This window comes from Engystomops pustulosus, chromosome 2 (assembly GCF_040894005.1).
Source record: "Engystomops pustulosus chromosome 2, aEngPut4.maternal, whole genome shotgun sequence".
Taxonomy (NCBI): Eukaryota; Metazoa; Chordata; class Amphibia; order Anura; family Leptodactylidae; genus Engystomops; species Engystomops pustulosus.
Genome location: NC_092412.1, coordinates 252,940,350 through 253,012,438, shown reverse-complemented (window position 1 = coordinate 253,012,438; position 72,089 = coordinate 252,940,350). Strand labels below are relative to the sequence as shown.

Here is a 72,089-nt window from a genome sequence, read left to right as displayed (position 1 = left end):
AGTGTTTTTTCCAACACATTTTGGACCTCGCTCCAGAAGGGTTGTATACGTGGGCAGTCCCAGAAAATATGAAACATGGAAGCTCCATGTGCATCACACCTCCAACAAACATCTGGTATTTGTGGATTTAGTTTATGAAGCAGTGCTGGGGTGTGATACCACTGCATAAGGATTTTATACTGGTTCTCCTTGTACAATGCTGATAAGGAACCTTTAGGGGCCTTGTCCCATATGGCTTTCCAGATGGAAACCGGTAACCGTCTCCCCAGCCAGTCCTCCCACCTTTGCATATATGCATGTTGAATTGGTTCTAAGTACATCTGGGTCAGTAGTAGGGCGTAAATGTCGGAAATCAAACCCTTAGAGGAGGAGCTCCTAAGACAAATCCTCTCAAAGTCTGTGAGGGGTGGTACTGTAATGGAGCCTAATGTCTGGGAGCAAAAACGGTAAATTAGAGGGTAGGAGTCTGATACTTGGCTAAACTGGTCAGACGCCGCGTAGAAGTCTGAGAGGGTAAGTAGCTGTTTTGACACCGGATGGGCAACGTCTTTAATGCGAAAGGCCTGCATGGGTTTCCAGAATTCCACGAAATCGGACTCCAGGCTCTGAGGTAGGTTCGGCGTATAAAGGAAGGGGGTCAAAGGTGACTTCAATGTGGCCAAGGAGTATCTAATGCGACATCTACGCCATATCTCTCTAGTAAAAGACATTGGGGCCAGCAAAGATTTAGATGGAATCTCTATAGGTGGTCCCCAAATTAGGGCGCTAGGGTGTATTGGAGCTATCCAAAGCTTCTCAACCTCCGTCCACCTATTGAAGGCAGGCAGGGAAGTCCAAGAGGTAATATGGCGTAGATGAGTTGCATAGTAGTACAAGGTTATGTCCGGTAGACCTAGTCCACCTCTAGACTTTGGCGCTACCAGCACTGTTTTAGGAATTCTATGCCTCTTGGAGTTCCACAAGAAGTCCAAAAACAGTGATTGGATTGTGCGTAAGGCAGCTACTGGGACTCGAACTGGAAGGGTCTCAAATAGGTAGAGAAACCTGGGCAGAACAGACATCTTAATCGCCGCTATTTTACCTAGCAAGGATAAGTATAAGGGGCGCCAGCTCTGGAGTTGCTTCCTGACATCCTGGATTAAAGGGGGAAAATTTTCTTTATATAGGGAGGATACTAATGGCGTAAGTTTTATCCCCAAGTATCTAAGAGACGAGCTACACCAGGAGTAATGAAAATTATCCTGTAGGGTCTGCAGTAGTGAGGCAGACAAGTTCAGAGGCAGGGCTTCGGACTTTGCATGGTTTATCTTATATCCTGACATCACACTATATTCTGTAATAATCGAGTGCAAATTTGGTAGTGATATCAGGGGGTCTGTGATGGTAAGTAAAACATCGTCTGCGAACAAAGCAATTTTAAATTGCTTATCCCGTACTTGAATACCTTTAATATCGGGGCAGTTACGAATAAGAGCTGCCAAGGGCTCAATACTCAGGACATACAACAAGGGGGATAAGGGGCAGCCCTGGCGTGTCCCGTTTCGAATAGGCAAGGGAGGAGAATGGGCATGGGTAAGCCTGACTTGTGCCGTAGGGGAGGTATACAAACCCTGTAGCGCCTTTATGAATGGTCCTCGAAAGCCGAAACGAGCAAGGGTCCTGAACATGAACTGCCAATTTAACCGATCAAAGGCTTTTTCCGCGTCCAGACTAAGGAGCAGAGCCTCTGATTTTGTTTTTTGGACCACATCTATTAAATTGATGGTGCGACGTGTGTTGTCCCCCGCTTGCCTAAATTTAACAAATCCGACTTGGTCTTTATGCACCAAACTCGGGAGCCAATCGCCTAGTCTATTAGCCAGTAGTTTGGTGAAAATTTTGAGGTCGGCATTGAGCAGGCTAATGGGCCTATAGCTAGAGCACTCGGATGGGTCCTTTCCTTGTTTGGGGATTACCGTGATATGTGAGGATAGCATCGTCTGAGGGACTGGTTCACCCTGGAGAAATCCATTGAAGAGTTCAATCATATTAGGGAGCAAGAGAGGGAGGAACGTTTTATAATAAAGGTACGTAAACCCGTCTGGGCCAGGGGCCTTACCCCCGGGCAAACTCTTTATTGTATCTTCTATTTCCTCAGCCGTGATGGCTTGATTCAGGTGAGTCAGTGCCTCAGACGACAGCTGGGGAAGAGAGCATTGAGACAGGTAATGATCTAATGTAGCGTTTTGCTCTAGAGATGAAGATGGCGAAGGAGAGTCTAGAGAGTAAAGGGCAGAATAATAGGTGTGGAATAGTTCAGCTATTTTGGAGGGATGATAATGCATAATACCCTTTTTATCTCTTATGGCAAATGGGGCTTGGGAGGATGATTTATGTCTAAGCTGCCTGGCCAGTAGTGTGTGAGCCTTATTACCAAATTCGTAGAATTTCCGTTTAGAGTACTTAATCATGCGCTCCACGTCTAAAAGGTCTAACTCCCGTAGTTTAGAACGTAGGACCTGGATTCATCTTAGTAGGGAAGGTGTAGGGGAGGTGGCTAGATCTCTTTCAGCCTGTCTAAGATTCTGTTTGTATCTAGAATAATTAAGTAATCTATCCCTTTTTATCTTAGTGGCTATAGATATCGCCTCGCCTCTAAAAACTGTTTTATGGGCCTCCCATAGAATTGGGACGGATGGGGCCGTCGGGGTGTTTTCCTTAAAATAATTAATCAAAACCGTCCTCAGGGATTCTCTTGAGAGTGGGGAAGAAAGGAGGGTTTCATTAAGACGCCAGTGGGGAGATCTAAGTGGGGTATCTTCCAACTTCAGGTCCAGGAAGATCGGGGCATGGTCTGACCACGTAATTTGGCCAATTTCAGCATCCCCTAGGGCTCGTAACGTCGGATAGTTGCCAAAAAAATAGTCTATTCGCGTGTGAGTCCTATGTGGGGGGGAATAAAATGTAAAGTTCCTGGCCGTCGGGTTATTCACTCTCCATAGGTCATACAGTGAGCATTTACGGATCAAACGACGGAACCCTGTAGCTAACGTTTTCATCCCCTGAGATGTCGGGCGGGCCGAGACTGCTAGACGGTCTACACTGTCCGAGAACACCACATTAAAGTCACCACCCACTAATAAAAGTTCGTGTTGATCAGATGCTAATCCAGAAAGGACCTTATTGAGGAAGGGGAGCTGGCTGGAATTTGGAGCATAAATATTACACAGTGTCATGTGAATGTTCATGAGTGAACCCTTAATTATAATATATCTGCCGTGGGGATCTGCTACGGTTTCCGTTAACTGAAATGGGCAATGTCTAGAAATAAGAATAGCTACCCCTGCCTTCTTAGTGGGAGCATTAGCCAGGAAAGACACGGGATACCAGTGGTTGGCAAAGTGAAAGGAGCTTGTGGATGTGAAATGCGTTTCTTGGAGGAACACTATGTCTGCTTTGGCCTGGCGTAATTCTTTCAGAAGAAGCCGCCTTTTCACATCTGAATTGAGACCTTTAGTGTTTAGGGAAAGTATTTTAACCATAATCTGTGTAAGTTAGTCTGTCAGCTATATGGAAAGTTTTTATAGGTGACGGGATCACGGCCTTAGAGCCTCCCGGGGGAGCTCGGCCGGGTTCTGTTTCCGTCACCCGGTTGGGTGGATCGGAAGACAACTTGTATAGAGACTCATGGACCAACACATGAAATAAAACCAAAAACAAGAATAAAACGACATTAACATAAAACACTTGCAAAAGCGAGGGTAGCCTAGGGCAGGTCTCGCCGTAAATCTTCCGAAGTATAGTCCCGCATTTCTCCGGGGCTGACATTGTCAGTTACCGGGAGCAAACCTCTTTGGGAAGATTTACCCTTGGGGAAGAAAAACGTACACCGGAATAAAACAATGGATAACGGAACAGAAACATCTGGATGAACCCGCATCCCTGAGCCCTTATGCAGGACACCGACATGTAGTTAAGCTATGGTAACCTCTATGGTAGTAAACCTATGCATTAGTAAGGACTACAGATACAGCAGTTAGAGAGGTAGAGCCAATTAAAATTAACCTATAAGGATTAAGATAAACCCGATCATATATCAATATACATCAGAAGGAGAATGGCAATATTTTGTCGATACTTATCGTCCATTGGACTGTCTACTTCCAGTGTCCAAGGCCCTCTGTCTCTTCTTTGACGGTCGGACTTGTTGCCAGGTAGGAGGGAGATCCACCGAGGATGGATGTTGAGGCCAGTCCGGGAGATCCGGGAGGGTGAGCTGGAAGGTGTCACAGAAATTTTTAAGATCTTCTGGGTATCGCAGGACGGCTGAGTGACCGTCTTTTCTTGCCGTCAGGCTAAATGGAAAACCCCAGCGGTAAGGTATGCCTTGTTCTCTTAGGAGGTCCAAGAGCGGTTTCAGGGCTCTGCGTTGTTGCAGCGTAATCCAGGAGAGATCTTGGTATAGTTGGAGCTTAGCCCCCAAAAAAAAGATGGATTTCATCAAGCGAGACCGCTTCATTATCTCCTCTTTTAACATGAAGTCATTCACATGGCAAATAACATCTCGGGGAGGACCTGCCGTCTTAGGGCGCAGTGCCCTGTGTGCTCTGTCCATCTTAATGGGGGTGTCTAGCGGTCTATCAAGGATAGTGTTGAAAAGGTGCTGTAGGTAGCCTTGAACATTCTCCTCCCACTGTTGTTCTGGAATGCCACGGATTCTAATGTTGTGTCGACGACCCCTATTATCTAGATCTTCTACGTGCCTTCTCAGATCTCTAATAATGGAGTCTTGCGTTGAAACCTGCTGTTGTAGAGTGGAAACCGCTGTTCTGGCCAGGTTGTGGTCGTCTTCAAGTATATCCACTCTCTGCGCCACTTGTTGAACTTCTTTATGGACTGTTGCAATTTCTTGCCGACAAGTTTCCTTCACTTCCTCTATCAGCTCCCTGAAATCTTGCTTGGTGGGCATTTGTTGGATATAGAGCCATAGCGGGTCATGCAAGGGAGGAGAGATTTGTGAAGGGATCGAAGAATACAGATGTGGGGAGGCCGGTGGAGAGGTCAGGGATTCCTGTGCTTGCTGTATACACCCATCTCCAGCTGGAGAGCGTAATTGAGCTTGAGTGGCATAAAGTGTGCTGTTTCGCAGTGCAGCAGCATATGATATTTCCAGCTTTTGACTGGTTAAGACATCTGGAGAACACAATGTGTGCTGTAGGGCAGGGGAGGGAGGCAGTGAGGGGTGCAAGATTTGTGGTCCCAGGTCAGGGGCTGGTGAATGGCTGTCTCCTTCACTCAAAGGGAGCTGGTACCCCGGTGTTGGAGGGGTTAATGTAGTAGCTGGGGAGCCAGGCTGTGGAGGGGAGGGCTTCTGTTGGCTACATATGTAGCTAGGGTGTCGGGGAGCTACCTCTGGCCTCTCTCCAGGTCCACTAAGGGAGCTAGGTTCTTCCCCCACCTTACCATCTGCACTCCGGTGCTGAGGTAGGAGCTCAGGCCCTTCACACGGGCTCTCCGGCTCCCTGTGCGCACTGTGTCGCAGTGCCGGAAGTGGCGCCTCGTGGCAGGCTCGGGCCGGCGCCATCTTGCTGTTCCCCGCCGGCACTTCCACGCTCCTCTTTTTAAAGAAGTCCGCCGCTGGCAGGGTTGGCGGCGGCCTCTCATCGCTCCTCGACCTTCCCGCCGACGGTCCCCTCCGGTTTCCCATGTCGAGGTGAGTCGGGTCCGCTTATTTTCGGCTTATGCAGCCCTGGTGATGCGGAGCTCGCTAGCTGAGTGTCCGCTCACATCGGCTTCCGGGCACGCCCCCCATCACCATCTTTCTGTAAAGATCAGCCCTACTCTGCCGAGACTGGGGACAGGTGACAGTGTCTTGCTGGGGTGACATAAAGCTGGCAAAAGCCTTGTAAAGCGTACCCTTGCCAGTGCTGGACAAGCTGCCTGCTCGCCTACTCTCCCTCGCTACTTGTCCCGCAGAACTACGCACTCTGCCGCTAGCGCTGTCAGAAGGGAAATACTGTTTCAGCTTGTGCACCAGGGCCTGCTGGTATTCATGCATTCTCACACTCCTTTCCTCTCCAGGGATGAGAGTGGAAAGATTTTGCTTGTACCGTGGGTCCAGGAGAGTGAATACCCAGTAATCGGTGCTGGAATAAATTCTTTGAACGCGAGGGTCACGGGATAGGCAGCCTAGCATGAAATCTGCCATATGCGCCAGAGTCCCAACGCGCAAGAATTCACTCCCCTCACTGGCCTGACTGTCCATTTCCTCCTCCTCCAACTCCTCCAACTCCTCTTCTTCTGCCCATACACGCTCAACAGTGAAGGACTGAACAATGGTCCCCTCTTCTGTCTCGCCAACATTCTTCTCCTCCTCCTCCTCATCCTCCTCCACCTCCTCCGATATGCGCTGAGAAACAGACCTATGGGTGCTTTGGCTATCAACAAGGGAATCTTCTTCCCCCATCTCTTGTGACGAGCGCAAAGCTTCCGACTTCATGCTGACCAGAGAGTTTTTCAACAGGCCAAGCAGTGGGATGGTGAGGCTGATGATGGCGGCATCACCACTGACCATCTGTGTTGACTCCTCAAAGTTACTCAGCACCTGACAGATATCAGACATCCACGTCCACTCCTCATTGTAGACTTGTGGAAGCTGACTGACCTGACTACCAGTTCTGGTGGAAGTTGACATCTGGCAGTCTACAATCGCTCTGCGCTGCTGGTAAACTCTGGATAACATGGTTAATGTTGAATTCCACCTCGTGGGCACGTCGCACAACAGTCGGTGAGCGGGCAGTTGGAGGCGGCGCTGCGCTGCCCTATGAGTGGCAGCATCTGTGCTGGACTTCCTGAAATGCGCACAGATGCGGCGCACCTTCGTGAGCAAATCTGACAGATTGGGGTATGTCTTGAGGAAACGCTGAACTATCAGATTTAACACATGGGCCAGGCATGGCACATGTGTCAGTCTGCCGAGTTGCAGAGCCGCCACCAGGTTACGGCCGTTGTCACACACAACCATGCCTGGCTTCAGGTTCAGCGGTGCCAGCCACAGATCAGTCTGCGCCGTGATGCCCTGTAATAGTTCTTGGGCGGTGTGCCTTTTATCGCCTAGGCTCAGCAGTTTGAGCACCGCCTGCTGTCGCTTAGCGACGGCACTGCTGCTGTGCCTAGAGCTAGCGACTGATGGCGCCATGCCCACGGATGGTAGTTCGGAGGAGGAGGTGGAGGAGGGGTGGGAGGAGGAGGAGGCATAGTAGGCCTTTGAGACCTGGACCGAGGTAGGCCCCGCAATCCTCGGCGTCGGCAATATATGACCAGCCCCAGGGTCAGACTCGGTCCCAGCCTCCACCAAGTTAACCCAATGTGCCGTCAGCGATATATAGTGGCCCTGCCCGGCAGCACTCGTCCACGTGTCCGTGGTCAGGTGGACCTTGTCAGAAACGGCGTTGGTCAGGGCACGGATGATGTTGTCTGACACGTGCTGGTGCAGGGCTGGGACGGCACATCGGGAAAAGTAGTGGCGGCTGGGGACCGAATACCGAGGGGCGGCCGCCGCCATGAGGTTGCGAAAGGCCTCGGTCTCTACTAGCCTATAGGGCAGCATCTCCAGGCTAAGCAATCTGGAGATGTGGACATTAAGGGCTTGGGCGTGCGGGTGGGTTGCACTATATTTTCTTTTCCGCTCCAGCGTCTGGGGTATGGAGAGCTGAACGCTGGTGGATGCTGTGGAGGATCGTGGAGGCAACGATGGGGTTTTTGTGCCAGGGTCCTGGGCAGGGGGCTGACTATCAGCTGACACAGGGGAAGGAGCAGTGGTGTGCACGGCTGGAGGTGAACGGGCTTGGTGCCACTGATTTGGGTGTTTAGCATTCATATGCCTGCGCATACTGGTGGTAGTTAAGCTAGTAGTGGTGGAACCCCTGCTGATCCTGGTTTGGCAAAGGTTGCACACCACAGTCCGTCGGTCATCCGGTGTTTCCTTAAAGAACCTCCAGACTTCTGAAAATCTAGCCCTCGCCGCGGGAGCCCTCGCCACGGGAGCTTCACTACGTGACACATTTGGCGCTGATGCACCTGCTCTGGCCCTGCCTCTCTGTCTGGCCCCACCACTGCCTCTTCCAACCTGTTCTGCTATAGGACTCTCCTCCGTCTCAGAAGCTCTGTGTTCACCCGGCCTCTCAACCCAGCTTGGGTCTGTCACCTCATCATCCTCCGATCCCTCAGTCTGCTCCCCCCTCGGACTTCCTGCCCTGACAACAACTTCACCACTGTCTGACAACCGTGTCTCCTCATCGTCGGACACCTCTTTACACACTTCTGCCACTACGTCAAGAAGGTCATCATCACCCACAGACTGCGACTGGTGGAAAACCTGGGCATCGGAAAATTGCTCAGCAGCAACCGGACAAGTGGTTTGTGACTGTGGGAAGGGTCCAGAAAACAGTTCCTCAGAGTATGCCGGTTCAAATGCCAAATTTTCCTGGGAGGGGGCAGACTGGGGGGGAGGAGGCTGAGGTGCAGGAGCTGGAGGAGTGGCGATTTCGGTGACATGGGTGGACTGCGTGGAAGACTGACTGGTGGACAAATTGCTCGAAGCATTGTCGGCAATCCACGACATCACCTGTTCGCACTGTTCTGGCCTCAACAGTGCTCTACCATGAGTCCCAGTAACTTCAGACATGAACCTAGGGAGTGTAGCTCTGCGGCGTTCCCCTGCTCCCTCATAAGCAGGTGGTGTCTCACCCCGCCCAGGACCACGGCCTCTGACCCCTGCAGTAGTTGGACTCCCACGTCCCCGCCCTCGTCCTCTACCCCTAGCCCTCGGGTTAAACATTTTGAAAATGAAAGTTATAACTTTAATTTTTTTTAAACTTTTTTTTGTGTTTTTTTTTGTTTGTTTGTTTTTTAGTTTTTAAAACCAAACGATGCTATCCTATTGCTATGGCTATTTTCTAGCCAACTATGAAAGCACACTGCTATGCCAGATGAGATGACGCTGAGTTATGAAAAAATAAACGTAAAATAAAAAGGAAATGAAAGACTGTGCCTAATTGAAATCCAACCCCTAATAAATTTTCCCACTTCGGTCTTTGCGATGGATATGTGCGTCACTAAGCGCTAAACACAGCGGTCGCAAGTCTCACTCCAAATTCCTCACAATTTGCTAGTAGATGCACTGCAGCAAGTACAGCCACCAGCAGATCAACCAGAAATAAAATATATATAACGCTATTGTAGGCGTAAGTAAGCCGTTTGGATTCTCCTATGGCTATTTTCTAGCCAAGTATGAAAGCACACTACTATGCCAGATGAGATGACGCTGAGTTATGAAAAAATAAACGTAAAATAAAAAGAAACTGGCAGACTGTGCCTAATTGAAATCAAACCCCTAATAAATTTTCCCACTTTGGTGTTTGAGGTGGATATGTGTGTCACTAAGAGCTAAACACAACGGTAGCAAGTCCCCCTGCTAATTCCTCACAATATGGTACTAGCTGCAAATAAAAAAAAAAAAGTATAACGTTATTGTAGCCCTAAGAAGGGCTGTTGGGTTCTTGTAGACTCACTCCTGCCTAACAGTAAGCTAATAGAACACCCTAACGCTTTCCCTGACCAGCAGCAGCTCTCTCCCTAGCGGCATCCAGACACAGAATGATCCGAGCAGCGCGGGCAGCGGCTAGTCTATCCCAGGGTCACCTGATCTGGCCAGCCAACCACTGCTATCGACGTGTAAGGGTACCACGTCATGCTGGGTGGAGTGCAGAGTCTCCTGGCTTGTGATTGGCTCTGTTTCTGGCCGCCAAAAAGCAAAACGGCGGGAGATGCCATTTTCTCGAGCGGGCGAAGTATTCGTCCGAGCAACGAGCAGTTTCGAGTACGCTAATGCTCGAACGAGCATCAAGCTCGGACGAGTATGTTCGCTCATCTCTAGTGGTCATGTGATCGTTAACAAACTCCATTGAAACTTTTGATAGCTGGTCTTAATCAAAGTGTACAGGACAGAGAATGATAAGACTGACACTGAAAAAACTACTATATCATTTTTAGAAGTGATACAATGCGTACCTTAACCCAGGGGCGTTGTTAGGATTGTAAAAGATCCGGGGCACGGGCCCCAATGCATATGTATTACACTTACAGTGATGCCCCCTCCTGTACATAACCCCCTTGACATGTGGTTGTGCCAATAACAACTTTACTGCTGGTATATACAGCTACAGACACAGGAGAAATCCCTACTTGTTGCCTCAGGTGACTGCCGGTGACAGGTCCTCCATCTTCTCCATTAGGCATCACCACATCTTATGTTTCTTATTGTCCCTAAATCTTGGGTCCCCGGCAGTGTTATCCTGCTGCCGCCCCTAACACTCTCCCCCCAAATACTGTAAGGCTGCGCTCACACATTTGTCTTGCAATTAAACAACACCAGGTGCTCGTTACCCATCACACGTGTTTCTCTATGTGTTTCACTGGAAATGCAAATAAGATCAAACCGAGGACAGTCCTAGTGTCACGTGTGAACGTGCCCCAAGAAATGTGCCCCAAACATCCCCCCAGTAATGTGTCCCACACAGTTACCCCCAGTAATGTGCCCTACACAGCCCCCCAGTAATGTCCCCTACGCAACCCCCAAAATGTCCCCCATACAGCCCCCCATAATGTGCCTCACAGCCCCCCAGTAGTGTCCCCCACAGCTACCCCCTGTAATGTCCCGCATACAGCCTCACAGTCATGTGCCCCACAGCCGCCCAGTAATGTCCCCACACAGCCTCCAAGTAAGTAATGGGGCAGATTTACTTACCTGGCCCATTCGCAATCCAGCGGCGCGTTCTCTGCGCTGGATTCGGGTCCGTCCGGGATTCATTAAGGTAGTTCCTCCGCCGTCCACCAGGTGGCGCTGCTGCGCTGAAAAGCATCAGAACGCACTGGAGTTCACCGAGCCGGGCTGAGTGAAAGTAAGTGCAAACTCCGCGACACTTTTTTTTAAAAATGCGGCGGTTTTTCCGAATACATCGGGTTTTTGTTCGGCCACGCCCCCCGATCTCTGTCGCGTGCATGCCGGCGCCGATGCGCCACAATTCGATTGCGTGTGCCAAAATTCCGGGGCAATTCAGGGGAAATCGCCGCAAATCGGAAATATTCTGGTAACACGTCAGGAAAACGCGAATCGGGCCCTTAGTAAATGACCCCCAATGTGTCCACACAGGCCCCCATGTTTTCCCCTTTCCATATCAGGTCTCACCCTTCACCTCACAGTTGCACCTCTGTGCACTGCTTTCCGAGGCAGGTCATGTGACCATGATATCATCACAGGTCCTGAAGCCTCCGGGCAGTAATATTCTCACGGAGGCTGCAGGTCCTGCAGGAGAAAGCAGTGAGTGCACACGTTCTCATCACGATCTGTGTGGGGAGGATGTCCGGGCAGCAGGCAAGATCCCTGAATATTTTCCCCTAGCAACTCCCCTGACTTAACCCCTTATTGAGGTGTGATGTATGTCATGCGTCGGCTGTGGGTATATGGAGAGGACTGAGCCCTCTCTATACATTGTAGGTGTTTGCTGCATATTACATTTGGTGTTGAGTGCAACATGTGTAAGTCTCAAGGAGGTCCTTTTCTTTATGGAGCAGATCATCAACTGTAAGGTACTAGATGCCTCTGATGTCTGTGTCTCTAACTGACCTACCACAGTCATGGCCAAAAGTTTTGAGAATGACACAAATCTCCTCTTGTCACATGATGTGTCCCTCTGGATTGTCAGATGTTTATCACATACAGAGATACAAGTGCAATCATATTATGGGGAACAGAAGCTTTTATTGTCAGGTAGGAGGAGTTACTGCAGCGAGTCAGTATCTGCAGGACCTCTCCTTCTTCTTCAGGAACTCTGCACTTCTCCCCGGCAGCTCTCACTCACCTCCTGCACCCAATCCCGACTGATCGCCGTCCATTCCTGCACAATCACTGCTGCATTCTGTCACAATGTGTTGGTTTGTGTTTGTCCTCCGTCTCTTGATGACTGACCACAAGTTCTCAATGGGATAAGATCTGTGGAGTCTCCGGGCCATGGACCCAGAATCTCTGTGTTCTGTTCCCGGGCCATGGACCCAGAATCTCTGTGTTCTGTTCCCGGAGCCATTTAGTTCTCCCCTTTATGGCCGGTGCTCCATCATGCTGGAGGAGGCATTGCTCATCACCATCTGCTCCTGGAGGGTTGGGAGAAGCGGCTCCTGGAGGACATTCTGCTCCATTCTTTATTCATGGATGAAGGAAATTACTGCTGATATTCCAAGCTTGTTGGTTATAGCGCCCAAAAAAGGATATCTCGAAGTTCCGATCTTAAAATTAATCTCATGCTTTATTTCATAAAAATGAATAAAACATGATTAAAAATCGCAACACGTTTCGGTCCTGTACTAGAACCTTCTTCAGGCGGAAAACATAAATCTTACATTGTGTTGTTCAATAAAAATACATGTACACCGGAAATATAGTCTCCGGTACTCGGGAATCACATCCGGTTCAAATGGTTACCGGATTAGGGAGACGTATATTCACGCTGGTATCTAGAAAAGGTTGATACACTCCACACACAACAAATTGATTTTCTAATGGAGGGTCTCTTTGTACTTGAGCACAACTATTTCCAATTCGAAGACCAGTTGTAGCTCCAAAATTGTGGGGCGGCCATGGGTTCTAGAGCCGCCCCGAGCTATGCCAACCTGTTCATGGGGCGGTTCGAGGACCTACATATATACCAGGCCACACAATGGACGAAGAACATCATCTATTATAAACGTTATATAAATAATTTGTTTCTCATCTGGAATGGGACAAAGGAAGAAGCCCTTCGGTTTGTAAATCACCTAAATACAAACACCTGGGGCATAACTTTCACGGAAACTGTTGACACAGACAGTAGGGAGTTTCTGGACCTTGAAGACACTCACAATGAAGGTAGAATTATAACAAAAACTCATTTCAAGAAGGTCGATAGCAATGGCTTTCTTGACTACAGAAGTGGCCACTAGCCCAAGTGGCTGAAGAATGTACCGTTTAGTCAGTTTCACCGTATAAGTTAATTACTGACTATGGGAAACAAGCTGAAGGCCTGAAAAAGAAGCTCATGGAGAAAAATTATCCCAAATCTATCATCAATCAAGCCTTAAACCAAAAACGGACACAAAAAGAATGCCTGAATCAAAAGAAGGCACCAAACAAAAAAACTACAAGATCTTTTTCACTTAACTTTATAACAACCTTCGACAAGGGAAATCATCAGATAACGAAAATCCTCAATAAAGATTGGGGTATACTTCGGAAAGATCCCTATCTGACTGATATTGTACCAAAACAAGCAAAAATAATCTTTAACCCCGTAGCTCTACGGCGCAGAGGTATAAGGGATGTATGAAGAGGGCTCACGGGCTGAGTCCTCTTCATACAGAGGTGGGGGTTTTTGCATTTTGCACAAAACCCCCACCGCTAATAACCGCGGTCGGTGCTAGCACCGATCACGGGTATTAACCTCTCCGTTGCCGCCGGCATGGTTGCCATGGTAGCCTCAGGTCTTCGTTTGACCCGAGGATACATGGCTTCTGCATATCCATTACAATGAGCCAGTGGCTCATTGTAATGTATAGTGTGCAAAAATGCCATATACTGCGATACAGAAGTGTTGCAGTATATGGTAGGAACGATCTGACCATCTAGGGTTAATGTACCCTAGATGGTCTAAAAAATAGTGGAAAAAAAAAAAGAAAAAAAAAAGTTTAAAAAATACAAAAAATGAATAAAATATTAAAAGTTCAAATCACCCCCCTTTCCCTAGAACTGATATAAAACATAATAAACAGTAAAAATCACAAACATATTAGGTATCGCCTCGTCCCAAAATGCCCGATCTATCAAAATATAAATACGGTTATGGCCGGCGGTGACCTCCGAGGCGGGAAATGGCGCCCAAATGTCCGAAATGCGACTTTTACACCTTTTTACATCACATAAAAAATTAAATAAAAAATGATCAAAATGTCGCACAGACCTCAAAATGGTAGCAATGAAAACGTCGCCTCATTTCGCAAAAAATGACCCCTCACACATCTCCGTGCGCCAAAGTATGAAAAAGTTATTAGCGTCAGAAGATGGCAAAAATTTTTTTTTCTTTTTTGTACACATTCGTTTAATTTTTGAAAATGTATTAAAACACAATAAAACCTATATAAATTTGGTATCACCGCGATCGCACCGAACCAAAGAATAAAGCTGAGAGAATAAAGTCGAAAAAACTGAGCCCACAAGAACGTGACGGTTTTTTTTTCAGTTTTTCCACATTTGGAATTTTTTTTCAGCTTCGCGGTACACGGCATGTTAAAATAAATAACATTACGGGAAAGTAAAATTTGTTACGCACAAAATAAGCCCTCACACAGGTCTGTACACGGAAAAATGAAAAAGTTATGGATTTTTGAAGTTGGAGAGCGAGAAATCAGCCAAAAAACCCTCCGTCCTTAAGGGGTTAAAAAGGCAACCACTGTGAAGAACATAATTGCTCCCAGCAGCTTACGTGGGATAACCAATAAACAAGATAAAAACCTAGAAACACCCGGCATTGAAAAATGCTGACATAAAAAATGCTTATGCTGTGATATAATTAGCAATGGCACAACTTCTTTACAGCACAGGAGAGAGTTATAATATAAAACAGGCTCTATCATGTGCATCAGATTCTGTAATTTATCCGATTAACTGCTCCTGTGGCCTACAGTACGTGGGGCGTACAACCCAGACCCTCAGAGTACGCCTGAATGGTCACAGACACAAGGCAAAAACAGGATTTCTTAAACATAGTCTATCCAAGCACCTACTGTTAGAACATGAAAAAAAACTTTGGGAAGATCACTGTGACTCCGATAGAACAAATTTTGTTAGGTACCTACCTAACAAAACATCAGTGCACCACCGCTGCATGGCTGTATCTGCTGTCACCGCGGATACTACTACATCTGAGTCGGTGCGCGCTACGTTAAATCCTTTGTGGCCCTACTAGGCTTCCGTAGCGATACCATCTGAGTAACAGCTGTACAGGCTTCCGTAGCGATACCTTCTGATTGACAGCAGTACCGGCAAAAGCGAGATTCAGGTACACGAGCGGTGTGTTATGCGCATGCTTAAAATCCCCCACGAGCCATCATATTCAACATCTAGTATGGATCCCTCTTTAGGCACATTGGGGCATATTTATCATACGCTGGCGCTCGTGCCACTGCATATTCGCAGCCCGATACATGAAGAGGCTTCCGTATGAAAAGTCGCGGCAGCAGCGAGTGCGCAGGCGTGGGGGCGCCAGTAACGCCCCGCGCCGGCCCACTCCCGGCTGGCCGTGCCCTCCGCTCGGTGGGCCGCGCCCCCCTTTATGCTCCTTCACGCCCCACTGGCGTGAAAGTGGTGGATCGGGGCAAATAATCCCAAAAGCTAGCAATAAGATAGCATTTGAGATTATTTCAGGGCCTCTGCGCAACGTCCTGATAAATATCCCACAGTGTCTTGAAACTAATATACTTAGATTTTAAAGATGTTTTCCGACCGGAAGAGCCTACTGAACTCCGGTGAACCCTTGAGTCACGGAGAAATTTAAAGTCATCGTATTTTTATGGTTCAATAAAAAGTTTATTGAAAAACAGAATTGCAAGTAAAAGTGACAATAGTATTAACAGTACAAACAAAGTGCAAGTACCCAGTGACCTACATGGCGGTCAGAATTATTCGGGTCGCAGCCCCATAATGCAGTCATGAGAAATGGTGTATAACACAAGTGTAGACACTCAAGGTACCTTTTTGCAATAATAGGTAATAAGTATAAACTGGGGCAGTGTCACACTTGGGGAGGGAAAGTGTGTAAAAGTCTCTTGGAAGAGTCTGTGGACCCTCTGGACCACCGCGGGAGGTGGTATGAAACCCGCGGTGGCAGCCAAGGTAGTACAGCAGGAAACAGTCCAAACCTGAGATGACAGCAGGAAACACAGAGGATCGCTGGTAACGCTGGAACACAGTGGAACACAGGAAACTCAGGAGGGCTTTCACTTTGCAGGGATGATGCTGAAGATCCGGCAGGGAGTGAAGGGAGGTGCCAGATTATAAGGGCGAGCCGGATTAGCATGAGCCAATCAGGAGGACGCTGGCCCTTTAAGTCTTAAGCAGTGGGAGCGCGCGGCCAAGCAGGAGTACAGCCAGGAGCGTGGAGAGGTGAGTCCAGGCCGGAGAGTGGGACAGCGGCAGCGGGGACCGCGACACATAGAGGGGCATGGGTGTGCCCGCGATCCACAGAAAGGATCGCGGGTGCATCTGTGACAGTACCCCCCCCTTTAAGGCCCCTCTTCTTCTTTGACCTCCTCTTCTTCTTCTTATCAGTCCCAGGACATCTCTGGAGAGAACTAAGAAGCTGTAAATTTGTCAGGCCAGGAGGTGGTGAAGCCAAGCAGCGAGAATGACAGTCTGGTCCCCAACTCAGGATCTCACCAGTCTTCCAGTTGAGGACCGGAGCATGGAGTTGTAGCCATGGAAGACCTAGAAGAAGAGATGATGTGGATCGTGGCAGAACATAGAAAACCAGAGTCTCTTTGTGATGAGATCCAACCTGGAGAGAAATTGGCTCAGTGCGGTACCGGACCGGTTCGGACAGGACTTGACCATCCACGGAAGACAGGGATAGCGGATTCTTGAGTGGAACCACCGGAATGTGATGCCGGGAGATCAGGGTGGCATCCACAAAATTCCCCATAGAACCAGAGTCCAGGAATGCTGGGATTCGCACAGGAGAGCGAGCACCGACATCTAGGAGCACAGGAACCGACAGACGTGGAGACACAGCATTGACACCTAGGGAAGTACCTCCCAGAAGTTCAGGGTGTTGGGGTTTGCTGGACGTGGGAGAACGGACAGGACAAGCCCCAATAGGGTGTTTGGGGCTAGCGCAGTACAGGCAAAGTTTCTCCCGGAGACGCCTGGAACGTTCCTGGACGGTGAGACAACCTCTGTCAACTTGCATTGGCTCCTGTTCAGACTGTGTGACTGGAGGTTGAGGCGGTTCTTGGAAAACCGGAGCCAAGCGTGACTGACATGGAAGCCGGACTTGAGGGTGCTCATGACCCAATTCTCCATCACGTTCTGCGAAGCGCACGTCTATCCGGGTGGCCAGGGTGATAAGACCACTCAGAGTAACCGGCAGGTCACGGGCAGCCAGTGCGTCTTTCACCTGGGGGGACAGTCCTTGCTTGAAGGTAGCTGACAAGGCTGCATCATTCCAGGAGAGCTCGGAGGCTAGGGTGCGGAACTTGACAGCGTACTCGCCCACAGAAGAATGTCCTTGGCGCAGGTTCAGCAGGGCCGTTTCAGCTGAGGATGCACGAGTGGGTTCTTCAAATACAGAGCGAAATTCAGCCAGAAATGTAGCATGGGAGGCCGTAACTGGGTCATTTCTGTCCCACAGAGGAGTAGCCCAGGCCAGGGCCTTCCCGGAGAGGAGGCTCAGGATGAATGCCACCTTAGAGCGTTCGGTGACAAACTGAGTTGGCATAAGTTCAAAGTGCAATGAGCACTGGGTGATGAAGCCCCTGCAGAGGTTGGGGTCACCATCAAATTTTTCAGGCATAGAAAGTCTCAGTCTTGGCTCTGCTGCTGGTGGAAAAGCCGGGGTGGATGGAGGGGAAGCAGGAGTGGATTCAGAAGCCTGATGCTGGGAGTCGATCAGTTGTTGAAGAGTGGAGGCAACTTTGCCTAGTAGTTCTCCATGATAAGCAATTTGCTGGGACTGACGGTCAACAACACTGGAGAGCTCAGCTAGAAGGCGACGTGGTTCCTTGGCGAGGTCTGACTCCTTGGCGGGATCCATGGCCGGATCTTACTGTCACACTTGGGGAGGTAAAGTGTGTAAAAGTCTCTTGGAAGAGTCTGTGGACCCTCTGGACCACCGCGGGTGGTGGTATGAAACCCGCGGTGGCAGCCAAGGTAGTACAGCAGGAAACAGTCCAAACCTGAGATGACAGCAGGAAACACGGAGGAATACTGGTAACGCTGGCACACAGAGGAACACTGGTGATGTTGGCACCGACAGTAGATTCCACTGGACTGGAACCCAGCAAAGCACAGCAGGACTGGAACCCTGGAAGGCACAGCAGGTCACAGCAATGGTAGCAACACAGAGGATCGCTGGTAACGCTGGAACACAGTGGAACACAGGAAACTCAGGAGGGCTTTCACTTAGCAGGGATGATGCTGAAGATCCGGCAGGGAGTGAAGGGAGGTGCCAGATTATAAGGGCGAGCCGGATTAGCATGAGCCAATCAGGAGGACGCTGGCCCTTTAAGTCTTAAAGAGCCGGCGCGCGCGCGCCCTAGCAGTGGGAGCGCGCGGCCAAGCAGGAGTACAGCCAGGAGCGTGGAGAGGTGAGTCCAGGTCGGAGAGTGGGACAGCGGCAGCGGGGACCGCGACACATAGAGGGGCATGGGTGTGCCCGCGATCCACAGAAAGGATCGCGGGTGCATCTGTGACAGGCAGAAGGGTTTGTGGGGAAGGATGGGAGGGGAGGGAGGAAAAGTGGGGGGTGGGAGAAGAGGGAAGCCCCCCTAACTCTGCAGGGTCATTGAGAAAAGAAGAAAAGATATGAATGTATCGGAAAGATGCGAAATGTCTCATTTATCCGGGGTCACCCATAAGCCATACAGTGATCGAATCTGAGTTTCTCCACTGGGTCCATTTTGACCAGGTGGACAAGTAGGTGACATTGTATTTTTATAGTAGTCTGATTAATTGGTCCTTCTTTGTCCTTTTCATTTTCTATTAATCCTTTGTACTTGTTTTTATATGTATTCTAACATTGTATTGAATATACGTCTCCCTAATCCGGTAACCGTTAGAACCGGATGTGATTCCTGAGTACCGGAGACTATATTTCCGGTGTACATGTATTTATATTGAACAACACAATGTAAGATTTATGTTTTTCTAGTACAGGACCGAAACGCGTTGCTATTTTTATTTATGTTTTATTCATTTTTTATGAAATGATTAATTTTAAGATCGGAATTTCGAGATACTGTATCCTTTTTTTGGGCGCTATAACCAACAAGCTTGGAATATCAGTAGTAATTTCATTCATCTTGGATACCGTCCACCGGTGACCCTGGAACACGGAAGACGGGACCGGCTTGTGGAAGAGCTGCCAGGATTCTCGAAAGATTGATTATACATGCTCTTTGACCAATTATATCAGGTGAGAGTCCAACTGTAAAGAAAGAATTTGTCCTAAGTTTACATCGTTTAATGCACTAGGAGAGCGCTCGTATTCCCTTTTTGTCTTTTGTCAAGCTATTCCACCACGCGGAAGAGGGCGCACAAATAGCTCTGTGCGAACCCCCTCCCTTTCCCAGGTATACCCCAGCATTTATTCATGGAGGTGGCCAATTCCCTTGGCTGAGAAGCCGCCCCACACATGAATGGCTGCAGGAGGCTTTACAGTTGGCATGAGACAAGACTGGTGGCATCGCTCACCTTGTTTTCACCTCTCCACGTTCCTACTCCCATTCCGGCTGGCCAGTCGCGTGACCCGGCTCCCTAGGTGGAGCCGATAGGTGGTAGGAGGTAGGAGTTCCCCCCACTCTACCACCTTTCGGCTCCACCCATCTATCCTGTGTACTTGGCTTCCCCCCCCCCCCCCAGTGTGACTATCCTCACATATAGGTATACCTGTATCATTCTACATTCTAGGGGTTTTCTGTACTTTGATTCTTTTTGAGGTGGTTGGCTTTCTGAATTTAGTGAGTGGACCTTGTATGGGTAGAGTGTCGGGGAGGATTACTGCAGCTCTGCTTTGTACCACCAGTTGCTCAGTAATTTGTTGTAACCTACTTGTTACATCTTTTAAGTGGTTTTATATTCTGTGTGTGTTTTGTAAGATATTTAATAAAGCATTGTTTATTTATTTTGTGGTCATTTTGTTGCATCTCTTTTTCTTTGTTGAATTTATAGCATATTGATTGATGCTTGATATTGTCTGATCAGTTTCTACATTTCTTTTTGTCTGTAAATTGTGGGACGAATATACCAGGATAGCAGAGCAGAGTATAGATTTCTGGGGGTGGAGTGTAGAGTTCTGGGGGTGGAGTGTAGAGTTCTGGGGGTGGAGTGTAGAGTTCTGGGGGTGGAGTGTAGAGTTCTGGGGGTGGAGTGTAGAGTTCTGGGGTGGAGTATAGGGTTCTGGGGTGGAGTGTAGGGTTCTGGAGGTAGAGTGTAGAGTTCCTGGTTCCTGGGGGCGAGGTATAGAGTTCTGGGGGCAGAGTGTAGAGTTCTCGGGGCAGAGTGTAGAATTCTGGGGGCGGAGTGTAGAGTTCTGGGGGCGGAGTGTAGAGTTTCCGGGGCAGAGTGTAGAGTTTTGGGGGCAGAGTGTAGAGTTTTAGGGGCAGAGTGTAGAGTTTTGGGGGCAGAGTGTAGAGTTCTGTGGGCGGAGTATAGAGTTCTTGGAGTGGGGTGCATGCGCACAGAGAGCATTGTGTGCACTATTGAAGTCCAGCTGCACAGCTGCCACACACTGGCATTACACTGCCTAGTGCAGGATATGTCACATCTTTTTTTCCTTGGACCCTGTTATAACATGTTATAAATTTGGAAAATAAACCAGCTGGGCATTGAACGTTTGGACTTCTCCTTCTTTTTTAATTTATACATTTTTGCATTGACAGTTTAATTGAAATATAGTAGTTACTTCGAAATTCCACTTGCTTTTATGTGTTTACGTCAGCTGTCATTTCCAGATTTTGTAAATTTCATGGTGTGGTCACACGTGGTAGTTGCGCTGTATTTTTAAAACGCATTGCAGAAACACATACGTTATACATGTTACATGTCTGCCGTAGGTATAATACCAAATGCCAGAAGGCGTCTCGTAGAAGCAGCGGTCCAGAACACGTCTCGGTGGTTTGATGTTCTAAGACTGAAGTTTCAGATGTGCAATGAAGTGTTTTGCTTGATTGAAGTGATATGATGAAGGTAGAACAAGTATTCGGTACCTAATGTCAGGTTTATGTTTCGATATGCAGTGGCTTATATGCTGAGTGGTGCCACCAACATTCACAAGACCAAACGGACAATTGACAGATTCACATGTAAAGTGATGGGGTAGGAGACACCAGTGAGGGAGTGATCTATTGCTACTCATTTACAAAATAATCTTGAGGTTGTTAGTCAAATTTTGATCAAATTGCATAAGCCACTAACCACGTTACGGTGACCTTGCTGTAGTGGGTCCCGATGCTTTTAGGTGCGGCATCACATGGCATCCACCTCCGCTACTGCTAACTATCTGCTGGCTATTAGAGATCATTACAAATAGCAGGCCTACAAGTCTCAATGACGTCACAGGGTGGCTACGATCGGCCATCCAAGATGGAGGTGTCCATGGAATGGTAAGTAAGGTGCCATGGTTGGGTTCGACTCCGGCACTTAACAGGTTAACTGCCGCGATCGGAACCAGCACCAAGCAAGGCAGTTGGGTGTCAGCTGTATTTTACAGCCGATACCTGCGGTGTATGGAGAGAGCTCAGAACCCCACCACATGACACTATAGTATGTCCAGGTGCGCGTAGGGACATGCTGGGGATCATAAATCCCAATTTTTTTTAAAACATTTCTTCTGATGTGTACACTACCACGATTCTTCCACGGCTGGGGGTGGAGCTATATCATTGTTTGGTTCCTTTCCCCCGACATCCGAAGAAATAGTTGACATGTCACTAAATTGCTGCACATGAAAAATCTTCAGTGAAAAGGCATTTCTAATGCTGATTGTTTTCTGCATTGTGGGTGTGAGATTGTCATCAATCCCTTACACTGCAAAGTTACCGCATTACGTAGCAGATTTACGGCAAATCCACATGCAACATGGGGAGGAATGAATGTATGTGTGGGTATATGGTTATTTATATACTCAAGTTAAGCCAACTCGAATATAAGCTGAGGCACCACATTTTACCTCCAAAAACTGGGAAAACTTATTGACTCCAAAAAGGAGCCATTGGTGGAAAGTGCATTTTTCAAAGCATCCACTAGTAATGTACTGTTCAGCAGACTTCCCCACTAATGTACTGTCTAGCAGACTCCCCTCACTAATGAAATGCCCAGAAGCTTACCTCACTAATGAAATGCCCAGCAGCCTCCCCCACTAATGAAATGCCCAGCAGCTTACCCGACTAATGAAATGCCCAGCAGCCTCCCCCCACTAATGGAATGCCCAGCAGACTCCCCCACTAATGTACTGTCTAGTAGACTCCCCTCACTAACAAAATGCCCAGCAGCCTCCCCCACTCATGTGCTGTCCAGCAGCGTCCTCTCTCTAAGAAAATATCCAGCAGCTTCCCCCACTAATGAAATGCCCAGCAGTCTACCAGACTAAAAATAAATATCCCCAGCAGCCTACCCCACTAATGAAATAGCAAGCAGCCTCCCTCCACTAATGAAATGCCCAGCAGCCTCCCCCACTTATAAAATGCCCAGAAACCTACCTCAACTAATGAAATGCCCAGCAGCCTCCCCCCATTAATACAATGTTTAGCAGCCTCCCCCCACTAATGAAATGTCCAGCAACCTCCCTCAACTAATGAAATCCCCAGCAGCCTTCCCCACTAATGAAATGTCCAGCAGCCTTCCCCCACTAATGTACTGTCCAGCAGCGTCCCCTCACTAAGAAAATGTAAAGCAGCCTCCAGTCACTAATGAAGTGCCTAGCAGTCTCCCCCTTTAGTGAAATATACAGCAGCTTCCCCCACTACTGAAATGCCCAGCAGCCTACCCGACTGATGAAATGCCCAGTAGCCTACCCGACTGATGAAATGCCCAGCAGCCTCCACCTACTAATGAAATGCCCAACAGCCCCCCTCCATGAATGAAAAGCCCAGCAGCCTCCCTCCATGAATTAAATGCCCCACAGCCTTCCCTGCTAATGTAATCCCCAGCAGCCTTTTCGCACTAATGAAATCCCCAGCAGCCTCCTTCCATTAATTAATTAATTAATTGCCCAGCAGCCTCCCCCACTAATAAAATGCCCAGGAACCTCACTCAACTAATGAAATGCCCAACAGCCTCCCCCCACTAATGAAATGCCCAGCAGCCTCCACCTACTAATAAAATGCCCCACAGCTTCCCCCAGTAATAAAATGCCCAGGAACCTCACTCAACTAATGAAATGCCCCATAGCCTCCCCCGCTGTTATACCCAGCAGCCTTTTCCCACTAATGAAATCCCCAGCAGCCTCCCTCCACTAATGAAATTCCCAGTAGCCTACCCCTCACAAATGAAATCCCTAGCAGCCTCCCCTCCTAATAAAATGTCCAGCAACCTCCCTCAGCAAATGAAATGCCCAACAGCCTTCTGTCACTAATGAAATGCTCAGTAGCCTCCCCCCACTAATGAAATGCTCAGTAGCCTCCCCCCACTAATGAAATGACCAGCAGCCTCCCCCCACTAATGAAATGACCAGCAGCCTCCCCCCACTAATGAAAGGCCCAGTAGCCTCCCCCCACTAATGAAAGGCCCAGTAGCCTCCCCCAAAAATTAAATGCTCAGCAGCCTCCACCCACTAATGAAATGCCCAACAGCCTCCCCCATGAATGAAATGCCCCACAGCCTCCCCCCACTAATATAATCTCTTGCAGCCTCCCCCCACTAATGAAATCCCCAGCAACTTCCCATCACTAATAAAGCGAGCAGCAGCCTCCCCCCACTAATGAAATGTTAAGAAGCCTCCCTCCACTAATGAAATGCCCAGCATCCTCCCCCTCACTTTTGAAATGCCCAACAGCCTCCCTCATGAATGAAATTCCCCACAGCCTCTCCCCACTCTTGTAATCCCAGCAACCTTTCCCCACTAATGAAATCCCCAGCAACCTCCCCGACTGATGAAATCCCCAGCAACCTCCCCGACTGATGAAATCCCCAGCAGCCTCCCCTCACTAATGAAATGCCCAGCAGCCTCCCCTCACTAATGAAATGCCCAGCAGCCTCCCCTCACTAATGAAATGCCCAGCAGCCTCCCCTCACTAATGAAATGCCCAGCAGCCTCCAATGTATGGCCTTCTATTATATAAAAATAATAATCATAGAACCTACATCCGGTGCTCCCTCCAGCTCCTCTTCTTTCTCTGGGTTCCAGAACAGTTATATGGAGGTCCATGCGGTCTGCCCACCCACACACTATAATGTCATCTGGCGGTAGCAAAGCCGCATCTTAGTGTGTGCGGGGGCAGATGCCTGCTGCTACACAGAAACCCTGAGAGAAAGAGTGCTGCTGCGGGGAATGCCAGAGGAAAGTGACTTTATTTTTCCATAAACTTGAGTGTGTAAGCCAAGGGAGGCTTTCCTAGTGCAGAAATTGCTGATCGCTAATTTCACCTTAAAATAGCAGCACAATCTCTCCCCCACAAAATGCAGGGAGTTTCAAGGGATTAATAAACCTCCGATTATATACAGCCGCTCACAATTGGCCGCCTCCCACTGCCACATATATATTCGTACAGCAGTAGGCGAATGGTTAAACATGTATCACCTGATCAAATACCTGGGGTCAGGGATATAATAGACACTGGATAGGGACAATATGCTCATAGATGGTCTTTTCCCACTGGATGGAACCAAAATCCAGATCCCGGATGTTCAGGATTGCAGCTATCTTGTTTCTAAGGGATTGAAGAAATGTAAATATATGGCAGATAATATTCATTAAATGCGAATATCCCCTTAAGTTTTCCTTTCTATCTCACTGCTGCTTATTTTGGGCTATGGGGTAAGTCGGACGCCTTTCAGAGACAGAATAGACGTCCATCATTATTCCTGATGTTGTTATCAGGATGAAAGTGTAAAATATTACAAGTTTCCTCCAGAATCGGATGCAGGAGATGAATTGTATGTAAAGAAGACAGAACATGGAGTCAGTTATATCTGCTTTATTATGTTAGGGGATCATTAATCCTTCTGCTTCATGGAGTTATTTCCCGAACTCCATAGACTCCAAGCTTACAGCATCATCCCAGTTATCTCTGGAAGCCAATCTCTTCTCCTCATTAAAGTCTTCATCGTCGTCTTCTTCCTCTCTTTTCCTGTGTAACAAGGTGACATAAAGTTAATGATACATTATAGTAATTGTGTCTCTGTAATGCAGGGAGCAGATACAAGAACAGAAGACAATGGGCCCTGACACTGACCCCACCAAAGGCCCTACCTGTTTCCTCATTTACACTAGGTGGTACAGGACAACTAGAAGGCAGCCCCTCCCTACACCAAAGTGCAAAACACGGACATGATGAAACAATACAGACAAGTAAGAGGCGTCAAGTCAGAGACAGAGTCACAACAGATACAGCAGAGAAGTATCAACTTCATAGAAACTTCCTCATGTGTAGTATTATCTCCTATCTATCTATCTTTATGTAAACCTATCTGAATGCGTGTCTATATTTTTCCGTGATAAATATGTTTATGTTTCTCTATTTATCTATCTCTATCATATTACTTTACATATAACCTCACACATACACACACACACACACACATATATAAACACTCACCGGCCACTTTATTAGGTACACCTGTCCAACTGCTCGTTAACACTTAATTTCAGCCAATCACTTGGCGGCAACTCAGTGCATTTAGGCATGTAGTCATGGTCAAGAAAATCTCCTGCAGTTCTCCCGAGCATCAGTATGGGGAAGAAAGGTGATTTGTGGCCTGTGAACGTGGCCTGGTTGTTGGTGCCAGAAGGGCTGGTCTGAGTATTTCAGAAACTGCTGATCTACTGGGATTTTCACGCACAACCATCTCTAGGGTTTACAGAGAATGGTCCGAAAAAGAAAAAACATCCAGTGAGCGGCAGTTCTGTGGGCGGAAATGCCTTGTTGATGCCAGAGGTCAGAGGAGAATGGGCAGACTGGTTCGAGCTGATAGAAAGGCAACAGTGACTCAAATCGCCACCCGTTACAACCAAGGTAGGCAGAAGAGCATCTCTGAACGCACAGTACGTCCAACTTTGAGGCAGATGGGCTACAGCAGCAGAAGACCACACCGGGTGCCACTCCTTTCAGCTAAGAACAGGAAACTGAGGCTACAATTTGCACAAGCTCATCGAAATTGGACAGTAGAAGATTGGAAAAACGTTGTCTGGTCTGATGAGTCTCGATTTCTGCTGCGACATTCGGATAGTAGGGTCAGAATTTGGCGTCAACAACATGAAAGCATGGATCCATCCTGCCTTGTATCAGCGGTTCAGGCTGGTGGTGGTGGTGTCATGGATCCATCCTGCCTTGTATCAACGGCTCAGGCTGGTGGTGGTGGTGTCATGGATCCATCCTGCCTTGTATCAGCGGCTCAGGCTGGTGGTGGTGGTGTCATGGTGTGGGGAATATTTTCTTGGCACTCTTTGGGCCCCTTGGTACAACGCCACAGCCTACCTGAGTATTGTTGCTGCCCATGTCCATCCCTTTATGAGCACAATGTACCCTGTAACATCTGATGGCTACTTTCAGCAGGATTATGCGCCATGTCATAAAGCTGGAATCATCTCAGACTGGTTTCTTGAACATGACAATGAGGTCACTGGACACAAATGGCCTCCACAGTCACCAGATCTCAATCCAATAGAGCATCTTTGGGATGTGGTGGAACGGGAGATTCGCATCATGGATGTGCAGCCGACAAATCTGCGGCAACTGTGTGATGCCATCATGTCAATATGGAGCAAAATCTCTGAGGAGCTTCCAGCACCTTGTTGTATCTATGCCACGAAGAATTGAGGCAGTTCTGAAGGCAAAAGGGGGTCCAACCCGTTACTAGCATGGTGTACCTAATAAAGTGGCCAGTGAGTGTATATACTCCAATACAAGTCGATTTGAATATAAGCTAATTCCATGGACTGCATTTGGAGAACCTTTTGAGATGTATCAGCCCTCCTCATTACATCATCAGAGACTGACAATCCTCCTCAAAATGGCAATGTATTGCACCTCTGGCGTGCTGGTGGCGCTGTGCCTGGTTTCACAATTTAAATGCCACTGCCAACTGTATCAGCACCATTTAAAAATTAAATGTCCTCAATTTCATCTTCCTGGTCTTTATTTACAAGTGGACAGAATATAAATGCTCCACCATCCAGTGACTACACCGGTCACCACCTACTGCTGGCATCATGGCTCCCATCACTGAGGGCTGATACCAGTAGTGACCATGTGACTGCTCCACCATCCAGTGACTACACCGGTCACCACCTACTGCTGGCATCATGGCTCCCATCACTGAGGGCTGATACCAGCAGTGGTCATGTGACTGCTCCAGCATCCAGTGACTACACCGGTCACCACCTACTGCTGGCATCATGGCTCCCATCACTGAGGGCTGATACCAGTAGTGGTCATGTGACTGCTCCACCATCCAGTGACTACAACGGTCACCACCTACTGCTGGCATCATGGCTCCCATCACTGAGGGCTGATGCCAGTAGTGGTCATGTGACTGCTCCACAATCCAGTGACTACACCGGTCACCGCCTACTGCTGGCATCATGGCTCCCATCACTGAGGGCTGATACCAGTAGTGATCATGTGACTACTCCCCCCATCCAGTGACTACACCGGTCACCACCTACTGCTGGCATCATGGCTCCCATCACTGAGGGCTGATACCAGTAGTGACCATGTGACTGCTCCACCATCCAGTGACTACACCGGTCACCACCTACTGCTGGCATCATGGCTCCATCACTGAGGGCTGATAACAGTAGTGGTCATGTGACTGCTCCACCATCCAGTGACTACACCGGTCACCACCTACTGCTGGCATCATGGCTCCCATCACTGAGGGCTGATACCAGTAGTGACCATGTGACTGCTCCACCATCCAGTGACTACACCGGTCACCACCTACTGCTGGCATCATGGCTCCATCACTGAGGGCTGATAACAGTAGTGGTCATGTGACTGCTCCCCCATCCAGTGACTACACCGGTCACCGCCTACTGCTGGCATCATGGCTCCATCACTGAGGGCTGATACCAGTAGTGATCATGTGACTACTCCCCCCATCCAGTGACTACACCGGTCACCACCTACTGCTGGCATCATGGCTCCCATCACTGAGGGCTGATACCAGTAGTGACCATGTGACTGCTCCACCATCCAGTGACTACACCGGTCACCACCTACTGCTGGCATCATGGCTCCATCACTGAGGGCTGATAACAGTAGTGGTCATGTGACTGCTCCACCATCCAGTGACTACACCGGTCACCACCTACTGCTGGCATCATGGCTCCCATCACTGAGGGCTGATACCAGTAGTGACCATGTGACTGCTCCACCATCCAGTGACTACACCGGTCACCACCTACTGCTGGCATCATGGCTCCATCACTGAGGGCTGATAACAGTAGTGGTCATGTGACTGCTCCCCCATCCAGTGACTACACCGGTCACCACCTACTGCTGGCATCATGGCTCCATCACTGAGGGCTGATACCAGTACTGGTCATGTGACTGCTCCACCATCCAGTGATTACACCGGTCACCACCTACTGCTGGCATCATGGCTCCATCACTGAGGGCTGATACCAGTAGTGGTCATGTGACTGCTGTTCTCATTGTTACACGGCCATGAGAAGCAGTAACCCAGTATGAGCCGTGAATGGCCAGGTTTGACAAGTGACCCTGTGCTATAAACGGTGGAGTTACTGGTCCTAGCGACATTACTGGCAAAATCCAGAACTAGGTAGAGGCTGATGCTGGACATAGTGACAGGGAGATAAATTCTTAGACAGACTTAGGCCCCTTTCACACTTGCGTTTTTCACGCGCGTTTTCTGCGCGTGCTTTTGACATGCAGAACTTGCATTGCACTCTGACCCATTGTAATCAATGGGCCTTTTCAGACTTGTATTTTTTTTAACGCACACACGCGCGTTTTTTTTAACGCGCGTTTACATCTCGACATGCTCTACTTTTGCAAGTCACGCGCGTTAAAAACGCACCATAGAAGTCTATGGAGACGCATCAAAAACGCATTGTACTCTGAGACACTTGCAAGTGCAATGCGTTTTTCACCCATCAATTGCCATAGAAAAGATAGAGCTCAGTCCTGAGTGCATTTCATGCGCATTTTCTGCGCGTGAAAAACGCATTGAAATTGTATCAAAAACGCGCGTGAAGAACTGAGACACTGAACAAACTCTGACTGAAAACTGATTGCACTCTGATGCAAAATGTGCGTTTTTCACTGACCAAACCCTGATCGCCCCCTGATCAGACTCTGACTGATCTGCAACGCAAGTGTGGAAGGGGCCTTAATGGGGCACAATTACTTACCTGGTCCTGCATGTTCCCCCGATCCAGATTGTCCGACGAGAATGCACGGTGCCGCAATTCATTTACATCGTGCGCCCGATATCCTGCATGTGTCGCTTCTCCGCTCAGGTCCGCCGGGGTTCACCATCTTCTTCCTGGTGCATTTAAGTGCCTGGCTTGCGAAACAATTTTAAAGTTAAATCCATCACTCTATCCAAATCAGTCGGATCATCCGACGGCCCAGCCCCCGATTTCTGTCGCATGAAAGCCGGCACCTATGCGCCAAAATCCGTTTGCTTGCGACACAATCCCCTTCCAAATCCCTGTTCCAGCGGCGCTATCCCTGGAAAGGCAGGAAAACCCAACGTAAATGCGTCCGCAGGACCCTTAATAAATAAGCCCCAAACACTGCCCTTTTCATGGCCGGTATAGAAGGAGAGGAGGCTGTGAGGGTCAATTTAAATTTTCATTTTCAGGAAATTTACTGCATCTGTATATCCATAACACCCTATGGTGCTGCGCTAGTGACACTAACTGGGTATGCATCATCGAACAAGGAAAAGACTAACTGCATCTCTAGACGCACACTTACCCATAGAGGGTCATTTACTAAGGGCCCCGAATCGCACATTTTTGTCGCCCATTTGCCCCTGGTTTTGGCACACGTGATCGGATTGTGGCGCATTAGCGCCGGCATGCTCGTGACGGAAATTGGGGGATGTGGCCGTCGGAAAACCGTCAGATTCGGAAAAACCCCCGTAAGTTAAAAGAAAATATATATATGAGTCGCTCGACACGCACTTACCTGCACCAGGAATAGGATCGTGAACTTCAGTGAACGCCAACGGACTTCAGCGCAGCTGCGACATCTGGTGGACATTGGGCACACTACCTTAGTGAATCCCGTCAGAACCGGAGAATTCTCCGCTGAGAATCCTACACAACAAAGCTAGTGAATGTAGCTGCATCTGTATACGTATCCTGACCTATAGTGTAATAACTGTAACTGCACTTTTAATGTGCATAACATCCTATAGTGCAGTGCCTGTAACTGTATACACGTAACATCCTATAGAGCAGTGCCTGTAACTGTATACACGTAACATCCTATAGAGCAGTGCCTGTAACTGTATACACGTAACATCCTATAGTGCAGTGCCTGTAACTGTATACACGTAACATCCTATAGAGCAGTGCCTGTAACTGTATACACGTAACATCCTATAGTGCAGTGCCTGTAACTGTATACACGTAACATCCTACAGTGCAGTGCCTGTAACTGTATACACGTAACATCCTACAGTGCAGTGCCTGTAACTGTATACACGTAACATCCTACAGTGCAGTGCCTGTAACTGTATACACGTAACATCCTACAGTGCAGTGCCTGTAACTGTATACACGTAACATCCTATAGTGCAGTGCCTGTAACTGTATACACGTAACATCCTACAGTGCAGTGCCTGTAACTGTATACACGTAACATCCTACAGTGCAGTGCCTGTAACTGTATACACGTAACATCCTACAGTGCAGTGCCTGTAACTGTATACACGTAACATCCTATAGTGCAGTGCCTGTAACTGTATACACGTAACATCCTATAGTGCAGTGCCTGTAACTGTATACACGTAACATCCTATAGTGCAGTGCCTGTAACTGTATACACGTAACATCCTATAGTGCAGTGCCTGTAACTGTATACACGTAACATCCTATAGTGCAGTGCCTGTAACTGTATACACGTAACATCCTATAGCAGTGGTGGCGAACCTATGGCACGGGTGCCAGAGGTGGCACTCTGAGCCCTTTCAGTGGGCACTCAGCACAGAATTCACCAGACAGGACTTGAGGAATCCTCCTGCAGGCCCAGGTAGTCCAAAAGGTGAAGCATCTGGGTCTACCTGAGACTGCAGGAAGAGAAGGTGAGGACAGGGTCAGATTATCATTGGAGCCATTGAAGCTCCTGCTCTTGGCCCCACAATTCTTTCTGTTGAGGGAAGCTCCAAAGGGAATCTGAATTTTCCCACCTTCTGTCAACGATACTAGTGTCCTCAGGACCCTAGAAAGCTGTGGTATACCACGGAGCAAGAAGATTTTAATAATTTAATGCCCGTGTAGGCACTTTGCAATAAATAAGTGGGTCTGGTTTGCATTTTGGGCACTCGGTTTCTAAAAGGTTCGCCATCACTGTCCTATAGTGCAGTGCCTGTAACTGTATACACGTAACATCCTACAGTGCAGTGCCTGTAACTGTATACACGTAACATCCTACAGTGCAGTGCCTGTAACTGTATACACGTAACATCCTACAGTGCAGTGCCTGTAACTGTATACACGTAACATCCTACAGTGCAGTGCCTGTAACTGTATACACGTAACATCCTACAGTGCAGTGCCTGTAACTGTATACACGTAACATCCTACAGTGCAGTGCCTGTAACTGTATACACGTAACATCCTACAGTGCAGTGCCTGTAACTGTATACACGTAACATCCTACAGTGCAGTGCCTGTAACTGTATACACGTAACATCCTACAGTGCAGTGCCTGTAACTGTATACACGTAACATCCTACAGTGCAGTGCCTGTAACTGTATACACGTAACATCCTACAGTGCAGTGCCTGTAACTGTATACACGTAACATCCTACAGTGCAGTGCCTGTAACTGTATACACGTAACATCCTACAGTGCAGTGCCTGTAACTGTATACACGTAACATCCTACAGTGCAGTGCCTGTAACTGTATACACGTAACATCCTACAGTGCAGTGCCTGTAACTGTATACACGTAACATCCTACAGTGCAGTGCCTGTAACTGTATACACGTAACATCCTACAGTGCAGTGCCTGTAACTGTATACACGTAACATCCTACAGTGCAGTGCCTGTAACTGTATACACGTAACATCCTACAGTGCAGTGCCTGTAACTGTATACACGTAACATCCTACAGTGCAGTGCCTGTAACTGTATACACGTAACATCCTACAGTGCAGTGCCTGTAACTGTATACACGTAACATCCTACAGTGCAGTGCCTGTAACTGTATACACGTAACATCCTACAGTGCAGTGCCTGTAACTGTATACACGTAACATCCTACAGTGCAGTGCCTGTAACTGTATACACGTAACATCCTACAGTGCAGTGCCTGTAACTGTATACACGTAACATCCTACAGTGCAGTGCCTGTAACTGTATACACGTAACATCCTATAGTGCAGTGCCTGTAACTGTATACACGTAACATCCTATAGTGCAGTGCCTGTAACTGTATACACGTAACATCCTATAGTGCAGTGCCTGTAACTGTATACACGTAACATCCTATAGTGCAGTGCCTGTAACTGTATACACGTAACATCCTATAGAGCAGTGCCTGTAACTGTATACACATAACATCCTATAGTGCAGTGCCTGTAACTGTATACACGTAACATCCTATAGTGCAGTGTCTGTAACTGTATACACGTAACATCCTATAGTGCAGTGTCTGTAACTGTATACACGTAACATCCTATAGAGCAGTGCCTGTAACTGTATACACGTAACATCCTATAGAGCAGTGCCTGTAACTGTATACACGTAACATCCTACAGTGCAGTGCCTGTAACTGTATACACGTAACATCCTATAGTGCAGTGCCTGTAACTGTATACACGTAACATCCTATAGTGCAGTGCCTGTAACTGTATACACGTAACATCCTATAGTGCAGTGCCTGTAACTGTATACACGTAACATCCTATAGTGCAGTGCCTGTAACAGCATCTGTATACTGTGGGAGATGTGGCCCAGTAGAGACCGTGGTAGCGGGGTGCTGTGATGCAGTCCAAGACAGTGACACCAAAGTACAGTCCAAAACAGGTCTCGCCTGCGTTTATTGCAGCAGGAACAAAATAAAACAGCCTTCACATTCAGGCAACAAAACAAACAATATCCTACCCGTCAGGGTGCTAGCTAAACAGAGTTATTCTAACTCACCACTAGAACATAAAATAAGTCGCTGCTCCTGGCACAGTCAGGGCTGTGTGCTCTCCAGCCTCCTTCCAGAGCCCACGCTCTCAGCAGCTTTATGCAGCCTGATTGGGCTGTTCCCACCACCTGTGTCCCAGGTGCTGGACAACACAACCTCAGCACTATGGCCTTGCATAGTAGGAAAACCCAGGGGAAACATACCGCCCATCCACAGTTAACCCCTTCAGTGTCTCACAATACACATAACATCCTATAGTGCAGTGACTATAACTGCATCTGTATACACATACAGACATTGCAGATTTATGAACCGTGGTGTTTTACAATTACAAGGGCAGTAAATAAGGACAGGGACGTGGATGTGGTTCTGCTGGTGGAGATGGGGGAGATACATATGTGTTGCTACAACTTCCTATGATAATTTTTGGTCATACATTAAGAAACTTAAACATCCAAGAATTCAATCTTATATACTATACCAACCTGTCACGGGTGCTCCCGCGATCCCTATCTCGGGCACTCCATGTGCCCCCGCTGCAGCCCGGTCTCCTCACTCAACTCTCCCAGCTCCTGCTCTTCCCCGGAATGCTGTGTGCGCGTCCCTGCCTCCTAGGGCGCGCACGCGGCTCCTGCTGAAAATTTAAAGGGCCAGCGCACCGCTAATTGGTGCACTGGCTGAACACCTCACCTTTAAGAATCCTGCCTCTTCCTGTGTCCCCTGCCGGATCTTTGTGCCTCACAGGCTAAGAGAAAGCTTCCTGGTGATTATTTATGCGTTCCTGTGTATTCCTGCGTTCCTGTGTATTCCTGCGTTCCTGTGTATTCCTGCGTTCCTGTGTATTCCTGCCTCCTGTATATTCCTGCCTCCTGTGTATTCCTGCCTCCTGTGTATTCCTGTGTTCCTGTGTATTCCTGTGTTCCTGTGTGTATCCGCTCCTGAGTCCTGTGTAGCCATGTTACCCGCGTTCCTCCGTGTTGCTGTGTTCCCTGTGCCTGTGTTCCCGTTCCCGCCTGCCTGGACCTCCCATTGCTGACCCCGGATTGGACTTGACGTTGCATCACTGCCGTCAGCCCTGAACCTGACCATAAGACTGTCTCCTGCTATGGTACCTCGACCTCGGCTGCCACGGGCTCGGGCTAGTCGCACCTTGGAACGACCTGGTGGTTTCCTGCCGCAGCAAGTCCAACCCGCTTTGCGGCGGGCTCTGGTGAAAACCAGGTGCCACTTGGATTCTGGTCCCAGGGGTCGGCTAGTTCCATCTCCCGCGGTGGTCCAGAGGATCCACTGATCCTGACACAACCCATCAAGAGAGTAGGCCTAGCGTGGCCATAAATGACTTAGTACTCCTGCATACTAGACCTGAGAAACATAGAAGAATCTCATCTCCCATCAAGAAATAGGAACGACTTTCTGTACAGTCTCTTATAAACTAAACAAAATCCTAAAACAGCCACAATATCAGCCATGAAAGACCTTTATACAAACCACACCAAGTACAGACCAAAAGTTTGAACAAACCTTCGCCTTCAAAGAGTTTTCTCTAGTTTTTATGACTATATAAATTTGAGATTCCCACTGGAGGCATCAAAACTATGAATTATCACATGTGGAAGTATATACTTACCAAAACAGTGTGAAGCAACAGAACATATGTCTTATATTCCAGGTCCTTTTGCTGTGATTACGGCTTTACTTGATGAGATACAAGAGGTAGTCACCTGAAAAGGTTCTCACATAACAGGTGCACTGTCAGGGTAATAAATGGGATTTCTTGCCTATAAATGGGGTTGGGAGCATTAGTTGTGTTGTGCCGTGGATCCACGGCTGATCATCCTACTGAAGAGACTGGTAGAATTTGTATTAAGGCTAGAAAAAAGCAGCAAAGTAACAAAAAATGAGTGTAAGAAATGGAGGTCAGTCAGTCTGAAAAATTGGGAAAACTTTGAAAGTGTCTCCAAGTGTAGGTGCAAAATCCATCAAGTGCTACAAAGAAACTTTGAAAACTGAGGACTGCGCCTGGAAAGGACCAAAAGGACCAAGAGTCACCTCTGCTGTGCAGGATAAGAGTCACCTCTGAGACTAGGTCACTGCCGCACAGAGGTCTCGTAGCAGACACATCTCTACAACAACTGGTAAAAAGGAGACTTTTCCAGCAGCTTCATGGTAACATCGCTGCTAAGAAGCCACTGCTAAGGACCAGCACCAAGCACCGGAGACACAAGGAATGGACATTACTCCAGGGGGAATCTGGGCTTTGCTCTGATGAGCCCAAATTTGAAATCTTTGGTTCCAACCACTGGGTCTTTGTGTAACGCAGAAAAAGGGAACAATTGAATTCTACATGCCTGGTTCCCACTACGAAACATGGGGGAGGAGGTGTGATGGTGTGGGGGGCTTTGCTGGTGACACTTTTTGGGTTTTATTCAAAATTGAAGGTATACTGAACCAGCAGGGTTACCACAGAATCTTACAGCGGCTGCTATTCCATCTGGTTTGCGTTTAGTTGGACCATCATTTATTTTTAAACAGGATTTCGACCCCAAACTTCCATGTTCCAGTCTGCACCCCCAGGCTACGCCAGATGACCTGACCTCTACAGTCACCAGACCTTAACCCAATCGATATGGTTTGGGTTAAGTTGGACCACAGAGTGAAGGCAAAAGGGCAAAAAAGTGCTAAACATCGATGGGAACTCCTTCAAAACTGTTGGAAGACCATTCCAGGTGACTACCTCTTGAAGCTCATCAGCAGAAGACAAGAATGTGCAAAGCAATAATCAAAGCAAAAGGAACATGCAATATACGACATATTTGCAGTTTTTCCACGATTTTTTGTTAAGTACATAATTCCACGTGTGATAATTCATAGAGTTGATGCCTTCAGTGTGAATCTACAATTTTTTATAGTCATGAAAAGACAGAAAACTTTTGAATGAGAAGATGTGTGCAAACTTTTGGTCTGTACTGCACTAATCAGCAGCTTGGAGGTTGTTATACCTGACTTTAAAATCCCAACTTGCCTCTCTAAAAATTTCTACTATCCAGCGATATTATGGAACAAAACCACCTTAAACCCATAAACCTGCTGATTACAGATCACAAAATTATAGGCACAGAATTTCTAGAATATTATCAAGTTAAATTAATTTTATCCAAACTCAAAATATCACTTGTTAAAGAAAGTTTCCCACTTATGACATTTCTTTTAGAAACTGAAAGGTTTGTCCTCCCAGGGACTCATTACACGAAGTCTGGCCCAGAGTGACCCCAAGGCCCGGTGCTTTTTCATCCAATATGCAGAAGACAGAACACGTGTCACTTGCACTCTGCGCCGCCAAACCCTAAAGCAATGGTAACGGGTAAATAATGTGAGCACCTCGTGTATGACCAGACACCTGCAAACACCACATGATCTACAGAAGAGGAGACAACAAACAAGCCTGAAGACACCTGAGGCTCCTCTGCTGCTTTGGGTGTCTCAGCCTCTGGAATAACAAGGTCACCTGTCTCTCCTCCATCTGACCACCACCGACCCCACCAGCTGCACCTCTCCACACCACCCCAGAGAAGTGTTTATCTTTCAGTCACCACATAATGGAGAGAAAGCAGAAGTTTGCCCCTTCTCACCCCTAATGTCTAGTCAGCAATGGGGGAATTTACAATTTCTATCCTATGAAAATCGATCATCCAATTGGGTGGAGAGGGAGAGCTTATATGATGTTATGGCAGCGGCTGTCCCATATTATCAGGACCAAAGTAGGACAACACTGCTGTATCAAAAGGCCACATAAAGAGCTAGAAAAAACACATGGAAAAACTTATTTCAATTAGCAAAAAGAAAACTTTATTAAGTCAATACATAATGGCGGACTTTATTCATAGTTTTGTGCGCAAAAATCTGGGGCAGCTCGTTAATTTGGCGCATTTATGCGCCCTTTTCTTGCACACGGCAAAGTCTGGCACTTAGTGGTTTTGAGTCCCTGCGCCTTATCTGACATAGTGAGTGCCTCCTATACAGATGTTTGCACGGGACCTATCACAAAATTGCGCCTAAAAAGGCGCAAAAAAGGCGCAAACATGCCCCTACTCTGAGCAGCTGCACTTCCAAAAAACTTCACTTTTCATTGCTAAAAACATAGGTTTCGTTTGCCAAATGAAGAATTCCCTCCATACAACATGGAAAATACTTCGGAGCAGTTTTATAATGTAAAATGTCTCCAGTAACGACTTCATCATTGTCTATGGGATCATCTCTGGGAGTGATTATTGTCTTATTGTACAGATGTGAGAATATTATCAGTCTCCATTTCCTGTACATTATAATAACAAAGGCAAAGACTCAACATTTTTTTTTTTTTTCCATGTCTGTAACTTTTATTCCCTGTATTTACATCACAATGAGACTTTTTTGTGTAAAAATGAAGCCCTGAACGTTCTGTCACATTTTTTTCTATTTGGTTCCATCATTAGTCTCAAATGAGATTTACTTTGTAGGGTAAAAATTAGAGATAAATTTGGCGCTAATTTAGGCGCAAATGAATGGGACATGAGACAATTCCAAAATGCATTTACTAAGGCAGAACTATATCCATCATAGATCAGGAGCCAAAAAGAAGAGCAAACCAGGCGCAAAAATAGGCAAGACCCACTATGATTAATGTCCCCCCAATATGTACACCAGACTAACCCAGTAAAAACAATTAATAAGGGGTAAAAGAATAGACCCCAAACAACTGTACGGATCCCTAAGGGCATCTACAAATGCTTCACAATGCCAGAAAAAATAAAATGTCTGTGCTCCAAATGCCAGTTCTTTATTCTGAGCCCTGCTGTGTGCCCATCCTGTAGATTTTTTGCCACAAATGGGGAATTGCTGTACCCAGGAGAACCTGCTTCATTACTTTTGGGGTGTTTGTCTTCGGTATTCACCCCAGTTACGATGAATACATTTGGCACTAGCATATTTGACAATACCATGCAATTTTTATTCTGCACTATTCTCTTTGTATGACATTTTGGCCAGTATCTTGGGAGTAAAAATGCGCATTACAACCCTTAGATAAATTAATTGGTGGGTGAAGTTTACAAAATAGTGTCACTTCTTTGGGGTTTATATTATACTGGTGCCTCAGGCGCTCTGCTATCATGGCATGGCTCTCCAAACAAAACTAGTGGAAACGGAGGTCCAAAAGCTAATTTCGTTCCTTCCCTTCTCAGCCCTGCTGTGTGCCCAACCTATAGATTATTGCCACTGTGAGAAGGTACAAGGGGCCATTATTGATGGCAGATATGTGTCTGGCCTCAGTGAAGTGAGCCGGTTAATGTTTGGTCAGGAACCTTAGGTTTCTGACAATTGTTAATGTAGCAAAGCTGCTTAATGCAGTTGATCCGGACCGGCTTTCATTGGAGTAGTCAAGAGCAGGGTGGGTGACTACTCCCACATATCCAGGCCAGGTTTTGGCTGACAGATAAAGCCAGGAAGCTCAGGTGAGCTGGGTGATGTGTTTGCAGTCTGGAAGTCTCTGCTATACTGCATGCAGAGCTGGAGGGGTTACACAGCCAAGGACCACCAATAGTGACATTGTTTGGTTATGATGCTGGATGGAGGCACAACCTACAAAGGACTGTCAATCAAGCCTGTTTATATGGACTGTATTTTCTGTTATATGCTGAAGCAAGCTATTCTGTTTCATTACACTGTTTTTGGAAAGAAATAAAACAGCTACCTGGACTGTTACTCAAGTTGCCATTTGAGTTGATCCCCTACACCACATATGGGGTATTTCCGCACTCGAGTCAACCTGCAGAATGATCTTTGTGGTGTTTGTTTTTGGTGACTTGAGATGAGCGAAATACATTTACCACTAAAATGGCACTTGATGTTTTGTTTTTTACTCCGCACTATTCACTTTGTATTACATTCTGGCCAGCACCCGGGGAGTTAAAACGCTCACTACACTGAAAGACTCTTCAAGGAGTGAAATTTCCAAAATGGTGTCATCTGTTTTATGTTGTACTGGTACTTTTGGGGCTCTGCAAGTATGTTGTACTTGTATTTATGCTATGGTACACAGACTAAAGTCTCTGTGGGAAGAGTCCGGGAGGAGGAGTCTGTGGACCAGTGGACGTTCTGGACCACCGTGGGAGGTGTAGATGGTACTAGCCAAAGAAAAAATACCAAAGTTTCAGTTGTGATGACCAACGTGTGACTGGGTATGGAAGATACAAAATTGTTTACAAAAAGAGAAGAAATTGTCCATTTGGGACAGCTGTACCCATTAGTCACCAAAATTTAACTTTTATTCATATACATAAAATGGATATTTATTCATCCAAAAGAGTAATTTTAAAATTAACAGTAGGAGTGAACTGCAGCCATTTTATGTAAATGGAATTTGGTCAGAAATGTTATAGTCAGTAAATCAACGTTCTCCCAGTATGTCTATTCGGTATTCATATGCCCGTTAGTCAGAGCGTTACAGTTCAGAGATGTACCACGGGTGTCCCAGAACACCCCTATTTTATTCCCCCTAGGTAGAGTACTCTCTATCCCCCTAAGTGAGAGGTTCTCTTTCTCCCTAGTGGCTAGCCTCAGCGTACTAAAGGGAGGATTCCTACAAATAAACCTGAGACATCTACACCTCACTCAATCGCTGACTCATTTTAATTTCTGACTATACATTTAATTCCCTGTTATTGCTGCTGCTAAGTCCCGCTGAGCTAAAATAGAAAGAAGATTAGCTCCCCTCACCCCCAGATGGTACTAGCCGACACCTGGGACCGGAATCTAAGTGGCACCTGGTGTTCACCAGAGCCCGCCGCAAAGCTTGATGGTCTTGCTGTGGCGGGGTGCCACCAGCTCGTTCCACGGGTGTGGCTAGCCCCGCGGTGGCAACCTGCCACAGCAGGATCGTCCTGCTTTTGCGGCGGGCTCTGGTGAAGACCAGGTGCCACTTAGATTCCGGTCCGGGGACTCTTCCCACAGAGACTCTCGTTCTGTTGTCTGTGTACCGTAACAGCAAGATCTGGCGATGGACTCCGCCAGCATAAGGAACTCCGCCAAGGATTCTCTTCGGTTGCTGGCTGTTATTTCAGGAGTGGCCGTATAGCAGTCCAACCTGCTCACATTCCGGGAAAAGCAACTAGGCAGAGTTGCCTCCACGCTGCAATGTCTGCTTGAACCCCTGAGACTTCGAGGTCGGCTTCCATGTCTGCCTTGTTTGGCTGCAGCTTTACTGAAGCCGCTCCCCCCACCAGCTTTCCCAGAAGCCACTCCAGAGTCTCCGGCTTTCCCAGAAGCCACTCCAGCCTCCGGCTTTCCAGAGCCGCTACAGTCTTCGGTTTTCCCAGAAGCCACTCCAGCCTCCAGTTTTCCAGAGCCACTCAAAGAACCACTCCAGTCTGCGACTTTCCCAGAAGCCACTCCAGCTTCCGGCTTTCCAGAGCCGCTCCAGTCTGCGGCTTTCCCAGAAGCCACTCCAGCCTCTGGCTTTCCAGAGCCACTCCAGTCTGAGGCTTTCCAAGAGCAACTCCAGCCTGCGGCTTTTCCAGAAGCCACTCCAGTCTCCGGCTTTCCAGAGCCACTCAAAGAGCCACTCCAGCTTCCGGCTTTCCAGAGCCGCTCCAGTCTGCGGCTTTCCCAGAAGCCACTCCAGCCTCTGGCTTTCCAGAGCCACTCCAGTCTGAGGCTTTCCAAGAGCAACTCCAGCCTGCGGCTTTTCCAGAAGCCACTCCAGCCTCCGGCTTTCCAGAGCCACTCCAGTCTGCGGCTTTCCAAGCCCCACTCCAGTCTGCAGTTTTTCCAGAAGTCACTCCAGTCTCAGGTTTTCCAGAGCCGCTCCAGTCCCCAGCTTCCCAAGAAGCCACTCCAGTCTCCGTCTTTCCAGAGCTGCTCCAGTCTGCGGATTTCCCAGAAGCCACTCCAGCCTCTGGCTTTCCAGAGCCACTCCAGTCTGAGGCTTTCTAAGAGCAACTCCAGCCTGCAGCTTTTCCAGAAGCCACTCCAGTCTCAGGCTTTCCAGAGCCACTCCAGTCTCTGGTCTCCCAAGCAGCCACTCCAGTCTCCGCCTTTCCAGAACCACTCCAGTCTCCGGATTTCCAGACCCCGCTCCAGTCTCCGGCTTCCTAAGAGCCAGTCCATTCTCCAGCTTTATCAAAAGCCACTCCAGAGTCTCCGGCTTTCCCAGAAGTCACTCCAGTCTCCGCCTTTCCAGAGCTGCTCCAGTCTCTGGTTTTCCAGGAGTCATTTCTGCCTTTGGCTGCACAGTCCGCAGAGGTACCTTTACAAGTTGACAGAGCCCAACTCAAGGGCAAGGGACATTCCAGATGTCTACAGCAAAACCTCTGCCTGCATGGTGTCAGTTGCAGATCTAGTTGACACCGACACCTTGGGGTCCTAGGTGAGACTTCCCTCGGTATGTATGTGGTGTCTCCTCATCTGTTGATCCCTGTTCTACTCCTTAGATGTCCCGTCACCATGAAGAATTGGAGGAGATGGAAGAAGAGGTTTGCAGCCAGATCTTGTTGCAGTGAGCTCAGCAGATTTTTGTGGCAGATAACCTTTAAAAAAGCATCAGAAAAGTGAGTGTACGAGCTTTGAGGCGAGTGTGCATTGATCCGAAGTGTGTGCAGTGCCCTTAGGTTTAAGGGACTTAAGTTTGAGGGGCTTTAGCAGGTAACTGCTGTATTTTGTGTTACTTTGACTGTAAATTCTTCTTTCTGTGCATATTTCTATTGTAATCCCCATTAGAACAATGGACTCCATAAGTGGCATTGCTACACGGTGTACATCCTGTGCCATGTATGCTTTCCTTGAACAGCCGTTCGAGGGGGAATACTGCTCTGTGGGGTGTGTGAAAATTGCTCATCTGGAAGCCCAGATTCTGGATCTAAATGAGCAAGTTTCAAGGCTGCGGGCAATTGACAATATGGAGCGAAGTTTGCTGCATCTGGAGCACAAACTCTCTAGGGCAGATGGGTGTGGGGAGGGAAGTATGGAGGTGCAGAGTGAGGGGGCAGCTAGTTGGGTAACATGTAGAAGGCACAGTAAAGGGAAGAGTTGTAGGGAGTCTAGTCCTGATCTGGTGCACCCCAATAAGTTTGCCAGGCTGGCGGATGAGGGGGATATCAGCTCTAGGGTAGCAATGCTGCAGCAAAACATGGCCTCCAGCAACCGGGGGACTGTCTGCTCCAGTAAGAAGGGTAATGGGAGCACAGGCAAGGTCAGACAGGTGCTGGTAGTGGGAGATTCGATAATTAGGGGAACAGACAGGGCAATCTGCCACTAAGATCGTGCATACCGAACAGTGTGTTGTTTGCCGGGTGCTCGGGTTCGGCATGTTGCAGATCGGGTTGACAGATTACTGGGAGGGGCTGTGAGGAACCAGCAGTCATGGTCCATATTGGCACTAATGACAAAGTAAGAGGTAGGTGGAAGGTCCTTATAAATGATTTCAGGGATTTAGGCCATAAGCTCAGGGCAAGGACCTCAAAGGTAGTTTTCTCCAAAATACTGCCTGTACCACGTTCCACACCATGAAGGCAGCGGGAGATCAGGGAGGTAAATAAGTGGCTCAAAAGTCAGTGTAGGAAGGAGGGCTTTGGGTTCATGGAGAACTGGGCTGACTTTTCTGTCGGCTACAGGCTCTACAGTAGGGATGGTCTGCACCTCAATGGGGAGGGTGCAGCTGTTTTGGGGGAAAAAATGGCCAGAAGGTTGGAGGAGTTTTTAAACTAGAGACCTGGGGTGAGGGCAACTACACTTGTGCAGGGCAAATAGACAGTGTAGATAGAGAGCTGGGAAGAGTCATAGTCCATGGGGGAGGAAGGGGGGCTGGAATGAGATTGGGGAATAAGAACAAAAGGAATACGGACAGGGAAAACCATATAAAGTGCATGTACACAAATGCCAAAAGCCTCACAAACAAAATGGAGGAACTGGAACTCTTGATGTTGGAGCGGAAATATGATATAGTGGGTATCAGCGAGACATGGCTGGACAGTAGCTATGACTGGGCTGTTACTATAGATGGTTATAGTCTTTTTAGAAAGGATCGTATAAATAAAAAAGGGGGAGGCGTTTGTTTATATGTGAATTCTTGCCTTAAGCCCGTCCTGCGAGATGACATCAGTAACGCAAATGTGGAGTCCCTATGGGTGGAGACAAGGGGAGGGAAAAAGAATAATAAAATATTACTAGGGGTTTGTTATAAGGCTCCAAATATAATGGAGGCAGCAGAGGAAATGTTGATAAGTGAAATGGATTCGGCTTCAAAGCAAGGTGAAGTACTTATCATGGGGGACTTCAATTACCCAGATATTGACTGGGGGGCAGAAACCTGCTCAACCTTCTCAACTGTCTTTACCCAGGAAAATCCCCTGGTGGAAGACACAATGAGGAATAATGTAAATTCTCCAGGTTAACCCAGAAAGAGGTACGGCGCCGCCTCGCAACCACTAAGATAGATAAATCACCGGGGCCAGATGGCATACACCCCCGGGTTCTGCATGAACTATATACCATGATAGACATACCATTATTTTTAATATTTGAAGATTCACTGAGGACTGGTTATGTTCCACAGGACTGGCGCATAGCAAATGTGGTACCAATATACAAAAAAAAGATCAAAAAGCGATCCTGGAAACTACAGACCCGTGAGTCTAACTGCTGTGGTGGGGAAAATATTTGAGGGGTTTGTTAGAGATGCTATTCTTGAGTATCTCACCTTATAACCTTATAACCCAGCGTCAACGTGGGTTTATGAGAGATCGGTCCTGTCAGACTAATCTGATTGGTTTCTACAAGGAGGTAAGTTCAAGACTGGACCTGGGGTATGCTGTGGATGTTGTATATCGGGACTTTTCAAAGGCATTTGACACTGTGCCGCATAAAAGGTTGGTATATAAAATGCTGGGAATAGGGGAAAATCTGTGTATTTGGGTAAGTAATTGGCTTAGTGATAGAAAACAGAGGGTGGTCATTAATGGCACATTCTCAGATTGGGTTGACGTTACCAGTGGAGGCCACAGGGGTCAGTATTGGGGCCACTTCTTTTAATATTTTTATTTATGACCTTGTAGTGGGTTTACACAGTCAAGTTTCAATATTTGCAGATGATACTAAGCTGTGTAAAGTAATAAATACTGAGGCCGATAGTTTAGCATTACAGAGGGATTTGTGGAAGCTTGAGGAGTGGGCAGAGAAATGGTTGATGAGGTTTAATGTAGATAAATGTAAAGTTATGCACTTGGGCCATGGAAGCAAAAAGTATAATTATGTTCTAAACGGTCAATTACTTGGTAAAACTGGAGCTGAAAAGGGCTTGGGGGTATTGGTGGATGGTAAACTAAATTTTAGTGACCAGAGCCAGACGGCTGCTGCTAAAGCAAATAAAATAATGGGATGTATCAAGAGAGGAATAGATTCTCATGATAGAGACATAGGGGCATATTTATCAGGACCTCTGCGCACCGCCAGTGGCGCAGAGGCCCTGAAATAATCGCAAATTCTAGCTTATTGCTAGCTTTTGCAATTATTTTCCCTAATCCGCCACTTTCACGCCAGTGGGGCGTAATGGGGCGTGAAGGGGGGGGGGCGGCCGGCCGGTAGTGGGCCAGCGCGGGGCGTTACTGTCCCTGCGCACTCGCTGCCAGCGTCTTTTCATAGGTGAAAAGTCGCCGGCTGCGTTCTTTTCGACGCCAGGCCCTGCCTGGCGTAGGATAAACGCTGCGCAACTGGCAACCGGATACATCAAGAGGCAGAAGCCTACCATCACCATAGACAGGGGACATCCTCTACATCTAGAGGAGAGGAGGTTCTACCATCACCATAGACAGGGGACATCCTCTACATCTAGAGGAGAGGAGGTTGTACCATCACCATAGACAGGGGGCATCCTCTACACCTAGAGGAGAGGAGGTTCTACCATCACCATAGACAAGGGGCATCCTCTACACCTAGAGAAGAGGAGGTTCTACCATCACCATAGACAGGGGGCATCCTCTACACCTAGAGGAGAGGAGGTTCTACCATCACCATAGACAGGGGACATCCTCTACATCTAGAGGAGAGGAGGTTCTACCATCACCATAGACAGGGGGCATCCTCTACACCTAGAGGAGAGGAGGTTCTACCATCACCATAGACAGGGGGCATCCTCTACACCTAGAGAGGAGGTTCTACCATCACCATAGACAGGGGGCATCCTCTACGCCTAGAGGAGAGGAGGTTCTACCATCACCATAGACAGGGGGATCCTCTACACCTAGAAGAGAGGAGGTTCTACCATCACCATAGACAGGGGGCATCCTCTACACCTAGAGGAGAGGAGGCTCTACCATCACCCTAGACAGGGGGCATTCTCTACACCTAGAGGAGAGGAGGTTCTACCATCACCATAGACAGGGGGCATTCTCTACACCTAGAGGAGAGGCGGTTCTACCATCACCATAGACAGGGGGCATCCTCTACACCTAGAGGAGAGGAGGCTCTACCATCACCATAGACAGGGGGCATCCTCTACACCTAGAGGAGAGGAGGTTCTACCATCACCATAGACAGGGGACATCCTCTACACCTAGAGGAGAGGCGATTTTACCATCAACATAGACAAAGGTTCTTTACTGTACGAGCAGTGACACTGTGGAACTCTCTGCCGCAGGAGGTTGTTATGGCGGACTCTATGTACATGTTCAAGAGAGGCCTGGATGCCTTTCTGGAGAGAAAAAATGTCAGGGGTTATGGGGATAAAACATTTATTTAATTCTTAAGGGTTGGACTTGATGGACTTGCGTCTTCTTCCAGCCTTATATACTATGATACTATGAAGAGGAGGAAGAAAAAGGGGGGGAAGGGGGTACTGTCACAGATGCACCCATGATCCACGACAAGGATCACGGGCACACCCATGTCCCTCAGTGTGGAGTGGTGCCCCCCAGCACGGACTTACCTTTCCACGAGCCTGCTTCCGGGTCGACTAGGCTGCACGCTCCTGCTCCTATGGTGTGCGCGCCAGCTCTCCTAGCCTTAAAGGGCCAGCGCCCTCCTGATTGTCGCAGGCTAATCTGACTCGCCCTTATAATCTGCCACCTCCTTTCCTTCCTTGCTGGTTCTTCAGCATTGTTTCTTCAGAATTGTTCCTGTAAGTGAAAGCCCTATCTTCTGTGCCTTTCATGGTTTCCATACCAAGCTTCCCTAAGCTGTTCCTGTACTGGCGTGAGATAGTGTTTCCAGACGCCTCCATGTCTCTACTGTGTGTCTTCAGAGTTTCCAGACGCCTCCATGTCTCATCTTCAGCATTTCCAGACGCCTGAAGACATGGAGGCGTCCTGCTATCCCTGTTTCCCTGGCTGTCACTGCGGAATGACCTGCTGACACCCCGCTGCAGCAAGAGCATCTGGCTTTGTGGTGGGCTCTAGTGAGGACCAGGTGCCACTTAGATTCCAGTCCTGGGTGTTGGCTAGAACCATCTACACCTCATATGGTATTCCAGAGGGTCCACTTGTCCACAGACTCCTCTTCCGGGACTCTTCCCACAGAGACTCTAGTTCTGTTGTCTGTGTAACATAACATTTTTAACCAATTGGCCGCCAAAAACCCAATAGCACTAACCCCATTCTGGACATCGCTGTGCAGCAAAGCAGCAGTTGACATCCACATGGCAGATATTGCTGTATTATGAAGGACCAGGCTAAAACATTTGGGATGTATTTTTACCTCTAATACCCTCTGAATGTTAGGGAAAAACGTGAATATCCCTATATAAAAATTGAAATGTAAAACTTTACAATCCATTTTTATTTGATTCCTGAGAAAGAATTACAGGGTTAACAGAAGTCCCAAATGTGGATTGGCATAGTTTAAGATTCTAAGTTCATAAAATGTTGTTACTGGTGGCGATATGTACAACATAAGCCTTTAAAAGGTCAAAAAATATATAGTTTTTTTCAAATCACTAGAAAATCTGAGAACCTGCTACTAAAACTATAAACCTTCTAACAAAAGAAAAAAAATGATGAGAATAGAAAGAAGACAATTGGCCCCTTAACCACTCACGCTTGACGTATTACTAGGTCAGTTGTCGGCTGTAGGTCTTTGGAGAGGGCTCAGCCCAACAACCACCCAATCTGGGGTTTGTCTGTACGGCTTTGTAGGGGCCCGTGGCTAGCACTCGTCAAACATGTTTCTTCCACTGGGCACAGCGAGCGATGGCCCTTGGCTCAATGCAATGGAAGAAACGGGGGAACCAGCTGCACTGCACTGCCCCCAGAAAAAAACAAAGTACTCACCTTCTGGAGATCTGCTCTGCTCAGCTTCTCATTTTCTGTCTTCTATCTCCAGCAGTAGCGTGATCCAGCTCCATGGCCTCCACTGGTGCTCACAGTATGACATCATAGTGTGCGTCCCGACAGAGCACCCGGAGCGGGGGCACGCTACTGCTGAAGATAGAAGAGGGAAAAAGAGGAGCCGCAGGGAGCACTATGGGGGAGTAGTGCTGGCAACCTATATACTTGGGGAGGGGATACTGTGTGCTGGATTCCTATAGAAATAAATATAACTGTTTATATATATAAATATAAATTAGCTAAATGTGATGTGCGGTGCGCGTGCATGGCATTGGTGTACACAGTGCAGATGTGACTCAATACCATCGAAAATGCATCATAAAAACAATACAACAAGGTTTTTATGTATAAAGACTGACAGAAAAAGTCAGAAAGACCAATGAGACCAATGGATTTGTCTGTTTTCAAAGTGCAACAGTTTCTCCTTTTTTGTTGAAAGTACAAAGAATATTAGTAACAACAAACAAATAAAGATCCATTCCCAGAATCTAAGTGTCCTACATCATATAAGAGCCGCTAATAAATGTGTCCCTCCTCATACAGTATAGTATCATCCCTCCTATTAGTCCCACACAATAAGGGACAGAGCACAATAACTAGTGGCGGCTCCTGGAGTGACTTGTATCTCACAGGGGATTTACATTCCTCATCTTCCCCGAGCAGTGAAGCATTTTATATACATGTTACTTTGTCTTTATATGAAGTGATATAAGTTATATATGAGGCCGGACCCCTGTCCCCTCCCCTTTCCCCTGGAATAATACTGGGACTATATTGGTTGTGTGCACCTTGGCAGGGGGGATACTGGCTCATAGGAATATACAATATTACTTGTACTTTGCTACAAACCTGAACATTGCGGCTCATCACTATATATAACAGAGCTACACCTATAGATATCTGCAGCCTCTTCATAGGATCAGACACATAATCCAGGACTTGTGTTGTGTTTTTGGGATGGAAGAGGAAGTTGGAAGGACATGAGATTATCTATAGATCTTTCTGCTTCTGCCCCAGTCTCCTGATCTATGTGATATAAACATGTTTTCAGTAACTGAGGAGACAAACTGTGTCCTGACAAATGTCATAAGATCTGTCAGGTGTCAGTATAACATAATATTTGTATGTACTCAGTCTGGGAAAATATTATGGAATTATAAATCATGAGACGCACAATACATCTAAGCGCATGAGAGCAGTAAACACCAGGATCCGGGATCGGGTGGACGCATCGGTGATGACTTATGGCCCCAGCCCCTAAGTGTCTCCTATATAAACCCTCATCCCTAGAAGTGATCTATACTGAGGTGTCCTGTCCTCCTGGAGTCTCCTCATTCTCTATCACAAGGTGGGAATTGTTACTTATTATTCTTATACTTTTATGTATTTTGCTCTTTAGTTGATGTCACTTCCATTAGGTTTATGTCCTTATGGTTGCAGGTTATACTTTATATTATCTGAGATAAATTCTATTTCCTTTTGCTCAGTTTCTTTCTGTCTATTTGTAAGTAAAGATAAAGGAAAGGAAGGAAGAAAGGAAATGTTGTGTATAAAATCTCTTGTGGAGACAGATGTCATTACATCAGGACAACTACTAGACGCCCTTATACCCTACAATAGCAGCGGATATTCTACTGACACAAGAGACATGAAGGGAAAGGACTGAGCCCTTTACATCCATCACCAGATCTGTACATCCCATGAGGGAGCAGATATTATACAGATGTTACCATATACAGACATTATGAAACCAGTTAATAGCCGATGTTGGTACATATTTGACTGATTACATAGGACATGAATTTGCACATGTTGGTGCTTTTAAATGTTTTTAACTTGTCTGTAGTATGAATTTAAATAAAGATATCTGATTTTTTTTCAAAAACTATATATTGAGTCGGTACCTTTAACATGTCACTCTGTTTGTTTGCACTCATATACAGTCATTACATACACTGCAGACACTAGTAAAGATAATACATACACTGCAGACATTACATACACTGCAGACACTAGTACAGATAATACAGACATTACATACACTGCAGACACTAGTACAGATAATACAGACATTACATACACTGCAGACACTAGTACAGATAATACAGACATTACATACACTGCAGACACTAGTACAGATAATACAGACATTCCATACACTGCAGACACTAGTACAGATAATACAGACATTACATACACTGCAGACACTAGTACAGATAATACAGACATTCCATACACTGCAGACACTAGTACAGATAATACAGACATTCCATACACTGCAGACACTAGTACAGATAATACAGACATTACATACACTGCAGACACTAGTACAGACATTACATACACTGCAGACACTAGTACAGATAATACAGACATTACATACACTGCAGACACTAGTACAGATAATACAGACATTACATACACTGCAGACACTAGTACAGATAATACAGACATTACATACACTGCAGACACTAGTACAGATAATACAGACATTACATACACTGCAGATACTAGTACATATAATACAGACATTACATACACTGCAGACACTAGTACAGATAATACAGACATTACATACACTGCAGACACTAGTACAGATAGTACAGACATTACATACACTGCAGACACTAGTACAGATAATACAGACATTACACACACTGCAGACACTAGTACAGATAATACAGACATTACATACATTGCAGACACTAGTACAGATAATACAGACATTACACACACTGCAGACACTAGTACAGATAATACAGACATTACATACACTGCAGACACTAGTACAGATAATACAGAAATTACATACACTGCAGACACTAGTAAAGATAATACAGACATTACATACACTGCAGACACTAGTACAGATAATACAGACATTACATGCACTGCAGACACTAGTACAGATAATACAGACATTACATACACTGCAGACACTAGTACAGATAATACAGACATTACATACACTGCAGACACTAGTACAGATAATACAGACATTACATACACTGCAGACACTAGTACAGATAATACAGACATTACATACACTGCAGACATTACAGACACTAGTACAGATAATACAGACATTACAGACACTGCAGGCACTAGTACAGATAATACAGACATTACATACACTGCAGACACTAGTACAGATAATACAGACATTACACACACTGCAGACACTAGTACAGATAATACAGACATTACACACACTGCAGACACTAGTACAGATAATACAGACATTACATACACTGCAGACACTAGTACAGATAATACAGACATTACATACACTACAGACACTAGTACAGATAATACAGACATGAGATACTCTGCAGAGACTAGTACAGATAATACAGACATTACATACACTGCAGACACTAGTACAGATAATACAGACATTACATACACTGCAGACACTAGTACAGATAATACAGACATTACATACACTGCAGACACTAGTACAGATAATACAGACATTACATACACTGCAGACACTAGTACAGATAATACAGACATTACATACACTGCAGACACTAGTACAGATAATACAGACATGAGATACTCTGCAGACAGGAGCTGCAGCCTCTATTTACAGTTCATCACCTTCTATTTACAAAACATTCTGCAGAATCCTGAGCTCACAGCAAGAGAGAAGAGAACTTTGCAGAATGTTGCAGATACTACAGACAAGTGTCCCCCATGTAATTCTGCACAGTATCACCAGTGTGTCTGAGGGGGATAGTGTGCAGAATTACAGGGTGCAGCAGGAGACCAGCACTGGGGGATCCCCTCCAGGAGAAGCCCCTGCTGAGGAGGTCACTGGGTTCAGGGTGTCACACACCTGGGTGCTGCTGTAAGTGTTATCTTCATTCTGGGCTGTGGGAGAAGCAGAGAGGAGCTTGTAGCAGGATCACATGTAACTGCCCGAATCTAACATTGCGCCTAAACTGCGCCAAAACTGTGTTAAATTAAAGTGATAATTCTGGCAAAACAGTGCGCCAGAATTTAGGCGAAACTATTTCACTTAGGCGCACAAAAGTGATAAATGTGGCCCATAGATCACTAAATAATCAATTACAGGGATATTCAAGGACAGGCAGAGGGTAAATTATGCAAATGAGCCTGAAGGCCTTTCATTCCTATAGATTCTGGAGCCCCTCAGCCGAAATTGTATAATTTTTAAACCTTTTTTTTTTTTTTTTTTTAAACAAGGGCATAAGGAGCTAAAAGAAGAGCAAATCCTGTCAAATGCGGCACACACCAGTATGTCAGTGCTTGGTTTACAATCCTTCATCCTGGTGGTAGATGTTCCTTTAAAGGAAACCTACCACCAGGGATCTACCTGACAAGATAGATGTGAAGGTAGGTTCCTTCTGTCAAGCTGATCCCCGTACTGTATGGGGCTAATATGAGAGTTTAGCCGAACCTAAGAAAAATCTTATTTATGCAAATTATTGGGCGTGGCTCCTTGGGTGTGGAGTAGCTGCGCTGTGGAGTGGGAGTAAAGGCTACTCCATGACCTGTAGCCGCGGCCAATCCCATCTATCAGCTCCTCCCCCGCTGCACTGATAATCTGCATAATAATAAGATAAGGTTTGGCTAAACTCTAATATTAGCTGCATACAGTATTGGGGGGGAGATCCATAGTAGGAACCTCCCATGGGACCTACCTTGTTTGGTAGATTTCTGATGGTAGGTATCCTTTAACCCCTTCACGCACTATGTACTCCTGCTGCGTCCTGGTGCTGCGGGGAGTGTATGGTGAGGGCTCCCGGGCCGGGCTCTCCCTATACACAGCGGGGGCCGCCTGTCACTGCCGGGGTTGGGGAACAGAGAAATTCATGTTAGGTGTCAAAATAAAAAAAATATTTTATTCCCGGCTGTAAAAACTGTAATGAAAAATATTATAATTTTATACCACTATTTGCCATTTTCCCATCCATGAATATTTGAATGAAAAATGATGAAGCCGTCATATAGGTCCCTGCATGATATACATGATAATGTCAGCGCATGCGCCAAAGAATTGCCCCGCACACAGCTCCCTGCACCAAAGTGCAGAAAAGTTACTGCACCGAGAGGGAGGTAAAAAACAGAAAGGAGCGGAGTCCTGTAAGGGGTTAATATTATTATTAATAATAAATATCTCTGGCAGATCAGACATGACTTTCCTGAAGAAATCCCTGCTCCTTGTGCTTTTCCTTGGATTGGTCTCCCTTTCCATCGGTGAAGAAGAAGAGTAAGTGCTCATAGTATATAATGACACAAGTACTTAGAGGGATGTATATATATATATGTGTGTATGTATGTGTGTATATGTGTATGTATATATATAAGTGTGTGTATATGTATGTTTTATGTATGTGTGAGGAAATATATTAAGTAATATGATAGATAAATAGAGAAAGATAGATACACATATGGATAAATCAATAGACACACATTCAGAAAGCTTTACATAAAGAAGATAGATAGATAGATAGGGGATAGATAGATAGGAGATAGATAGATAGATAGATAGATAGGAGATAGATAAATAGATAGAGAGATAGATAGGAGGTTTCTATGAAGTTGACACTTCTCTGCTGTATCTGTTGTGACTCTGTCTCTGACTCATCGCCTCTTACCTGTCTGTATTGTTTCATCATTATGTCCATGTTTTGCACTTTGGCGTAGGGAGGGGCTGCCTTCTAGTTGTCCTGTACCAGCCAGTGTACACGAGGCAAACTGGTAGGGCCCTTGCAGGGTTCAGTGCTAGGGCTCATTTGCCCAAACTTATCAAATACAGTCCAGTGTGTACTATCTGCAGTGTCCAGTGTATAGTGCAGGGGGCGCCAGAGTCAGGATTTCTGTTTCTTCATGAATCTGGTGCCCCCTGCACTGCCACGACAGAGGGCACATTTCTGTCAGATTTTACAGGTTAAATCTGGCGCACGGTCCAACTGAGGACCGGAGCGCCCCCTTCAGTGCAGAAAGTTGGGTTGCATCGGGTATAGCGCAGCCGCGACATAAAACGGTTGCGTGTGACACAATTGTGGCGCAGACACTTCTTAATCTCCTGTGCAGGCAGTTTACACTAATGAACGCATGAAGTCTGACACAAAACTGGCGCAAAGACCTTAGTAACTGAGCCCCATTGTCTTCTGTTCCTGTATCTGCTCCCTGCATTACAGAGACACAATTACTATAATGTATCATTAACTTTATGTCACCTTGTTACACAGGAAAAGAGAGGAAGAAGAAGAGGAAGAAGAAGGATATGACGAGGAGAAGAGAGGAGACGAAAAATATGCAGAACGTGCCTTATCAGACATTGGGTGGAGCCAATAACTCTAAGCAAACACAAACCTAATGCATAAGGATTAGTTATGCCCTAAACATAATAAAGCAGATATAACTGACCCCATGTTCTGTCTTCTTTACATACAATTCATCTCCTGCATCCGATTCTGGAGGAAACTTGTAATATTTTACACTTTCATCCTGATAACATCATCAGGAATAATGATGGACGTCTATTCTGTCTCTGAAAGGCGTCCGACTGACCCCATAGCCCAAAATAAGCAGCAGTGAGATAGAAAGGAAAAATGTAAAGTTTTTTTTTCTCGTCTGGGCAATCACATTTAATTTATTCCATCTTCCATGCATATACATTTCATCAATTACATGTTATTTACCCATTATTACCCATGTGAAGATAATTTCCAATAAATGTAGGCAAGCTGTCCTTTTTGAAACAAGATAGCTGTCCTTGGATACAACCACCCTCGCACTCTGACAGTGGTGGTCACACATGAGCTACTGAGGCTGGACGGATCACATGGATTTAGCACTTACAGGATGGCTTTGGGACATGCAGAAAGTTTGAGATATTCAACATGCAAAAACTATTTGATTCATTGTGCAATCGCTCCAGCGGTGGTGGTCGTATCCAAGAACAACAATCTAATTTCTAAGGGACAATATTACTACAATTGTGGAAAATTATCTCTATTTTTTCCATCCAATTGAATTAATTTATGTATATTGATGATGAATTAAATTAAATGTCAATGAAATCACATCACACATGGTCACCGCAGCAGCCAGTTATAGTGACACGTACTATACGGATGCAGCCGGGTCACACATATACATGGGACCATATTCAGGGATTGTCTCATATGGGACTTGGTAACTGGTGAAGATTTTGGCAGGAAACACCAAGGGACATGGACTTTATTGTCCTCACAAACCAAAACATGGAAAGGTCTTACATAATTATCATGTGATCTCCGGGTTCTGGGGAATTTCCCTTCCAGCAGGATTCTGGGATAGAAGAACATCTGGGATCTGGATTTTGGTTCCATCCAGTGGGAAAAGACCATCTATGACCATATTGTCCCTATCCGGTGTCTAATATATCCCTGACCCCAGGTATTTGATGAGGTGACGCCTGTTTAACCATTTGCCTACTGCTGTACGATTATATATGTGGCCGTGGGAGGCGGCCAATTGTGAGCAGCTGTATATAAGCGCTCACAATTAGCATATAACCCCTTGACTCTCCCTCCATGTTATACCTTGGGCTGTAAGACGGATCCTGGTGCCTGCAGCACATACATGGACATGGAGATCTCCTGCACTGACAGCGTCTTCTACATGACCTCATCCCTCAGGACTTGCTGAGATCAGGAGAGAAGGGACCACAGGACGTCCCCAGGATGTTCACACCATGAGGAACAAATTATGGGGCTCACAGGATAGATTGTTGTAAAAAGTCATTTCCCTGCTGAAGTTCCGTCATTCTTCTGGCTGTCGGATGGTTTGTCTGTCAGGGAAGGAGAATGATGGGAGCGTCCAGCGCGGCAGGGACTGCGCACGCACTGACACCGGCAGCACACAGATATATAACATCCTGCACATAGTTATCTCACTATAGGCAGGAGCTCGCAATATAGGGAGTTATTTAAATAATTAATACATTTTTTTTCATTTTCTTAGATTAGATTCAAGCAATTAATTCAGTTGGGGATGTAATCAATTAATAAATACATAAAGATCAATAACATCTTATAGATCAGCAAAATATGTTCAATCAGAAGTAGCTGATAATTGGCTGACCTTCAGTAGCTGGGGTTGCTGCAGAGCGCAGGATGATGACCGCAGGAGCTTTCAATTCTTCTCCATTGCTGACAGTTGAAGGAGTGTTATACCTGGACTGACCTGCAGATGTTGGGGGGCGCTGTTGAGCTTGTGGAGGCGACTTCTGTAGTTGACAGGGCGTTCCAAGCAGAGAGCATGGCCCTCAAGGCAGGGGGTCCGGGATACTATGCAGGCTGGTCAACGCCCCTTTAAGAGAGTCCCTTTGGTAGTTCTAAAGGCACAGGGCCTTCTAAAGGGAGATGTTGGCCCTCTGCAGGGAGGCCAGACTGCACCCCAGCCGGGGCTAAAGGAGAAATAGTAAAAGTCCCTGTGATTACAGTCATGGCCAAAAAGTTTTGAGAATTATACAAATGTTAATTTTTCCAAAGTCTCCTGCACCAGGTTTTATAATGGCAATTTGCATATTCTCCAGAATGGTATAAAGAGAGATCAGCCTAACAGCAATTCATTGCAAAGTCAATATTTGCCTAGAAAATGTACTTTTTCCCCCAAAACACATTTCAACTTCATTGCAGGCGCCATAAAAGGAGCAGCTGCCATGGTGTCAGTGATTGCTCCAGTAACACAGGTGCGGGGGCTGATGAGGACAGGGCTGGGGGACAATCTGTCAGGATTAAGTAACAATCACACCCCTGGACACTTTACAAGGAGGCTGGTGCTTGGCATCATTGTTTCTCTTGTGTTACCCATGGTTATCTCTAAAGAAACATGTGCAGTCATCATTGCACTGCACAAAACTGGCCGAACAGGGAAGAGTCTCGCAGCGAGAAAGATTGCACCTCAGTCACCAATCTATCGCATCATCAAGGGATTCAAGGAGAGAGGCTCCATTGTTACCAAAAAGGCTTCAGAAACCCCAGAAGGACCAGCGAGCGCCAGGAGCGTCTCTTACAAGTGTCTCAGCTTGGGGATGGGGCTCCCAGCAGTGCAGAGCTCAGGAATGGCAGCAGCAGGTGTGAGGCATCTGCACGCACTGTGACACTGCGGAGACTCCTGGAGCAAGGCCTGGTGTCCAGGAGGGCAGCACAGAAGCCGCTTCTCTCCAGAAACCATCAGGGACAGACGGATATTCTGCAGGAGGTGCAGGGAGTGGACGCTGAAGACTGGGGGACAGACGGATATTCTGCAGGAGGTGCAGGGAGTGGACGCTGAGGACTGGGGGAAAGTCATTGTCTCTGATGAATCCCCTTTCCGATTGTTGGGAGCAGACAAGGTGAGCGATGCCACCAGTCCTGTCTCCTGCACCTGTAACCCTCCTGCAGCCATTCATGTGGGGGGGGGGGGGGCGGCTTCTCAGCCAAGGGAATCGGCCTAAAAACACCTCCATGAATAAAGAATGGGACCAGAATGTCCTCCAGGAGCCGCTTCTCCCAACCCTCCAGGAGCAGATGGTGATGAGCAATGCCTCCTCCAGCATGATGGAGCACCGGCCATAAAGCAAAGGGGAGAACTAAATGGCTCTGGGAACAGAACACAGAGATTCTGGGTCCACGGCCCGGAGACTCCACAGATCTTATCCCATTGAGAACTTGTGATCAATCATCAAGAGACGGAGGACAAACACAAACCAACACATTGTGACAGAATGCAGCAGTGATTGTGCAGGAATGGACGGCGATCAGTCAGGATCTGGTGCAGGAGGTGAGTGAGAGCTGCCGGGGAGAATTGCAGAGGTCCTGAAGAAGGAGAGGTCCTGCAGATACTGACTCGCTGCAGTAACTCCTCCTACCTGACAATAAAAGCTTCTGCTCCCCATAATATGATTGCACTTGTATCTCTGTATGTGATAAACATCTGACAGACCAGAGGGACACATCATGTGACAATATAATATTTGTGTCGTTCTCAAAAGTTATGGCCATGACTGTAGGGCCCTGGGAGCCCTCTCTGGAGGTCCAGAATCAGAGCACCGATAGTGGAGAGCTTCCTCATTATGGGTGGACTCCGCCATTCTGGACCTAGCTCAGAGAAGTTGAGGAAATCAGTGCAGGTAGAGAGCCACACTCCACCCCTGACCAGAGGTAAGTGATGGAGGCCTGAGTCACGCCTCAATGTGGCCGGTGTGTAGAGAATGGCCTCCAGACGGGTCGTGCTGCCCCGAAGACTACAGTCTCCAAGGCTTTGAGGAATTCCAGTTCCTCACCAAGAGGTAGAGGCCTTGGGTTCGCCATGGTGAGGCTGTCTGGTTTCTGCAGCCAGTGGCTCATTGTAATGAATACTGTGCAGTATATGGTAGCGACTATCTGACCATCTAGGATTAATGCACCCTAGAGGGTCTAAAAAAGTTTCAAAAATAATAAAAATAGTAAAAAACCTCAAAGATCAAATCACCCCCTTTTCCCTAGAACTGATATAAAAAGTAATAAACAGTAAAAATCACAGACACAATGGGCAGATTTACTTACCCGGTCCATTCGCGATCCAGCGGCGCGTTCTCTGCGCTGGATTCGGGTCCGGCCAGGATTTATTAAGGTAGTTCCTCCGCCGTCCACCAGGTGGCGCTGCTGCACTGAAAAGCATCGGAACGTGCTGGGGTTCATCGGCTCGGGCTGAGTGAAGATAAGTGCAAGCTCTGCGACAGATTTTTTGTTTTAAATGCAGCGGTTTTTCCGAATCCGTCGGGTTTTCGTTCGGCCACGCCCCCCGATTTCCGTTGCGTGCATGCCGGCGCCGATGCGCCACAATCCGATCGCGTGCGCCAAAATCCTGGGGCAATTCAGGGGAAATCGGCGCAAATCGGAAATATTCGGGTAACACGTCGGGAAAACGCGAATCGGGCCCTTAGTAAATGACCCCCAATAGGTATCGCCGCATCTTCTCTAAGCGACTTATGCCATAGTTTATAAGAATAAAATGCTATACAAATGATGCAAATGAGACTGAGAGGCTCCAGGCTCAATTAACACCTATGGCACCTGGAGCCCCTCAGGCTCATTTGCATAATTCTAAAATCCTTTATTTGTAAAATGCAGGGCATGGGAATCTAAAAGAACAGCAGATCCTACTAGAGGGGGCACACACCAGTATGTCAGGGTTCTGGGTTTACAGTCATTGATCCCAGCAGTTATGCCGCACTGAAGTGATAATGGTCAACATCTGAAAAGAGTTTTTATGTTCTCTCCGTGTTTGCGTGGGTTTCCTCTGGGTCCTCCGGTTTCCTCCCACACTCCAATCACACACTGGTAGGTTGATTAGATTGTGAGCCCCATTGGGGACAGTGATTGGTTTTGCAAGCTCTGTGCAATGCCAGAGAGAGGGGGTTGTGCTATACTCACCCCTCCCCTTCCATAGAAAGCCATGCAGCCAATCCCTGCCATCACAGCCGCTGAGCTCAGCCAATTAGAACATTCAAATGGCTGACTGTGCTGCCTATTGTACCGAATGTGGCGGTGTTTTATCCGTATTATAACGGTACAGGTATCACATGGCCATAAAGAAAGTCCATGGGGGTCATTTACTAAGGGCCCGATTCGCGTTTTCCCAACATGTTACCCGAATATTTCCGATTTGCGCCGATTTTCCCTGTATTGCCCCGGGATTTTGGCGCATGCAATCGGATTTTGGCGCATCGGCGCTGGCATGCACGCGACGGAAATCGGGGGGCGTGGCCGAACGAAAACCCGCCGGATTCAGAAAAACCGCTGCATTTAAAAAACAAAAAGTGTTGCGGAGCTTGCACTTACCTTCACCAGGAATAGGCCGGTGAACTTGAGTGCATTTCAACGGACTTCAGCGCAGCAGCGCCACCTGGTGGACGTCGGAGGAACTACCTTAATGAATCCCGGCCGGACCCAAATCCACCGCAGAGATGTAAAAAAAAATTAAAAAAAATTCTTGCTGAAATGAGTCTTTGCCTTTCTTATTATAATGTACAGAGATTAGAGACTGATAATATTCTCAGATCTGTACAATAAGACAATAATCACTCCCAGAGATGATCCCATAGACAATGATGAAGTCGTTACTGGAGAAATGTTACATTATAAAACTGCTCCGAAGTATTTTACATGTTGTATAGAGGGAATTCTTCATTTGGCAAACGAAAACCTATGAATTTAGAAATGAAAAGTGAAGTTTTTTGGAAGTGCAACTGCTCAGAGTAGGGGCATTTTTGTGCCTTTTTTGCGACTTTTTAGGCGCAAATTAGTGATACATCCCGAGCAAACATTCGTATAGCAGCCGCTATACACAAAGGTAGCGATGAGGCGTTACAGGATTATAAAGAGAAAAGTAAATTCTGTACAAAACACATAACAAATAATAGAGACTGAAGGAAATATCATGAAGGAAAGTAAAAATAATCCTAAATTATTAATATGTAATAAACTAAATATGGAGAGTGTGGGCCCCCTGAGGAATAACCTGGGGGTCATGGTGGAGGGAGATGAGGAAAGAGCCAATCTACTGAATGTCTTTACCCAAGAAAATCCCCTGGTAACTTTGAATGTCACCTTCTTGAACCAGGAAGAGGTACGGTGACACCTCACAACCACTAAAATAGAGAAATCCCCGGGCCCAGATAAGCAAACACCCACGTGTCCTGCATGAATTATATGCTGTGATAGACAGACCAGTATTTTTAATATTTGAAGACTCCTTAAGACCAAACTCATAGCAAGTGTGCTGCGTCCGCTCCGGCTCCATAGACTCACATGACCGCCTGGTCGAAAGGGGTTAAACAGAGCTTCTGGGTCTAATTAGACCCAGTCCGGTTCTGATCCGAATCCCCAGTCACAGGTAAATATTCATAAAAATACAATAACATTTCCAAAAGTAATTATAAAAAATCCCCTGCTACACTACAAAAAGCTTCGCCATAGTCGCCCCTTCTGCCCGAGACTATAAACATTATATATCAAAGCGACCAAAACAAAATAGGGAATTCATTAATAATGTCCATTTCGAGCTAATTTGAAAATTAAAAAAAAAAGAACTATAAATTACAAGAAAAGCCTTTTTTTCACTTTTAACCTGAAATAAAAATAAAATGGAAAAAAAATGTTTAAACTTTTATTACCTTTTTAACTAGTTCTATGTGTCCTGAAAAAAACACAGCAAAAAAAAAAAAAGTTATGCCCAGTTATTAGAGCCTTTTCAGACCGCGCCACTAAGGAGTTAAATGTTGCTCGAACAGTAGGCAGGCACATTTAATTGCCCCAATTTAACACCTTACAGCGCTCTGCACTAGTATATATCCAGCCAGCTCCCTGCCCACAGTATTTAGCCTGCCAGCCCCCTGCCTCAGCATATAGCTAGCCTCCTTCCCCCAGTATATGACCCGCCAGCCCCTTGCCCCCAGTTCATAGCCTAACAGCCCCCAGTATAAAACCTGCCAGCCCCCTGCCCTAGTATGTCACCAGCTAGCTCCCTGCCCACAGAATTTAGTCTGCCAGCCCCCTAGTATATAGCTAGCCACCCCCAGTCCCCTGTATATAGCCAGCTAACCCCCATTACCCCAGTATTTAGCCTACAAGCCATCTTCCCAAGTATATAGTCTGACAGAGCCCTGCACTAGTACATAGCATGCCAATTCCCTGAGAAAATATCCTGCCACCTCTTGCCCACAGTATATAGCTTACCAGTCCCCGGGATATAGCCAGCCAGCCCCCAGCCCCCTAGTATATTAGCAGCCAGCCACAAGCTCCCTGTGTGTAGCTTGTCCATTGCTGGAGTCAGAAGATGGAACAGGTGGGTCGCCACTCGTTAGACATATGTAGCACTTAGGGATTGTCCAGGTGGGATCTCTGCTGGGTCAGTTCTTTTTAGGATCACACAGAACCCCTCAGAGCCTTTGGGATTGGACCTGGAGCTGCTTTCATGGTAAACTTTGTGTAAGGGAGAAGATAATGTAAGGTGACATTATTATCAGCTGATTCCTGTCTCATTGCTCGGGGGCTGCACATAGATGTCTGGTGCGTCTCCTCATCTCCAAGTACAATCCATGTGAGTGAGGACAGCGTCGGACTGGCCCACCGGAGTACCGGGGAAACCTCCGTGGGCCCCCAGTCCCTACACTACACTAACACACACTAACTCGACCCTGAGCTGATAACAGCTGTAGCAGCAGGGTCCAGGCGGAGGGCAACCCGCAACACTATAATTTAAGTTGCCTTTTGCCTCTGGTGGGAAGCCAGAACCCTAATTTAGCGCTCCTCCGGGCCCGGGCTGAACAGATGAATTATACTTTGTAACTTATGTGTCCCGGGCCCATCCAACTACCTCCCCTGACTGCAGGTAGTAAAAATAAGTAAGGACGTCGAGGTGGTAGGACGTGCACGTGGGGCAAATCATTGACAAAGTGACTGCTCCTAAAGGAGCTTGGCCGGCCCGCCTCGTCCTGCCCCGCCCACCTCGCCATGCCCCGCCCTCCTCACCCTGCCCCGCCCACCTCGCCCTGCCCCGCCCTCCTCGGCTCATATGCAGCCTCACGTCCAACCTGGACTATGGTCGTCACAGGCCTAGCCATCCTCTCCTACACTGTCTCCGTCCTAACCTACTCCTCACCAATTCCCAACCCATGTAACACCCAGCTGAAGGTGGGTAAGTATAAATACTACTAATATGTAAATTCATGTCTGTGTATATCTGTATGTATATCTCTGTGTATACCATTTTTCGGACTATAAGGCGCACAAAAAATCCTTTCATTTTCTCATAAATCAAAGGTGCGCCTTATAGTCCAGTGTGCCTTATATAAAAATTCGGAAAACCCAGCGGAAAAACGCAATTCAGACCCATAGTAAATGAGCCCCATTGACTTAGTAATTTCTAATGAGACGCATGTACCTGGCCGAGTGGAACGCATGATGGCTTGTCACTTCCGGTCTGTTCACCAGAAGGGGGCGTATTGATGTTCGGCGTCTGTGCCCTGACAGAGCAGAGAATGACATGTAAGGGGGTGAGCGCACCTCGCTGATCATCCCCTGAGGAAGCCCGTTTGGGGGGTGAAACGCTCGGGGCATCCTGGATCTCCTTGTCACCCAGCTTCCACTCCTTTGGTAATGTGTTCATGCATTTGCCTAATTATGTACGATATTTTGGGTCATTGATATTTATCCCTCTATTTCTGGAATACTTTCAAGGTTGAGCACAGAAATATTTTATTATATCTGCCGGGTCCTGGGAGACTTCTGTTCTTGTCCCCTAAGGGGAGGGGGGGGGGGGGGTAATTGATTTTATTTGTTCTTGTTATTTAATAAAGAATTATTTGTTCACTATCCCATCTGCCTTTTCCTTGGTTTATCGATTTTCTTAAAGGGGCACTAACCAGCCTGCGGAGTATCCCGGACCACCTGCTGAGAGGCCCATTCTGTCCGTTGGGAACGTCCTGTCAATTACAGAAGTTGCCACCGTAAGCTCAACAGCGCCCCCAACAGCTGCAGGTCAGTCCGGGAATAACACTCATTCAACTCTCAGCAATGGAGAAGAATTTAAAGCTCCTGCAGTCATCAACTTGTACTCTACTGCGCCCCCAGCTACTGAAGGTCCGTCAGAGAAGTGCCACCGTTTATATACAGCAGCCGACAATTGTCCGCCTACCACTGGCTGCCTCCCACTGCCACATATATAATTGTACAGCGAATGGCTAAACAGGCGTCACCTGATCCAATACCTGGGGTCAGGGATATATTAGACACCGGATAGGGACAATATGCTCATAGATGGTCTTTTCCCACTGGATGGAACCAAAATCCAGATCCCAGATGTTCTTCTATCCCGGAATCCTGCTGGAAGGGAAATTCCCCAGAACCCGGAGATCACATGATAATTATGTAAGACCTCTCCATGTTTTGTGTTTGTGAGGACAATAAAGTCCACGTCCCTTGGTGTTTCCTGCCAAAATCATTACCAGTTACCAAGTCCCATATGAGACAATCCCTGAATATGGTCCCATGTATATGTGTGACCCGGCTGCATCCGTATAGTACGTGTCACTATAACTGGCTGCTGCGGTGACCATGTGTGATGTGATTTCATTGACATTTAATTTAATTCATCATCGATATACATAAATGCATTCAATTGGATAGAAAAAATATACGTGGATAGAAATAATTTCCCACAATTGTAGTCATAGAAATTAGATTGTTGTTCTTGGATACGACCACCGCTGCTGGAGCGATTGCACAAAGAATCAAATAGTTTTTGCATGTTGAATATCTCAATCTTTCTGTATGTCCCAAAGCCGTCCTGTGGTAATAAGTGCTAAATCCACGTGATCCGTCCAGCCCCAGTAGCTCATGTGTGAACACCACTGTCAGAGTGCGAGGGTGGTTGTATCCAAGGACAGCTATCTTGTTTCAAAAAGGACAGCTTGCCTACATTTATTGTCTAGGATCGCGGGCGCACCCGTGCCCCTCAGCGTCTCTCCGGAGCTCCGCTCATCTTACCTCCCCTGGCTCCAGCGATGTCCTCTCCTGCTCCCACGGCTCGGCGCACGTGTCCCCGTCTCCTAGGGCGCGCACGCGCCAGCTTGCTCAGATCTAAAGGGCCAGCGCGCTGGTAATTGGCTCTGCCCTGCTATAAGTTTATGCCTTTTCCTGTGACACTTGCCGGATCTTCATGTCTTCCCCATAAAGTGAAAGCTGTCCTGTGATTCCTGTGATTCCTGCTTCCATGTGATTCCTGTGATTCCTGTGATTCCTGCGTCCATGTGATTCCTGTGATTCCTGTGATTCCTGCGTCCATGTGATTCCTGTGATTCCTGTGATTCCTGCATCCATGTGATTCCTGTGTTCCTGTGATTCCTGCGTCCCTGTGAGTCCTGTGTCCCAGTCCGTTCCTGTGTGCCTGTCCGTTCCCGTGTGCCAGCTCCTGCGATTCCTGATGTGAGTCCTATTGTGCATTCCTGCGCTATTCTCCTGCCAATACTCCGGGTAGACTGTCTCCTGTGTTACCGCCTTGGCAGCCACCGGGGGTCAGAGGGCACATTACTGGGGGGGGGGCAGAGGGCTCATTAATGGGGGGCAGAGTGTACAATACTGGGGGGCAGAGTGCACATTACTGAGAGGTACAGTGCACCTTACTGGGGAGCAGAGAGAACATTACTGGGGGGCAGAGTGCACATTACTAAAAAGCAGAGTGCACATTACTGGGGGACAGAGTGCACATTACTGAGGGGCAGAGTGCACATTTCTGGGGGGGCAGAGTGCACATTACTGGGGGACAGAGTGCACATTACTGGGCGGGCAGAATGCACATTACTGGGCGGGCAGAGTGCACATTACTGGGCGGGCAGCGTGCACATTACTGGGCGGGCAGCGTGCACATTACTGGGCGGGCAGAATGCACATTACTGGGCGGGCAGAGTGCACATTACTGGGGGCAGAGTGCACATTACTGGGGGGCAGCGTGCACATAACTGGGGGGCAGCGTGCACATTACTGGGGGGCAGCGTGCACATTACTGGTGCGGGGGCAGAGTGAACATTACTGAGTGGCAGAGGGCACATTACTGAGCGGGCAGAGTACACATTACTGGGGGCAGAGTGCACATTACTGGGGGGCAGCGTGCACAAATCTGGGGGGCAGACTGCACATTACTGGGGGGCAGCGTGCACATTACTGGTGCGGGGGCAGAATGCACATTACTGGTGCGGGGGCAGAGTGCTAATTACTGGAAGGGCAGTGTGCACATTACTGGGGAGTAGAGTGAACATTACTGAGTGGCAGAGGGCACATTACTTGGGGGCAGAGTGCACATTACTGGGGGCAGAGTGCACATTACTGGGGGCAGATTGCACCTTTCTTAGAGGCAGAGGGAACATTACTGGAGAGCAGAGTGCACATTACTGGGCGGGCAAAGTGCACATTACTAGGGGGCAGAGGGCACATTACTGAGAGGCAGAGGGCACATTACTGTGGGACAGAGTGCACATTACAGAGGGGCAGAGGGCACATTACTGAGGGGTCAGAGGGCACATTACTGGGGGGCACAATGTACATTACTGAGGGGCACAATGCACATTACTGGGGAGCAGAGTGCACATTACTCTTGCGGGGGGCAGAGTTCACATTACTGGGAGACAGAGTGCACATTACTGGGGGGGCAGAGTGCACATTACTGGGGGGGCAGAGTGCACATTACTAAAGGGTAGAGGGCACATTACTGGATGTGCAGAGGGAACATTACTGGGGGGCAGAGTGCACATTACTGGGCGGGCAGAGTGCACATTACTGGGCGGGCAGAGTGCACATTACTGGGCGGGCAGAGTGCACATTACTGGACGGGTAGAATGCACATTACTGGGCGGGCAGAGTGCACATTACTGGGGGCAGAGTGCACATTACTGGGGGGCAGCGTGCACATAACTGGGGGGCAGCGTGCACATTACTGGGGGACAGTGTGCACATTACTGGTGCGGGGCAGAGTGCACACTACTGGTGCAGGGGCAGAGTGCACATTACTGGGGAGCAGAGTGAACATTACTGAGTGGCAGAGGGCACATTACTAGGCGGGCAGAGTGCACATTACTGGGGGCAGATTGCACATTTCTTAGAGGCTGAGGGAACATTACTGGGGAGCAGAGTGCACATTACTGGGCGGGCAAAGTGCACATTACTAGGGGGCAGAGTGCACATTACTGGGGGGCAGAGTGCACATTACTGGGGGGCAGAGTGTACATTACTGGGCGGGCAGAGTGCACATTACTAGGGGCAGAGGGCACATTACTAGGGGGCAGAGGGCACATTACTGAGAGGCAGAGGGCACATTACTGGGGGACAGAGTGCACATTACTGAGGGGAAGAGGGCACATTACTAGGGGGCAGAGTACACATTACTGAAGGGTCAGAGGGCACATTACTGGGGGGGGGAGAGGGCTTAATAATGGGGGGGCAAAGTGTACATTACTGGAGGACAGAGTGCACATTACTGGGGGGGCAGAGTGCACATTACTGGGGGGGGGCAGAGTGCATATTACTGGGGGGCAGATTGCACATTACTGGGGGTGCAGAGTGCACATTACTGGGGAACACAATGTACATTACTGGGGGGCACAATGTACATTACTGGGGGGCACAATGCACATTACTGGGGGCAGAGTGCATATTACTAAAGGGTAGAGGTTACATTAATGGGTGGGCAGAGCGCACATTACTGTGGAGCAGAGGGCACATTACTGGGGGGGGCAGAGGGCTCTTTAATGGGGGGCAGAGTGTACAATACTGGGGGGCAGAGTGCATATTACTGGGGGGCAGAGTGCACATTACTGGGTGGCAGAGTACACATTACTGCGGCGGGGGGCAGAGTTCACATTACTGGGGGACAGAGTGCACATTACTGGGGGGCAGAGTGCACAATACTGGGGGGCAGAGTGCACATTACTGGGCGGGCAGAGTGCACATTACTGAGGGGCAGAGTGCACATTACTGGGGGGGCAGAGTGCACATTACTGGGGGGGCAGATTGCACATTACTGGGGGGCAGAGTGCACATTACTGGGGGGTACAATGCACATTACTGGGTGCAGAGTGCATTTTACTAAAGGGTAGAGGGCACATTACTGGGTGGGCAGAGAACACATTACTGAGGGGCAGAGTGCACAGTACTGGGGGGCAGAGTCCACGTTACTGGGGGCAGAGAGCACATTATTGGGGACAGAGGGCACATTACTAGGGGGCAGAGTGCACATTACTGGGGGACAGAGTGCACATTACTGGGGGACAGAGTGCACATTACTTGGGGACAGACTGCACATTACTGGGGGCAGATTGCACATTACTGGAGGGCAGAGTGCACATTACTGGGGGGAGCAGAGTGCACATTACTGGGGGTGCAGAGTGCACATTACTGGGGGGCAGAGTGCACATTACTGGAGGGGCAGAGTGCACATTACTGGGGGGGAGCAGAGTGCACATTACTGGGGGGGCAGAGTGCACATTACTGGGGGGCAGAGTGCACATTACTGGGCGGGCAGAGTGCACATTACTGGGGGGAGCAGAGTGCACATTACTGGGGGGGGGCAGAGTGCACATTAATTGAGGGCAGCGTGCACATTACTGATAGGCAGAGGGAACATTACTGGGGGGCAGAGTGCACATAACTGGGTGGCAGAGTGCACATTACTGGGGCGGGGGGCAGAGTTCACATTACTGGGGGACAGAGTGCACATTACTGGGGGGCAGAGTGCACATTACTGGGGGGCAGAGTGCACATTACTGGGCGGGCAGAGTGCAAATTACTGGGGTGGAGAGTGCACAGTACTGGGGGGGGGGGGCAGAGTGCACATTACTGGGGGGGGGGCAGAGTGCACATTACTGGGGGGGCAGATTGCACATTACTGGGGGGCAGAGTGCACATTACTGGGGGGCGCAATGCACATTACTGGGGGGCACAATGCACATTACTGGGGGCAGAGTGCACAATACTGGGGCGGGAGGCACAGTTCACATTACTGGGGGACAGAGTGCACATTACTGGGGGGCAGAGTGCACATTACTGGGGGGCAGAGTGCACATTACTGGGCGGGCAGAGTGCACATTACTGGGGGGCAGAATGCACAGTACTGGGGGGGGCAGAGTGCACATTTCTGGGGAGGCAGAGTGCACATTACTGGGGGGCAGAGTGCACATAACTGGGTGGCAGAGTGCACATTACTGGGGCAGGGGGCAGAGTTCACATTACTGGGGGACAGAGTGCACATTACTGGGGGGCAGAGTGCACATTACTGGGGGGCAGAGTGCACATTACTGGGCGGGCAGAGTGCAAATTACTGGGGTGGAGAGTGCACAGTACTGGGGGGGGGGCAGAGTGCACATTACTGGGGGGGCAGATTGCACATTACTGGGGGGCAGAGTGCACATTACTGGGGGGCGCAATGCACATTACTGGGGGGCACAATGCACATTACTGGGGGCAGAGTGCACAATACTGGGGCGGGGGGCAGAGTTCACATTACTGGGGGACAGAGTGCACATTACTGGGGGGCAGAGTGCACATTACTGGGGGGCAGAGTGCACATTACTGGGCGGGCAGAGTGCACATTACTGGGGGGCAGAATGCACAGTACTGGGGGGGCAGAGTGCACATTACTGGGGGGGGCAGATTGCACATTACTGGGGGGCAGAGTGCACATTACTGGGTGGCGCAATGCACATTACTGGGGACACAATGCACATTACTGGGGGCAGAGTGCATATTACTAAAGGGTAAAGGGCACATTACTGGGTGGGCAGAGAACACTTTACTGAGGGGCAGAGTGCATATTACTGGGGGGCAGAGTCCACGTTACTGGGGGCAGAGAGCACATTACTGGGGACAGAGTGCACATTACTGGGGGGCAGAGTGCACATTACTGGGGGACAGAGTGCACATTACTGGGGGGCAGAGTGCACATTACTGGGGGACAGAGTGCACATTACTTGGGGACAGAGTGCACATTTCTGGGGGGGGGGGGGCATAGTGCACATTACTGGGGGTGCAGAGTGCACATTACTGGGGGGGCAGAGTGCACATTACTGGGGGGCAGAGTGCACATTACTGGGGGGCAGAGTGCACATTACTGGGCGGGCAGAGTGCACATTAATTGGGGGCAGCGTGCACATTACTGATAGGCAGAGGGAACATTACTGGGGGGCAGAGTGCACATAACTGGGTGGCAGAGTGCACATTACCGGGGCGGGGGGCAGAGTTCACATTACTGGGGGACAGAGTGCACATTACTGGGGGGCAGAGTGCACATTACTGGGGGGCAGAGTGCACATTACTGGGCGGGCAGAGTGCACATTACTGGGGTGGAGAGTGCACAGTACTGGGGGGGGGGGCAGAGTGCACATTACTTGGGGCGGGGCAGAGTGCACATTACTGAGGGGGCAGATTGCACATTACTGGGGGGCAGAGTGCACATTACTGGGGGGCGCAATGCACATTACTGGGGGGCACAATGCACATTACTGGGGGCAGAGTGCATATTACTAAAGGGTAGAGGGCACATTAATGGGTGGGCAGAGCGCACATTACTGTGGAGCAGAGTGCACATTACTGGGGGGCAGAGGGCACATTACTGCGATGCAGAGGGCACATTACTTGGGGACAGACTGCACATTACTGGGGGTCAGAGGGCACATTACTGGGGGGGCAGAGGGCTCATTAATGAGGGGCAGAGTGTACAATACTGGGGGGCAGAGTGCACATTACTGGGGGACAGAGTGCACATTACTGGGGGGTAGATTGCACATTACTGGGCGGGCAGAGTGCACATTTATTGGGGGCAGCGTGCACATTACTGATAGGCAGAGGGAACATTACTGGGGGGCAGAGTGCACATTACTGGGGAGCAGAGTGCACATTACTGGGGGGCAGAAGGCACATTACTGGGGGACAGAGTGCACATTACTGGGGGACAGAGTGCACATTACTGGGGGGCAGAATGCACATTACTGGGGGGCAGAGTGCACATTACTGGGGGGCAGAGTGCACATTACTGAGAGGCAGAGTGCACATTACTGGGGGGCAAATGGCACATTACATAAGGTAGAGTGCACATTACTTGGGGGGGGGGCAGAGTGCACATTACTGTGGGGGCAGAGTGCACATTACTGGAAGACAGTGAGCACATTACTGGGGGACAGAGTGCACATTACTGGGGGGCAGAATGCACATTACTGGGGGTCAGAGGGCACATTACTGGGGGGGCAGAGGGCTCATTAATGAGGGGCAGAGTGTACAATACTGGGGGGCAGAGTGCACATTACTGGGGGACAGAGTGCACATTACTGGGGGGTAGATTGCACATTACTGGGCGGGCAGAGTGCACATTTATTGGGGGCAGCGTGCACATTACTGATAGGCAGAGGGAACATTACTGGGGGGCAGAGTGCACATTACTGGGGAGCAGAGTGCACATTACTGGGGGGCAGAAGGCACATTACTGGGGGACAGAGTGCACATTACTGGGGGACAGAGTGCACATTACTGGGGGGCAGAATGCACATTACTGGGGGGCAGAGTGCACATTACTGGGGGGCAGAGTGCACATTACTGAGAGGCAGAGTGCACATTACTGGGGGGCAAATGGCACATTACATAAGGTAGAGTGCACATTACTTGGGGGGGGGCAGAGTGCACATTACTGTGGGGGGCAGAGTGCACATTACTGGAAGACAGTGAGCACATTACTGGGGGACAGAGTGCACATTACTGGGGGGCAGAATGCACATTACTGGGGGGCAGAGTGCACATTACTAAAGGGTAGAGGGCACATTACTGGGTGGGCAGAGTGCACATTACTGGGGAGCAGAGTAAACATTACTGAGGGGCAGAGGGCACATTACTTGGGGGCAGAGTGCACATTACTGGGGAGCAGAGTGCACATTACTGGGCGGGCAGAGTGCACATTACTGGGCGGGCAGAGTGCACATTACTGGGCGGGCAGAGTGCACATTACTGGGCGGGCAGAGTGCACATTACTGGGGGCAGAATGCACTTTACTGGGGGGGCATAGTGCACATTACTGGGGGGCAGAATTCTCCCTGGGACACCACCCATCGGGAGCCCAAGTCGCCATCCCCCAGGCAGCCCCCCCAAATTAAATAGATGAACCCTATCCACCAGGTATCTTTTTTTCCCCCACTCCACCAACTCCAGGGACCTGGCTCCTCCCTCACCGCTTCCCTTCAGCTGCCATGACATAACAGAACAACCCCCCCCCCCCCTGTTAATAAATATGGCGGTTAGGATTTTTCCTATGTCTAGAAAATGGCTGACTGCCCTGTCCTGTAATGGTCCCTTACGAAATGCCACCTGACACCTCCCGCTCTTACTCTGCTCTTCCCCTGACTACTGATCCCTCCCACCTGGCTGCGTCATGTCGGCCTCCCCTCACTTCGGCGATCTCCGCCATTCCCCTGTATCCCAGCACTTACTGCTGAATTCTCTCTTCACCATCTCTTCTGCCCATTCATGTAATGACCTCTGCTGTGTTACACTCCGGCTTCATGAGTGGTAGAAACCATCACAATGGCTCCACTTCTCCAGACCACGGGTGAGATCTCTCTAACATGTATCAGACTGTCCCGTACCTTCCAAATCTCCAAACATAATCTAATAACCCATCTGTTCAGAATCTACAACAATAACTGCTCTGCCCCCCACCTCGTATCTCCATCTCCCACATAGATTGTGGCTCCTCAGGGGCAGGGTCCTCTTGTCCCTAATTCACATCTCTAGAAATTTTGCCTTTTTTCTCATGTGAAATCCTTAGTGACTGCAGCACCGGGGTATTACTGCTGGTCTATAATATAATAATAATAGCAGGACGTCTC

At 47.9% G+C, this 72,089-nt stretch overlaps 1 protein-coding gene and 1 long non-coding RNA gene across 3 annotated transcripts; one reads left to right on the top strand and one right to left on the bottom strand.

Annotated features, from left to right (window-relative positions):
• Window positions 1-24,957: 24,957 nt before the first annotated feature.
• On the bottom strand, window positions 24,958-33,953 carry LOC140116818 (uncharacterized). Of its 2 annotated transcripts, none has more exons than XR_011852984.1 (3): window positions 33,821-33,953; window positions 30,157-30,287; window positions 24,958-25,125 (listed from the first exon to the last, which is right to left on the bottom strand). It is a non-coding gene; the product is annotated as an uncharacterized lncRNA (long non-coding RNA). The 2 variants fall into 2 exon arrangements; XR_011852983.1 differs by lacking the exon at window positions 33,821-33,953 and adding an exon at window positions 33,344-33,473.
• Window positions 33,954-40,368: 6,415 nt separating this feature from the next.
• On the top strand, window positions 40,369-54,084 carry LOC140117109 (uncharacterized). The gene is made up of 5 exons (XM_072133543.1): window positions 40,369-40,440; window positions 41,008-41,612; window positions 41,801-41,917; window positions 52,839-52,922; window positions 53,908-54,084. Exons 1-5 carry the CDS (start codon window positions 40,369-40,371, stop codon window positions 54,011-54,013), a joined length of 984 nt encoding a protein of 327 aa, XP_071989644.1. The 3' UTR covers window positions 54,014-54,084.
• The last annotated feature ends 18,005 nt before the right edge of the window (window positions 54,085-72,089 follow it).

What these genes read in the sequence shown, in the direction of transcription:
- LOC140117109 (XM_072133543.1), top strand. Translation starts at nt 40,369, where the DNA reads ATGGACTCCGCCAGCATAAGGAACTCCGCCAAGGATTCTCTTCGGTTG. An exon ending in TGGCTGCACAGTCCGCAGAG is followed by an intron (nt 41,613 to 41,800) that starts GTACCTTTACAA and finishes TCTACTCCTTAG; the next exon opens with ATGTCCCGTCACCATGAAGA. An exon ending in TTTAAAAAAGCATCAGAAAA is followed by an intron (nt 41,918 to 52,838) that starts GTGAGTGTACGA and finishes TATCTCTGGCAG; the next exon opens with ATCAGACATGACTTTCCTGA.